Genomic DNA, 72,089 nt, shown 5'->3' on the forward strand with positions numbered 1-72,089 from the left:
CCCCTATACCCTTAATATTTATTGTAATTAAGATTTATGATATTAAATAAAAAGTTAAGCAATGTAGAAGTTTAACTACATAGTTACATTAAATGATCCAAATTGTTTCTTTTAAACCAAGGGTTGGCAGGTCATTTTTTATGTGCTTTAAAAAAGGAATTTAAAGGTATTTTTTTTGAACATAAAAAAGTTTAGGTAATAGATCATCCTCTAAATATAACACTTAAACTTAATTTTTTTTTGAGAATATTAATAGATTAAACATGTTAAAAAAAATATTAATGTGGCCCACGGGCTGCAGTTTTCCTACTCCTGTTTTAAACCTAAAAGGATAAACTTTTGGAAATAATATTTCTCATAAATTGTGTAAACAACAAAATTGGAAGCATATATCAGGGTTGTCACATGCCCAGGAAACACAGGATAACTCAGGATATTTTGAATTTGATTTTTAAACATAGGCTGACTTAGAAAGTTTTTTTTAATAAAGAACTCAATTAGTGTTAATATTTCTGAAAATATCTAGGCCAGTTTTTTTTCTAAGTTATAAATGAGGTTTAGTTTAATTTTCTTTAATTTTATAATAAATTGTTGAATGACTTGGATTTTAAATAGTTAAATTTTTTTAAAGGATTTGAAATAACTCAAGATGACTCAGGACAATTTATCTTCATAATTTAACTCAGGACAATTTAACCTAAAAAATTGGACTTTTAAAGCCTGGAAGAATTTCAAAAAACCTAAAAGAAATTTCTTAAAAACCAATGGCCCCTGCAACTAGTAGATAAACATTGAATTATAAACTAATTAACAAAGGCATTGACTTTTAAAAGTTTTGCCAAGAGTGCGTTTATGAAAGTGAATTTGGGAAACCCTGACATAAAGTATATAAAATAAGATACTTTTTTAGGTTTCATACGCCTCAGGCTAAATATATGAATAAAATATATATTGAATAATTTTCTATATTTAACAAAATGTCAGATTTTGTCAATTTGTCTGTTTAAATTTTCTCAATTTCTAAGAAAAAAATTGGAACCTATTTTTTAAAAAGATTGCTTGCTAACTTTTTAAGTTATTTCTAAATAAGATTTTGTATTAATAACATTACATTTGCTAATTATAAGAAAATGCCATTTTTTGGCAGTTCAAATTAGTGTTTTACAGGATAGTAAGGCAGGATATCTGGCCATAACTTTCCAAAATTTGGATCTAACTAAAATTTTATATGATAAAAACATATGTATCCGTCTGTGCTAGATCTAGATTTGATAAATGGTCCTATTTGGTTCCATTTAGGCAAATCTTTCTCATATAATAAACTTTGCCGGACTCTAAACTTAAATCTAAATTCCAATTGGAACCAGATAAGTAGGTGTCAAATATGCGCAAATTGACACTTTTGCATCAAGTCACTTTTTCACTGCTTGTTATTATTATTATTATTTTGTTTTATTATTGCTGTTTGCGTTACCTTTACCCTTGGTTGGTAACTTTTTTTAAATTTATTTATTATCTATTTGTTTTAATGTTTTATTTGTTTTACTATCACTGTTATCCCTTGCCTTGGTTGGTTAGTAGTTTTATTATTATTATTTTTGTTAGTATTGTTAATTTTTTACTTTTAGTTTTTTTAAATTTTTGTGCAAAAATGACTCTTTATGCAAAATAGACCCTTTGTGTAAAACTGAGTCTTTGTATTAATGTAAATTTTTGTGCAAAAGCGCCTTCATCCATATTTGACCTGTCCTAACCTGTTAGGACCATTTTATCAAATCTAGATCTAGCCCAGGCCAGATATAAATGTTTTTCACAAATAAAAACAAATTAGTGAACAAACAAGTTCTTTTGAGTAGACTATTTAAATTTTAAATTTATTTTTAATAAGCATTTGGTTTTTGTTAAAAACATGTGAAGTATTGATGTTTGAAAATAAAGCTGAGTAGTATAAACTAATTTACATAAAGCCAAAGGTTGCAATTAAAAAAAAAAAAGGCTAAATGTTTTTTTTTCAAATTAGTTTTTAGTCTTTAAAAAAAACTTTGCTTATATATATAAAATATTAAAATTTTTGTAGAATCATTTTGTTTTTTTTTAAGATTGGAATTTTACTTATAAAAAAAGATTCTAATTGATAAACAAAAATTTTAATTCATCAGTTGAATAATTTACATATTAATTTATTTTCATAATTGAAAATCTAAAAAAAATTAGATAAAGCTAAAATTAGTTAAAATATATAGACTTATATGACAAGTTTTAATCTTTAAAATGCCTTTTATTTTTAAATCATAACAAAATGATAAAATATTTAATTTAGATGGATAGTTTAGGTAATGTGTTTGATGCTTTTGAAGAAGATTCAGAAGTACAAAATTTTTTTAGTAAAAAAATTGTTAGAAAAGAACAAAGCATAAGTTACTCATCTAAAAGTGAAGATGATGACTTGAACATTGAGGCACAAAACGAAATGAGCTTGTTAAAGGAAGAGCTTGCTAGCTTGAAAAAAGAAAATAGTAAACTAAAAAAGGTTACCCGATTGTTTACTCAGCAACCATTCTTAAAAATTAAGGATATTGCCTCAGATGGTCCAGTTGCCCAAATTGTGTTATTTAATAGTTCTAATACAAGTAAGCTTGCTGAAGAATTAAATGAAGTTGTTATTAAGCACATAAAGAAGTTTAAGAAACATGATTACAACCAAGAAAATGAAGTTGAAAAGCCTCAAACTAGTGCTGTTCAGTTCCCTGAAAAAATAATCAAGCACTATGATCTTATTGATGAAGACAAGCTAAGATCAAAATATGAAAAACGCCTTGGTAAAGCATATACTGCAACACACTGTTATCAACTATTTAATGCTAGTTTCTATTTAGACTTATTAGGTAGTAGTTCAGAAGAAAAGTTTTGTAGTTTTGAATTTGAAAGAGGAGTTTTAGATCCACTAACAGGAATTGTTGAGCTTTCTGAAAATATAAATAACAAAAAACAAAAACCAAAAAAATGTTGTTGGAACTGCGATTCTGAAGATCATGAAATTAAAGATTGTCCTCGTCCAAAAAATCCAGCAAATATTAATAAAAACAAATCTTTATTTCAGTCTTTTATGAACCCTTGTAGTCAGATTTACATGATTGATGAAAAATATAACAAGTACAAACCTGGAGTTATTAGTGATGAATTAAGAGAAGCACTTGGATTAAAAGGACATCAGATTCCTTTTTATATATACCAAATGCGTCAATATGGTTATCCACCAGGTCATCTTGAAGAAGCAAAGGTGTCTTTTAACAATCAGTTAAGTTTTTACCACAATGTAAGTGAGGTAAATGATGAGTCTAGCCAAAAGTTATTGAATGATGTTGAAGATAAAATTGATTTAGACATGTTAGTTTCATATCCAGGTTTCAATGATACTATAAAAAGACCTCTAATTGATGAAGGACATAAGTATAGAGCACCTCCAATGAGACAACAAGACAATATAATGACTGTTAAAAACTATTATAGAAATAGGAATAGTTATATTGATAGTCAACTAAGTTCGATAGAAAAAGAGCAAGAAAATCGCCGCAGAGAGCATGACTTGGAAAGTGAAAGAAAAAAGGAAATAGAAAGAAACCAAAGTAATCAAGCTGATATGGAAATATCATCAGATGAAGAAAACAATGAAAAACACCTGCAAAGTGTGTCCAGTACTCCAGTGGCAAGCAATAGGCAACTTCCAAAGGAAGCTTTTTATCAACCAACACCTGTTCCATATGAGCCTAGTCGCCCAGCAATTTCATTTTCAAGCAATAGTTTTAATCATGACGGCCATAACTCTCCAAAACTTACTTGCTCTAAGCAAACAAGTGATGAACAAGAAGATGGAGAAATATACAGCCCAAGCTGTGCTTTTGATACAGATACTCAAGACACTGAGTTGGTTACTTCTTCTCTTAAATCAAACTGTGAAGATTTAACTGAAGAAGAACAAGCAATGAGATTAGAGCTGTTGAAATCATTAGGGAAAAGGAAAAACTCTGATGAATTACCTTTAGCTAAGAAAGTTAAAGTTGAGCACCAAAGTTCTTTGCCAGATTTATCATTGTTTTCAAAAGGAGTTGCTCCATTCCAGTACGATGACAACCGTACACCTAGTAAGGGAATATTTACTAAGTTGAAAGATATTATTAGAAAAAAGTAACTTTTCATTTTTAGAATTTTTTTGTCTGCATGTTTCTGAATATTGTACACATTTTTATTAAAAAAAAAAGTGCTAATGCTAATTTGCTAGCTTTTGCAGTAAAGAAGCATTCATGTATTTTGTTTTTATAGTTTCAAATGCTAGTATTAAATTTTTAAAACCAATTATCTTTATTTTACATTAAACTTTAATAAAATTTACTTTTAAAACTGTTAGTATTAATTTTAATAATAATTTAAGTTCTCTCAAGTATACTTACCTAGTCATTAGTAAAGCTTTTATTAGGTCTACCATAGCTATTTAAATTGAAAATAGTAATTTGTGACTAATGTTGTTAAGACAATACATGATATATATTTTTTTGTTACAAATTGTAAATTAAAAAAAGTATCAATAGACCTTAAGTAGGAGTTTTTTTTCTACTTACCTTTTAGAAACAGTTTAGACAACATTTACTTACATTTTTATAGAAACTTTAACAATAGTTAAAGAAAAATTATGAGTTAAAATATTGACTACTGAAAGTAATTTTAGCCATGTTGTTCATAAATGTTTAAGCATTAATTGTGTTTTGTATCTGTGTGATGTATTTTAAATAGCATTTAATAATTAAAAACTCTTAAAAATTGATGTAATTCTAATATCTTCATTAAATAATTAGTATTTTGTAAAAGTTGTAATAAATATTAGTTTTATATTGTTAGTTGTAATTAGATGGTTCGTCCAAATATAACTTTTAAGTTCTGAAAATAAACTGATAATATCTTCTATGATGATAATGAAGTGTTTTAAATATAAAAATTCCTTGGTACATCAAAACTTTTTTTTATATACAGATTAGCACTCTTTCAGGTGATTTTTGACAGTATCAAGAGAAAACTAAAGGTTTAATTCAAATAGGTTAAGATTGGGTATTTGCTAAAAAATAACTACAAGTTTTTACGTTAAAAGCAAATTTTTATTTATAAAATTTTGTGTTGTATTATACTGTTTATAATATAAACAATAACTGTTTAAAAAAAAGTGATACGATAAGAATTAGCTTGCTGTCCTATACAAGAAAAGCATTTTGTTTGGTAGATTGATATTTAAGTAAAGTTTCAATTAGTTCAATTTTATGCAGGCTTTTAAGTTATTCTATTTACATTGATAGTTACAATTAAATGTATGTCTAATTAGATTTATTAAAACAAAAGTAAAAAGGATCTAATGAAATTTTATACTTTACTGAAAAACTTTAAAATTTTTTTGACATAAAAACATATGTTAATAAACTATACTTTTTCTACAAACATTTTTGTTATAGTTTCAAGTACTTGATAGTTCAACTAAGTTGTAGCAAATTTAAGTAGTTTTTATGATAATAATCAAGTTCTATATACTTAATATATTTTTTTAATTATCAATATTTTTTGATAACTTACTAGTCTCAGTTGTAAACTGTTGTGTTTAAATTTTAAAATATAATATATGCTCCTGAAATAAATTTTATTGAAGGTTTGATAAATTCCAAATAACAGTAGTTCTTTTTGACTATTAACAATTCAAAAGTAATGATGTTTAATTTATTAATTTTTGTGCGTAAAGCAAAATTACATGTTTTAAATATATACACTAAGCACAAAAAGTCTCTTTGATTTTTTTTAATATTTAAATAACTTGTAAAAGTTTACAAGCAGTTTTTTGTAATAATTATTTGAAATGTCGAGTATTTGGTCTCCATTTAAAGATTTGTTACAATTAACCAGCTCTGTTTTCAACCATTCCATCTGTGATACTGAAAAATTATTAGAACTTAAAGCTGCGACAGATAAGAATAAATTGCAATTCTTTACATTACTGAAAAATCCTGTTAGTTTCTAACTAAGTAATATATATATCTGACATTAAAATAGGATTTTATGAATAGTTTAAATAGAAATTAGTATAAATTTAGCTGTTATTATTTTTTAAATGTTTTTAATTAGTACAATAATGTTAAATTATCAGTTTATATAAGTTTTAATATAACACAGGCTCATTGAAAAAAGTAATTTATCAAAAAATTCAATTATGACGCATTTCTTTCCTAGTTGTATCTTTTTAACTAAAGTCTATCAAAAATTATTTTTAGATAATGTTTACTATTCTAAGTATTTTTTAGGTAGTAATGAAAAGTCTAATATAGTTATGTTTTATTTACTAAACAGTTCAGTTTTATATTTCACTTTTAAATGATTTACAATTTTGTAGCCAAAAAGTAGTGAAGAAAGAAAATGTATTAAAGAAAAAAAGAGAATACCATCTATTACAAGTGATTTTATACTGGACGATGGTTTCATTCAAGATTCACTATTTATAAGCGATTTTCTAGATTTAAACGAGATATCTGCTGTTGAATTACTTACTATGGGTTAGTTGATGTCTTTTCAGTTAAATACTTTTTTGTTCCTGATATCATCATATGTTTTATTTTGTATAATTTAGTAAATGGTTGTTAAAAATAAATCGTAAACAGAAAATAAAGTAGTAACTTGTGTTTTAAATAACTTTTTGTCAGTGTATACTGTTACAAGTCATCAATAAATGTAATATTTTTAGTTGTAAAGTTTCAAATTATTTTTGGTACTTTTTATTAATAATGTTTTAAATTAACAAAAATTCAAGTTATATATCTCATCAACCTAATGTCCATACCTTACTTAAGTAGACGCTCTATATATTTTTAAGGTTTTTAATACTTTTTAACATATACTGTTTGTAAGTTCAATAGTTAATTAGTAGTTAAAAACCTGTTGAATTTTATTATTTTCATGATTTTAATTCACCTAAGTTCGCTAAAACTATTGAGTAACGTTTTTAAGCGAAATTAAAAAAAACATTATTTTAAGTTATTTGTTAAATTTGTTTACTTCCATAGTATAATTTATCAGTTGTTATTGTTACTGGATAATCAACGACAACATTAGCAAGGATTTACTTTAATTCATGATAAACGTTTTATAAATGCGCCTAAATAACTACAGCTGAACAACAAAAATCAAACTACTACACTTATGGAAGATGTCTTATTTCAATACTGATGTACTGGGATGGCAAAAGGAACCTTGTTGCCTCTCTCCGCAATCTTATATTGTGCAGAAAATCAAGCTACTGGTCATTTGATCTCCCGTTAGTTTTTACATAAGTATCTATGTAATACATGACAAAAAGTAATTTTTTAAGTATTCATTTACAATAAGTTGTATTTTTATACATAGTTTGTCGGACAGATTAAAGTTTGAAAATTTTGTCCTGGTACTTATTTATATCAAAAAGATTTTCTGCAAAAAAGCTATTTTCTGCAATAAACTATAATTAATAAGTGTTATGTATATTTATCAATCTAAAGTTACAAAGTGTGATTATTATTTATTAAGCAAATATTTTAATATATATTGAAGAAGTTGGTATACTATCAAAATCCACCCGCGTCAAAATCCACCCGATCAAAATCCATTTGAGTCAAAATCCACCCGATCTAAATCAAACCGAGTCAAAATCCACCAGAGTCAAAATCCACCCGATCAAAATCAACCTGAGTCGAAACACTCACCTCGCTATATTTATTTGTTTTTGAATCAAATACCATTTAAATAATTTCCCTACCCCCGAATATATTTTCAAACAATTCTCAACTGTAGGAATAACTGGCACTTACTAAATTCTTGTTTTTCTGTCCTTTATAAAACGACTTAAGAATAAAGAACTGTACTACAGATTAAGCTTATAAATGTGATTTTTTTTGAGTTTTTATTTAGTATTTTTGCTTGTTATAAGGGAATTTTTGACATTTTTTTTGTTTTCTTGATTACTGAGTATATTTTCAAATAATTACAGCCAGCAAGCAGCTTTTTTAAAGAAGTTTAACTTTTAATATAAATATAACCACAAGAGCTAATAAAAATTAAACAACGTCAGGTTTTCTAAAACAAAATCTTACTATTCAAATATGATTATGTTGAAACTTTTAAGTAACTAATGGATGTCCAATGAAAAATAAATTTGTACGATCTCAATCACAAGACAATCAGTTAGATTTTACTGTTTTTTAGTTAGATAAGTTTAGAATTTAGAATTATTTTAAAGTAATTTTCAAATAAATACGTCGCACGATAAGATTTTTGTAAAGCCTGTGTAATAAAAGTACAAGCTACCACTTCTACTACAAGTTATTCATTTAATCCAGGGGTCGGCAAACTGCGGCCATCGAAGTGTGAATCTGCGGCCCGTGAACATGTTTTTTTAATTTTAATGGAATGCGACCCGAAAAATAAAAAGCTGCGGTCCGCGCGAACCATGTAAATATGGCCCTCGAGCATGTAAATTTGGGCTGCTAAACTAAACTACATTTAAAATTAACAGTATTTTTATTAGTTTTGTTTTTAAGTTCATGTATATCACTTACAAACTATTTATTATCTTCAATGCTAGCTTAAATATGTGAAAAAAGACAGATAGTAGTTCTAGCAGTTTACCTTTACTGTATTGCCAAATAAAGTTTTTACGATATTAATTTTAGATTAAATATTTATATATGTTCGGTTATCAAAAATACTCGAACATTTTTTTAATTTTAAGAAATGCTTACTTTATTTTCAATCCCAACTTTAAAGTTTTAACAAATGTTTTTTTTGCGTTGAAAATTATATTAAACAAAAATTAGTGAATAAAATATAACAATTCCATTTTTATGTATTAATAAATGTTAATGAATAATGTTATATTGAATGGTATATAATATTTTATCTTATTTAAACGAAATTTCTATGCAACTCAATATTTATAAAAAAACATAAAACTTTGTAACTAATTAATCTAAAACATGCAGATAAGAACTTAAACTTAAATTGTCGAAAATTAAGTTAAATACATTTATCGCATGTCAATTAAAGGTTAGTAAATTTTCAAACGTCGACTAATATAGATTAAGTTTTATAAGATTACTTGAATGATCACCTTTAAAACTAGATTTGGCCTATTAATAAAATATTTTTTTAAATTTGATACAGTCTGGTACAAAATTTTTATGAAAATAACTTATATCCAAATTTTAAACTCTGTAGTCTGTTGTACGTACTTAATTTAACCAACATATAGACAAATAAGACAATTTAAAAGTTAATTTGAAAAATAAAAAAATAAAAATTGTAGCATTTTTTTAAAAATACAGTGTAATATCTAACAAAACTTATTTTTGTTTGCTACTACTTAATTTAAGTATATATTTTATCTAGCTAAAGTCTAATTACTAATTTTTTTTGTACAGTTTACAAAATGATAGAGCAAATTCAATGAATAGTAGAGACGATGTTTTTTATGTATAAGACTTAAATATATGTAAAATATAATGAAATTGTAAGTGAAGTACAGCACACAAAACACAACACTTTTTTTATTAAAGGAAAATTTTTAAAACTTAAAGCTTATATTTTATTTTCTTCTTGTAACTTTTTATAAAGTTTTTCTTTAGATTACATTCTTTTGTATATAACTTTTTTGTTTTTAGTATAATGTTCTACTATTATTAAAGATTCTTTTAATTTACTTTTTTCTATAGTTTCAATTTTTTAATTTACTTTTTTTTTTATAAACATGTTTTTTTTTAAATTATGAATGGCTTTGGGAAAATATAAGTAGGAGGGAGTTTATTTTGATTAGAATTGACCGTAATTATTAATTTTTTTTTTTAACTATGTTTTTAACTATTACAAATGTTATTAACTTAAGTTTAAATTTTAAAATACTTCTAAATTATTATAAATAGTTTTTTTTATACACTAGGTTTGATTTTTAAACACTCAATTGTTTTTACAGTTTACCTTAAAGATCGCAGTTTTTATTATTTTTTAAAATATTTAGATTATTTTAAAGGTTTAGTTATATTATTTTACTTACCTCTTTAATTTTTTTACTAACTGAACTTAATTTTTTTCTCTTGAATATTTACTTTTATTCCAATAGTTGTTTAAACATATAAATAGTTTCGGTATTACAAAATTCTGTTAGGAATTAATTCTTGTTTCGCAAGAAAATGAACATGCAAACTGCTCACGTTAAACATTTTTGCCGTATAAAAGTAAAATCCTTGCTAAAGTGTTTCCGTGCAAAAATTAAGGTTGTGGTAAAGTAAACCTTTTGTAAAAGTAACGCCGTGCAAAGTTGTAGCAGTGCAAAAGTACCGCTTTCGTGATAATGTAAAATTGTGCAAAAGTGGAGCTCATGCTAAAGTGACGCTAAGTGCAAAAGTGACGCCGAACAAAAATGACGACCTGTGCAATCGAAACCCACAGTGCTAAAGTGACACAGTGCTAAAAAGACGCACCCTGCTAAAAATTCAACCCGTGCAAACGTGCGAGGTGCAATTCTGACCTTACGTTAACTTGGGTTAAATTAAACTGGTTGATATTGATCGGGTTGATTTTGAATTGGTTGATTTTAACTTGGTGGATTTTGATCGCGGGTGGATTTTGAACGTGTCCCGAAGAAGTTAGATGACTTCCGTTTGAGAATGTTTCAATAATTTTGAACGTTGATTTTTTTTTGAGATTTTTTACATGAGAATTTTTGTTATCTAACATTTAAAAAACTTTTTACACCACATACATATAAATAAACCTTACTTCATTAAAGCTACATGGAGAGTTATCAATATTTTTAAAATAAAAGTCAAATATATAAGTTAAATAAGTGTAAAACAACAACTTTCCTTTAATGTCTAAGATGTAAACAATCTTGTTAAAAGGTTCCAGTAAAAACATATAGAACTTTATTTTAGATTGTTGATTTTTTTTTGGAAATTTGAAAGTCTACCAACATAAGTTTTATAAAAAATAACTTTGGCTCCTATATTAAAGCTTTAAATACGAACTACATGCCAGTTTTTATAGAATTTAAAAGTCTTATTAAACTTTGAAGATGTTGCGTTTTTTGTAAAAAGTTTCCGATACAAACGTATGGACCGCAAATTTTTCAGGGTCAATTTTCTTGAAAATTTTTATAATCACTAAAAGTCTATCATTACCTTTATTTTTTGAACTAGAGACGTCAAGCTTTCAGGGAATGTTCCTATTATAGTTTAAAAAACTTTTAATGGTGCTTTTAAAAGCAATTGGAATATAAAAGTGTTCCATAAAAAAACAAAAATAAAGGTAGTTTTTAACAATCTTCATTTTATTTTTCAAATTTTAAAGAATTCCTGTATTTAATGTATTTAAAGTTTAGAAATGGATTTTCTGTAAAAAGTTGAAGGAGATTGGTTAAAAAATGAAGGAGAAGATAAATTTTTAATGAGATAGCCTTTTTTTGCGGTTTTGGTTTGTACCTTCCATAAGGAGCCTATTGAGAACACCGACTTTGATCGCTTATATCTCAAAAGTTATTTTGAATTATTTAACCGGTTAAGAATATCTGATAGCTCAAGTATAACTCTACAAAATAAGATCAACTTGTAAAAATCAAGGTGAACCCTCTTATGCCCTTAATATTGTTTATAAAACAAAAGTCTTGTTAATAACTTTTATAATATTTTACTTTAAGGCCAACATATGTTGGGTACTATAATTGCATAAAAAATGTTATACAAAAATATAAAAGCTAAAAAGAAAGGAAAAAAAAATCTTAACATAGAAGACCAAGTTAGTTGTGGTTATTTAAATTATTTGTCCCAGATAAGAAAAATAGCAATTAAAAAAAGAAGCAGCATAATTTACTCTTTTGAAAAGTGCTTCTTTTTGTAATGAAGTATTTTTTTTTAAACTGCTATTCTGTCAGTAAAAGTAAGTTGGTCTAACTAGTAGTTTATAAAATAAATAAAATAAAATTTATTTTCTACCTGATTGATTTATAGGATGTTAGTTGAATGTTGTTATTAGTTATTGTTAATTGAATGCAAAGTTGAATGTTGTTATTGTAGTTTACTATGCTCATTTTCTTGTATTTTAACGCGGCATTAGACTAAAACTTGTCAATTTTTAAAAAATAATGTTTGTTTTATACTAACCAAAAAAAAAAACTACAAACTTTTCATTTCTCACTAGTAAATTGTTGATGAATAATACAATATTTCAGAGAAGCGTTCCACACACTGGCGAGAAATTGTACGGATGAAATAAGAGAAAGTGGTCAACTAATTACTAGACTGCTTACTCTGCTGAAAGAGATCGATTCAACAAGAGAAATAGAAAAGTTGAGTCAATGTACACAACTAAGCGGAATTTCACAAAAGTTTTTAAGTGAAGTATGTTTATGTTTTTATTTATAAAATTATTTGTTCATTTTTAGACTTATATCATGATACAGTTATTGTCAGACAAAATTTTTTTTATATAGTCATATAACTTACCAACTGAAAAAATATTACGTATATGGTCTCTTACTATAGTTGCTTGTAACCTCTTTTATTTCTCTCTGCTTTGTATTAATGTTTTATGCTCTTGACTTATTCAGATTAAACTGCCAAATAAAAAAAAATGTTACTTAAAGTCTAACTTTGTTTTGCTTTGTAGAACTTTTAATTTAGTTTGAAGCTTTATAAATGACATTTGTGGTTTTTCAAATTTTTTTTTAAGAGTTATAACTTTATTTTTGTTTAAATTTATTTGTTTTTGTTGATTAGATCGTGTAGCACACGTAAAGAACCCTCTTTACTGTGTTTGCAAAAAAATTAAAATGTTTTATCAAAGGTATAACTATCAACTAACATATAACACTAACATACGACAAAAAAGATTGATGAAATAATGTAAACATTTACAAACAGGTCAAGGACGTTATTGATGACTTATTAAATCAATTGTCAGAATGTTTGTTATTTTTATCTCTTTGCCAAGCCTCGCTTACAGTAGAAGATATCGAGTCACTGTTAAAGTACTTAAAAATTTGTACTAAACTTTCTTCCGATAAAACCTTAACTCATAATTCCTTGTCGGTATTGTTCACTTTACTTTTCTCAATTTCTTTACCTATAGAAGACTTCGAATGCAATGGTTTGTAAATATTATTGTTTAAATTAAAATGTTATAGTTTATTATATAGTCATTATGTTTTACTTCGTTAAGTATTTTAAGACCTTTTATTAAATACCTTTTCTGATATCAGGGTTACTTAGACTAGTCAGGAAACTTGAGCTAATTTAAAATATAAAACCCGGGAGAGTGCAAGTCAGTTTTAAATATCCTAAACATGTTTACTTCTATTTCTGCATGTGCAATTTTTAAATTTTAATGTTTATTTTTAACATATTTAAAATCATGCTCATAGTAATTTTTAAGTTAAATTTAAATAAATAAAGGCCTAACGTAATAATAAGTTATATCGAACGCTAAACAACTTTGAAAACGTTTTTCTAATAAATTCAGCTGAACCAGGCTAGTTTTTGGTCATTGAGGTTAGTTTTGCCTGGATAGTGCCCACCCTGTGATTATAAAAACTTAATCTTCTTGTTTTATAATAATCTATAGAGTGGATAGCATTTGAATGGCGTATTTATTTTTATATAACATATAAAACTTTAATTAGTCACAGGCACAAAACCGGATTGTTATTTGCTTGAGAAAGACGAAACTTTGCCCGCAATACATGCTTTGATTATGAATGAATTGTAAGTTAAACGCTGAGTTTTGATAAAAAAATAGTTTTAAACATAGTGTTTTAATTAGATAATCATATAGTTTTGTGAGGATAGTATTGTAAAATTTTCTTGTTTTAATATTTTTCATTCTAAAGAGGTCATTGCCTATCTAAGTGTGCACCGTAGTGAACAGTAGTAAATAAATATTTAATTAGCAATATATTTATTTTAAAATAGTGTATCTTAAATTGTCTCAATAACTAGTTTCAAAAAAAAACAGTTTAACAGAAAAAATCATTATAAAGTTAGCTTTAGTAGTAAAAAGTATATAACTAAGTTATCTTATGCGTACATATTTTTTTGAAATTAGTAACTATGCACACTAGGGTTCTTATTTTTACAGCTACTTTTGATTTTTCGGCTGAAAAAAAATGTTTTGGAAATATCATAAAAACACCAGTAAAGTTTTAGATTATTTGAAGAAACTTTCACCTTAGCACTAACCTATTTTCTAAAAACCACCCAATGCAAAATGTATGGAATCCAAAACCTTTTTTTTTTAAGTTTTAACTTGTAATTTTTTTTACATCTGTCTAATTATCACATAAACACATTGTGCACAATTTAAAAACATTTACTTTTAGAGAAAGTTTTATTGAGGCAATTCTCGATTTTATGTAATTTTATCACTTTTTGTAAGTTTTCTTGAAATTTTGGTTCTTTTTTAAAATCCAAGAAGCGCCAAATACTTCCAAATGATATTTCCAAAACATAAATTTTCTCGAGCTTGGGAATCAAAAGTAGCTGTAAAATAAGCACCCTAATGCAAACTGAACAGCTTTTAAAAATTTAAAAATCACTGTTTTAAGTCATTATAAATCTATGCCTAAAAGGAATTGATGTACACATTTTTTCTACGATATAAATACTTGTATAAACAAGTGTATATTATTTGAAGTAAATGCTGGGTTTATAATAAACCTTACATAATTAATTAAAAAATAATTTGCGTATTACTAATCATTAAATTAAACCTTATGAAATTACCTTGAAAAATAGTTTGGTTTTCTGTTGTATAATTTTTCTTAAATATACTAAATAAAGTTATTTTTCGTAATACTTATAAATTCAAATACTATTATATTTTGCAGTCATGACGCAAGTAATTGGGGTGTGTTGGGAGTTTTGTCAACCATAGAGTTTGTGTGGAGCATTACTATCAGTAGAATTCTAACTTTGAATATGCCATCAACTACAGCGCTTTGGAACCCAATCATTGAGCAGGAAGAAAATGTTCTTGATAATGCATTGAAGCACGATGTTTTCAGTTTTATAAGAGTTAGTTGTTTAAGACTGTTGATAACATAGTTAGTTACATATGTATTGGTTTAAACAGCTTAATTTAAAAGGAGTTAACTCCTTAGTTCATAATTTGTAGCTTGTTTGGAATTTGTTTGTTTCAATTTTTTGTAAACTAAAGTTTGAATAACCATTACTACTTGAATGTAAATATTTTTAACTTTAAATATTTCATTCCAATGTAAAGTATGTTGCATATGAAAAGAAAAAAAAAAACATTAATAATAGTTTATTTAATGTTCATAGATATGTTTGTTATTGAGTTTAAAATACACATCACTTCATTATACAATAGTTTATGTTAAAAAATACTATGGAACACGATTTGATGTATAAGAAGAATAAAAAAAGACTTATCAACGAAAATTTAATTTAAAATATTTTAAACTGGTAAAGTACACTTTTGTTACAACTTGTATATATTTTTTAATATTTTATAATCAAAGCCTCTATTTTTTGCAGCATTCCATCATAGCTAGTGAGAATTTTAATGATGAAGAAATATTCTTAAGACTAGTCCATGAAAATGTCACAGATCTAATAAGACTCATGCCTTTAAAAGTTGGTAACATACATATTTAGATAATCTTTAATGTGCTTTGTATATATATATATTTTCTAAAGCTATAACTTTTTATTAATTGCTTCTAATTTAATTTTAATTTGTATGATAATTTTTTTATGCAGTAAGGTAAAAATTTTCTATCAAAAACTTGAACAGTCATTGTTTATGAAATTTAAAACATAGCTTGTATTGTTTGCGTATGTATAAATATAATTAATTAAAAAAAAAAGTAAAACCTACTTAACAAACGGATATTAAAAACTAAGTCAACTTACCCACCTTGAAATACTTCATACAGAAGTTTTCTATGAATATATTTATGGAACTAAAAACCATCTTATACAACAATGATCATTGTAAGTAATTAAAGTTTATTTTATGTTTAACTATGAGTAGCTAGTAGAAGTTTAGATCTATACTAAAATTTTTACAATACCCAGGGTTGCTATAATACCTGAATTTTGATAATTTAAGAAAAAATAAGCTGGAAAAACTGTAGTTTGAAAAACTTTGAAAAAAACCTGGAATTATGTGCAAAGATCATAGAAAAACCTGGATTTTTTTTAACTTGAACTTTTTAACAATTACTTCAGAAATTTTCTTTTTGTTATAGCAACAATTGCATATAAGCATTAATTTTGTGTGTGAGTGGAAAAGTACTGGAGTGAACTAAGAGAGTCATAATTTTTTGACTTTTTTGGTTTTATACTATTTAACCACTTCAAAATAAAAGAAATAGAACAATATTTCAGAACACGCTTAGTGAACACACATTATTATTTTGTACTTGTAGTATCTAAATTTATTACTTCAAAGCAATTTTTTTAATAAATTTAGAACTGTACACAATAAAATACAACAACCACTTATTAGTAGACAAGGCATTTTCAATTATGTATTGTACAATAGTTAATACACTACTTTTTTATGTTTCAAAGAATTGTTAGATAGTAAACTGTTGTTATACGGCTTGCACAATTGATCACCACTAGGCTGCAGAAAGACTAACTCTATGTAATGGGTTACTTTTTAAAATAGAAATTTCACTTATATGTTACAATTTCCTTTATATGAAATAGATCCTTAAACTCAATAATTTCTGAGACAAGTAATTAAAGTAATTTTTTTAAGAAAGCTGCAAAATATCTAGTTTATTAAGTAAAAAATTTGATAAAGTAGGTCTAAGAGTAAAAAAAAGTTTAAAGCTGTTGTAAAATTTAGGTGAAAGCTATTAGAAGTGCGGGTGATGAAGATATGATACAACAAATGCAGTTGGAATTAGAGTCAGCGAACAACCAAGCTTCTACTGGTACTAACCACTTTAAGCAGGTTAGCTTATGTAGAAAACTCAATTAAAAGCAATTTGTATTTCTTAGATCAAAGATTAAAGTTAAAGTATATAGTTTGTGAAACATACATTAATAGTTCTAGAAAAATAGTTAATTTTTTATCATTCATTTTATATACAATGCAGCTAATGGAGTTAATTGCTGATTTGTACGAAAAAGACAAATTAGGTTTATCAACAGAATTTTGGTTGGTGACTAACTCTAGTGAGTATTTGGCCGCTACTTCTCGACCTCAGAGACATAAAAATGTTAGTATATATTATTAGTAAAGACTTTTTTTGATATAATGTCTAAAATATGGTAACTTTTTTTACTTGAAAATATTTAGTTAATATCCTAAGCCCAAAAAAGGGGAAATATTTTTTTTTCAGTTTTTCTAATTTTTTGCATAAAAAGCTAAGTTACCAGTTGTTTTTACTGTTTTAAAAACTAGAGTCACATTTGAGATACAAGCAATTAAAATTAGAGAGTTCAATAGCTTCTTTATGGGAGGTATAAACTAAATGCGAATATAGACTATTTCACTAAAAATGTATCTTCTCATTAAGTTTTTGAGCAATTTTTTAAAAACTTTCTCAGTCTAATCTTTAACAGATTTTAAACAACTTATAGAAAATTGGTTTTTTAATTAATTATATATATACAATTATATTGTAAATAAACAAAAAGTAGATTGTTCTTTAATTTTTTTATCCGCGTACTACAAGTTGTTTGTAATATGAAAAAGAATATTTCTTGAAAATTTGAAGTTAATGAAGGAGGAGATAGATTTTAAGTGAACTTTTTAAAATTCAAAGAAAATAGGCAATGAAGTTTTTTTATTTTATACGGTTGTAATGATTTTTTTCTACAAAACTAGTCATATGTCTAAAGTTAAATGAAATTTGTTTGTTCTATAAAGTGCATTTTATATAAATAGTCTAAGCTTTCAAATAAGAACTAATGTTAATATTGTAAAAAAAAGTTAGACTCCCTTTGGCCATAATAAATATGTTTTAATACTTTGCTCTTAATAATGTATTGATATTTTATCATTATTTTCAAACGAACGAGACTGTTTTAAATGGTACACAGCTGTAATTTATGCTTTAAATTTGTATAAAATTCTAATTACCTATTTGATACCTCTTTAGGCATTGTTGTACAAATTCGTGCAAACAAGTGGGGAGCAACTTCCACCACTTTTATACTCATCATACATAAGAATGCTCACTGGATTTGCAAGTTGCCAGCAAACTGCGCAAAAAATTTTTGATATGCTACTTTACAATTCTAACAATGGAGGTAAAAAATATTTTTTATAATTAATCATTTAAAACTACTTTGATGTCTGTTCGTATCCTAAGTAAAAGCATGTTTATTAAAAACAATTATATACATCTAGCCGATAGAGATTTTCTATAAAAGTTAATAAAAATAAATAACCACTATGACATTTGTATTATAACATTTAAATTTACTTCTAATTAATACATCAATGACATGCATTAAAAAGTCAATGTGTGTTCCATAAAATCTAGGTAAAAAAGCTCAATGAGAAAATGACTCTATGTATGGCGTCAAGTTTAAATACAAATGTGAATTTGTTATCATTAATTTTAGCTTTAAAATTTTAGCGTTTCCTGAATTTAAGGTCAGCATTTAAGGTGCGCAAAACAATTGTGTTTTTTTCAAACCCGTCGTTCTGTTTTGAGCTTCTGTCAATTTAAATATCGGCCTAATTTTGATCTGTCTTTATTATATACTTAAAAATACTTAACTTTGTTTAAAATATTTTATGAGCTTATTATTTTTAACATGGTGATTCACAATAAAAACTTTTTGATTTAGTGAGCAATGTGGTGACTCCAATAATTTTCAAGAGGCTGTTGCTTGTTTTATACAGTCGATTGAAGACACTGTGAATATTCGCCGTTAAAATATGTGTTTTGTACACTACTAATTAATTATCTCCCTAATTATTTTTAGTTTAAAAAGAGAATGCCAAGAAATATTTTTATTTAACTAGTTCTGAAATATAAGATATTATAAAAATAGTTGTGCAAATTAATTAAAATAAGCTAAAAGGTTTTGATGTTTTAATTCAACATACATATACAGGAATATTATTCCAACTACTTAAACTAAAGTAAGCGTTAAAATTTGTTGCATATACACTAATTGAGTTTTTACAAGTTATAAAACTAATATATATATTTTTTTGTTTATTAAGTTATGTAAATTCAGATTAATAAGTTATTATTAGTTATGTGGTAGTGTAATATCTAATACTTAATGCTGTAGACATAAGATTTTTTCGTTTTTTTTCTAAAGATATCTTTCTTGACAAAAATTTTTCATTAATCAAACATAGCTAATATCTGAGTAGTGATATTTTTTATAATTAAAGTTTTCTTAATGTGTTTAAAAATTAATTTATGGTCTATGATAAGTTTTGTTCTTATTTAATTTTTTAACACTAATCTTTATGCTTTTTAGACGAAAAAGGAGTCGTTTCTTGGAATGTCTTCTTTAGGTCTCTACATCTCTACTACGAAGAACTTCGTAAGCAACGCAATTTGAATAATGTTCGTTGTTTGCTAAAATAATCAAAATATATACCTAACATTATTTTTAAAGTTTTAACTAGTTATATATATTTGACAATTGTGCAGCTAAAATTTACAGTAACTAAAAACATTTTTAACTTTAAATATTCTCTGCGACAATTATACAATTTTTATTTTATATTATTTACAGAATGCACCACAACAAATAAGCTTATCAACCAGCAGAGTCATCCGACCTCACGAAGTTGAAGCATTGAGACAGTTCATGAAACTTATATCAAACATCTGCAAACAGGTTCGTTTATCAATCAAAACTAGATACATTTCTTTTACTTTAAGACTTAAAGGATTTAAATTAAGGATTACCTAGAATTACTTAAAGTTTAATATTGTAAGTATAATATTCTAATATAAAAAGTAATTCTAGGTAATCCTTAATTCAATTAATAACGGTAAAAAAATCTTAGACATAAGTAAAAGTTCAAAAATAGTTTTATTTAAATTGTACATGGTATGCAACTAATTTTTGTGATAAACTCGCTTACCTCTGTTTAAATTAAGCCAGTACTTTTATAACACCTATGTGTGTTGAATCAGGACGAGTTGTGTTGCAAACGTTTTTACGAAAACATCAATTGGCATATGGGACGAGTCATGTTTGGATTGCTGCAATGCTGCATTCCTATCACTCTAAAAGCTGATATACTTGGTGCTCTTGCCTCCTTAGCAGAAAATTCACCACATGAAATAGTTGATGGAATCCAACAGTGGACCGAAAGTAGTCAACTTCTCACTAATCAGTACAGTTAGTCAATTTGTTACGTATAATTGTAAATATTTTAATCTGAAATAGTGTAAACTGATTTAAATAAGCTTTTAATACATGTCAATATTATGTAAAAATAAGACAATAATTAAGAAAAGTAATTTATAATTACTAAATGAATAAAGTAGTTGTCATTTGAAATAAAATAGTTATGGCGTAACAGCTTCAGGACTTAAGTCTTCACTGGGAATGATAGAAGAGTTAGAAAATGTTGAATCTAAAGCAGAAGAGTTTCCACTGACTTCGAGCTTTCTTGATTACCTCCACAAAATACCACATTGCTTTGATCAAAATAACTCAGGGTTTGTAATTTATTTGTATTATCAAAACGCTTTACCATAAAAATGCTTCAAAAATTTATAAAGCAATTAAGTAAACTTAGATGAAAATAAAGTTTTATATTTATGTAATTATAACAAATTAAAAAAATCATATTTTAGTGTTTACGCTGGACAGTTTTTTTATCAATTAGTTTTTTATGTAGATGAAATGTTTTAAATTTAGTTCTTACAACCAAGCAAACTGTAAAACAAAATATTCTTAAACTAAAGTGTTAAATTGACTCTAAAAATACACTTGCTGTCTTAACTTTTAGTGCCTTAACAGAAACAGCATTAAAGCAAAAATAAAACAATTATTGTCCAGTTATATACTTTGTATTAATTATAGGTTTAAAATTTTACTTATGTTGTTGTTTCAAGCTAATCGGTTCAGCTTTTAAAAATATACTGTTAAGTAAGAGAGTATTGAACAGTATGTTTTTTTATTCAGAAATGAATTAGATTATCTTCATTACACTGTTGATGTCGTCTTTACCAAACTTTACAGTAGAAGTTATTTGAGAAGTGAAGAAAAATGGAAGGTATGTTTTGCGAAAACATATCTTCAAGTATTTTATATAAATACTTAAAGCAATAGTAGCTTTGGTTTCTTACCGTTTTGTTTGAAAATTATTAAAAAATATAAAAAATTTTTAAGTTTAAACTTTTTGCATTTTTGCTTGTGTTAAAAAACCATGCACAAAACAAAACTGTAACTAATTTTTTATTTGTTTACATTTAACTAAAGACTCCTGTTTTTAAAATAGAAGTGACTGTAGTTTTCTACATAATATACACTATAATACTTAATAAATAGACAAAACAATTATCCGAGTTGAAACTTTTAATCGTTGAAAAAAATAAATAAAAAGTAGTTTGAATATAGATTTTCAGAAAATAATAACTAGTGCAATTTATTAAATTTTCTTAATTACTTTCAGTAATCTTTATCTTTAAGGCATTCATTATCTACTTTTTAATCTTAATTTTCTAAAGGTTGCGGTAAAGTGTCTGAATGTATTTATTCGAATCCTTGATAGTGATATGATCACCACAGAAGTTAAAGATGTCACCAAAGCAACAGCATACAAGCTTTTAATGCATGTGCATACTCAAGGACCTTTCTTTAAGATGGTTAGTTTCCAAAATAAATTGTTCTATATAATTAGAGTATAATAATTTAATATCAATTGCATAACAAAGTGTTCGGACAGCAATTCTACAAGCTCAGCTTTTTTTCTTATGTGCTTATGATAAAGTTTATTATCTCCAAAATTTTAAATTTATTATAATTTTTAGATTTTTTAATAGCAACTTTGTTAATTAGAATTCGACTTATAAAAAAGTTAATACTTCGAAAAACTGGAATTGTTTGAATGTTGTCTGTATTTTTTATATAAGAAATTGGACAGCTTTGAATCATTTGAACATAGAATAAAGTTGGTTAAAAAAACCATAGAAAAACTGTTACAACTCTTTAAAAACGAAAACAACATTTTATTAAAGCATTTTCAATTCTGCTTATTCAAATAGAATAAAATGTTTTAACAAAACGAAAGATCTTTGAATCTATTGCTTTTGTTTTAAAGAGTTGAGACAACTTTTTTCTATGGTGTTTTATCCAATTTTATTGATGTTTTATATAAACTTTGCTGTAAAGTTTTTTTTGTGCAATTAACAATTAAGAAAAAAAAACTAAAAATTCATACTTAATATACTTAAAAAGCATAATAATTTAACAAATTATTAAATTATTTATTTATCAAGATAATGCTCATAATTGAAGATTGTGTAGAATACTTGTCGACGTACAATAAGAAGAGTAACATGAATGATCTTGTGAATGCTTGCTCGCTTTCCCTGCAGCTTTTACTTATCTCACTTCGGTTGTCTGTAAGTTTTGTTTAGTTGTGTAAATTGTACAACTAACTTAAGTAAATTATGATTTTTATATTTATATTCTATAAATTTCACCAACATTAGTTTTAAGATAAAAAAATTTTAAGCAACTTTTAGTTTTATGTAATATTAGTACAATTTTTTGCATACTTACATGAAAGTTTAAATTACTTGATTTGTATGCTAGTTTATAATTTTAGATTTTCTGAATATTTAAATTTGAGTACTCACAGTTTGAGTAAAACTATATAAAGGTAATGATTTTTACTGTAATTCAAAATTGATTGAAATGGTTTTTTTTCGTTAGATGATTAAAACCTCAAACCTAGATAAATTTCGAAATTTAATCGCGATAACACCTGAAATAACACACATTTTACAGGAAGAGTTTTTAGAAGTAGTCAGAGCAAACAACTCAGTCATGCTGAGCGGTTTAGATAAACTACTTTTGGGTGTAAGCCCTCAATCTGGAAAATCTGAACATATTCTTGCCATTATGAAGTAAGTTATTGTAGTTGAAGTAGTTTGGTATATTTATAAGGTTTTTAGTTTTAAGATTTATTTAGTAAAAACTGTTATAAAAATTTTTTTTAACAGATTAGTAGCTTTCAATACGGGACATCCGCAACTTGCTCACAAATCAATCCATCTCATATCTCACATGGCTTCCTCGTCACCTAGCAACCACCGCCAACTGACGACCGCACTGCTCACCTCTTCAAGTGACGTCACTCAGGGTTTTGTGGAAATACTGGATCAAACGTGTGATTCCATGACTAATTCATGTTAGATGCTGTTTTTATTAAATCTTAAGTAGCACAAAAATTAAAAGTTTTCTAGTTTTTATAGATATTAAGCGCTTGTCTTGTATTATGACCAAGGTTGTAAAATATTATCAGTTACAATAATAATATAAATAAAATTTTAAAAATGCTTGCTGTTATAAGTAAAAAAGTTATTTCAATATAAACTTTGTTTTTTTTTAATATCCCCGGACAATTTTTCAAACTTGTTTTTTTCTTCTACTATTAAAAAAAAGAGTTATTTAAACGTTTATAATAATATTTCTATATTATAGTCATTTTAAAACAATTAATTCTATAATATAGAAAGTTTTGACTATAAAGCGTAAACAATAACTCAGATATTATTATTAGGAAACTATTAATTTCAAATCATATTTTAGTTTGTTATTTTAGGCAATGGTAAAGTTGCAGATACTAGACTCATGAAATGTTTTCTGATACTGTTTACTTGGTAAAAATATTTATCGTTATTAAATAGAAAAAAAAACTCTATTTAAAACTACTTGTTTAAAAACAGCGGGACAAAGCTCAATACAGGAAGATGTACTGAGGTTGATTATACACGCTACTTTCCAACCTCATCCCAATATAGCTTTTATCTTGCTTGGTTTCGGAACTGACCCGACTCAAACTACATTGCAAGTTGGTTGATATTTTCATAGAACATATACCATAATATGTCGTTTTTTAATAGTTTTTTTTTGTGGAAGTAAGCTCATTAATTTTTGAAGTTATATTTAATTATTAGCAGTTTCATTTAAAGGAAAAAGTTTAGTCTAAAATGTTTGTATAGTTTACTTAAGCGAAAATAGTTTTATATTTTCTCATGCTATTTTCATATCTTTTATGTATTGTAACAATTAAAAATTAAGTTTTTAAAATTGTCATATACCAAGTTTAAACTTTAACAAGTTTGTCTAATATTTCGTTTATTATCTGTTGTACCTTCTTTATTCAAAATATATTAAAAAAACTTTAAAATTTTTAGCTTTGGAGACATGTACTTCTATAAATTTAAAGTAACCGAAACTAAGTATTGTAAATTTATATAACAGGATGCCGGTATGTTGGGATCGCGTAGAAATTGTCTTCACTCTATAATGAGCATTCTTATGAGCAATATTCAGAATAGTGCTTTGCATTTGGACGCTTGCCTCATCAAACTTTGTTATGATCTTTTGTACAAGTTGTGTTACAATCCGGTTACTTCAAGTGCTGTTCTCAGGTTCCTTAATTTACATTTGTATACAACTTTAACCATGGATAAAATCATAATCTGGTTATATTACTTATTTTTTAAAACATTGCGTTTAAGTAAAGTAAAATCTTATATTTTGTAAGACGTATTAAACTAGACTTTAGTCTAAATTAGGGGTGGTCAACGTTTTTCAGTCATCAGGCCGGATCCGGAAAAATTAAGTCTTTTGCGGGCCGGAGCATTCGAGTTAGTGATTTACCGGATCCAGTATCTGGATCCGGCCGAAAAATGACTTTTTAGATCCGAATCTAACTGGATTCTAATTTAAAGTCAAGACCGAGTCCGGTCGGATTTTTATTTAAATAAAAGTTTTGGATCCGGACGGAATCAAATTTTATGGATACAGTTGATCACTTTTTTGAATCCTTCAAATTTACAAAATTTTCTCAAGTCTGACAACTTAAGATGTAGATTGAGACATGTCAGATGTTTAAATAATGTCTATAATTAGAATTGACATTATAATTTGAAAAGGTGCGTATGTAAAATATCTTACTTAAAAAAACTATTTGCTTGGGGTAATTTGGCAAAAAAATATTTTAATTAAGGTAGAAGAACACGAAATATTAGGACAAACTGGTGTATTTATTAGTACACATTAATTTATAAAGTCATTTTTTAGCATATTTTAAAGTCAAATTCTTACAGTTTTGTTTTGTATAAGTATTATTATGATTTTTTCATTGAGTTTTTGTTGACATTTGTCTTAAATTGGAAAAAAAAAGATTTTTTAAACAGTTCTTAATTCAACTTAGATAAATTTTTACAATTTTTTTTTAGATAGTTATTAAATCCGTTTAAATTTTGACTGTTATGTTAACTTAACACAAATTAGATTTTGAAACCTTCAGCGACTTTGAGTTTTATTAATGTTTTGTTGACTCTTGGCTTAAAACCACAATTCTAGACAATATTTAATTTCTTTTAGATAAATTTCAAGGTATAAATATTTTATTATTATTTTTTTAAAGAAAAGGTATAAATATTTTATTATTATTTTTTTTAAAGAAAAGCTCTGGATTCAGTTTTTTTTTATTTTGACTCATTATATTAATTCAATCTTTTTTTTTTTAACAACTAGTACCAATTTTACCTAATTATACTCTGATATGCTTGAATTTTCGAATATGCAACATTTTTGTTTTTGTTTATATTCTTCACGCATGAATAAGTTTTTAAACAACAGTATAATTAACTAACATTGTTACATGCAGTTTCATATTTTATTTTTGCTTGAAAAGGTCGCAATCTCTTGCCACCGAAACCGGTCGCGAAAAAAATATAAAATTTGCATAAATCTATTTATAAGTATTATTAAAAGTTTTATAAAAATTTTTTAATATTGAACCTTTGCGGGCCTGACACATCGCTCGCGGGCCGGTCATTTTCATTTGCGGGCCGCATCCCATTAAAGTTTAAAAAACGGTCGAGGGCCGGTCATTTTCACTCTGCGGGCCGGATCCGGCCCGCGGGCCGTACGTTGCTCACCCCTAGTCTAAATGAATCCAATACCTTTTCTATTTTACTCATATTTAGTTATAATTCATATCATAACTATCCTTAAGCTTGAGAGGGGTCTAAGCTTTTTATTAAAAAGTTTAGGATACTAGTTTATTAGATCCAGTTGATCACTAGTTTTGTTTAAGGGCATACGGGGGGAGGGGGTAAAAGCTTTTTTTTAAATTAATACTGGCTTTTATATGATAATTAAAGTTTAGCATATAAATAAACTTTTGTAAACTATAATATTTTAAATAATTTTTTGAGATGTAGTGATTTTTGTAAAAAGTTTCCGATACAAACGTATGAAACGCAATTTTTTATTGTTAATTTTTATTTAGTTTTAAAATTCGCTAAATATATCTACTTTTTTTTTAGCTGGATACCTTAAGTTTTTAGAAAACATTACCTAAATATTTTAAAAATAAAAACAGGTTTGCCACACCTTTTGCTTTAAATTGATTAGAAAGAAATAAAAATAATAGTCATACTTTTTAATTTGATGCTTTATGTTTTAATTTATGAAATTTTGGTATTAAAAGTTATGTATAATTTTTTTTACAGATATGTACGTTCTTCGTATGATTTTTTCTACAAACATTTACAAGCTATGCCATTTGAAATTAAAGGTTTGTTTGTATTAAGTCTACTAACTACAATAATTAAAATAAATACGTAAAATTCAGTAAACTGATTTACTAGCTGTTCAGTGTTGTATGGTATTTTAAAACATACAGTATTAATAAAAGTTATTCTAAAGTTTAAAATTATTATATACAAGCAATATTTTAGCCGACTAAACTAAATTATAGTATAAGTATTTCCAAATAAAATTTTAATTACATTAAATTTAAGGACTAAATTAGTGCTATATATGATCTTTACATAAAATAAATGATTATTTAATTCTCAAATATTTTTTTTAAGTTGTCTACTTATTTTTTAAAAATATTTGATGTCGCTTTAATTGATTTTTATAGATGATAATCAAGCAAACGAGGTGCTGCTTCAGCAGACATTTCTTATGAAATCCGTTGCATTGGAAATCTTTAACTTGCTGAAAAATCAACTACGCGGTAACGCTGAGAGGTTGATTCAAGTGAGTAGCTGTTGTATTTACAAAATTATATCTTTGAGGGATCTAGATCAGGGATCGGTAGGCTAATGGTCCTCGTGGGCCAAATTTTAAGCTTCAAAATTTTCGCGGGCCACAGTTTTAGTTTTAGTATTTTTGTTTTGTTTTAGTTTTAATCACTTTTAGCTACACATATAATGCCTATTGAAATTTTCATCACTTTTTAGTCTAAAATTTAACATTGACTGAAATACCTTAGTCATAATACATAAGTTTACTTAACTTTAGACTTTTTATCACAATTTAATTTTGTAAGGTTTCCACTTAACTCTGTAAAAGTATTAGTGAGCCTAAATAAGCTATGATTCTGTGTTTGAAAAAAATGTACTAGATAAACAACAACTAAACTATAATAACAAACACAGTGATGCAACAAATAATTATATTAAAAAAAAAGGTTTTCATTTATTTTTCTACTTCGGATTCATAAAGTGTACTTTTTTTTTCTTTCCTGGTCAAACTTTAAAAAAATTCAAATAAGTCTGTAATAGCTATGTTGGTCAGAGAGGCTTGACCATAATACAAAATACTTTAGAAATGAAACGTTTTTCAAATTGTTTGAAATAAGTCATCGGTCTAACTACACAGTAAAAGTTTTTTTTTACAAAAAAACTACAGAAAAAAAGTTGGTATAATAAATAAAAATAGACACTTAGTTATATCTATAAAAGAAACTAATTTATTTTTGTGGTTTTTTTTTTCAATGTGGTTTTTCTTATATAACTAGAGTATTTTTTATTGTTTAGAAGTCATGACATATGCCATTGAATTTGATATTTTAAATAAAGAATACATTAGATAGGTAATTGCAAATAATAACACTTGTGTATATTAATGTGTAATGTATAAGAATTAACTTAATTTAAAAAGAAATATAAAAGAATGTATTCTTAATACAGGACTGTTTTATCTTATGTCTAATTATTTTTGTGTTTTATATGTCTATGTGCTCATTTAAACATAATAGATATAGATAGCGATATACATCTATATCTAAAAAAAAGTGCTTAAACTAAATTTTACCTAAATTAAATAAAAGTTAAAAATCTGAAAATGAGTATCTGTGCACATTTGTGTGTATTGGAATTAATTTAATGTGCACAAAAAGTTTTTTTAGATAAAAAAAAAAATAAAACCAAAAATTTCAAAATAAATAAAAAATTTTACCTTATGTTTTATTGATATAGTATTTAAATTTTTTCTGTGTACACTTAAGTTTAATGTATAGTGATAAAACATCTGTAATGATACTTAGTTATAAACTACACATTTAAAAATACCTAACTTATACAGATATGATATTTTAGTTAATTACTGTGTATTTCTTTTGTACACAACGGAAAACATTTATATTTACTTTTTTTTTAGCATTTCAATGCTAGCTAACTAAATTAAAGTACTTTTAAATTCTTGTTTTGGTTCAGTTGTTGCTATTATAAAAATGAAGTTATTCTCTGAAAGAAGAAAAAACATTGCTAGAATGCTAGTCTGTCTTTTTGCAGTTTTAAGTCTTAGCAGCAAATGTTTTTAAATATATCCAAATACTTAAAAAGAAGTTAATCAAATACAGCATTTTTACAGAAAAAAAAAAGTTAAATAATTTTTTTTATTGACGGGCCACATTTACATGCTCGCGGGCCGCAGTCTGCGACCCCTGATTTAGAATATAAGATTACGGTATTTAAAACAATTGATTAAATACTTGCCGTTTTGATAACATCCGAGTCAAAATTATTTACAAAGTTTTTATTTTGATAAAATAAAGTTATTACAACGTTTTGATAACTTAATAACTATTTTTTTACATAAAAGTCGCATTACGTGCAGGTAGAAAAGTGTTAATGTTTTTTGTCTGTTTTTTATTTAATTAAGACAGGTAAACTTATATTTGTTGTTTACATTATAGCTCCTCTTTAACACTAGCAATGGGAAGCTAACGATAAATAGCAGGATGGAAAATTCTAATATGACATCATATTTCAACAACACAACATGGATGACAAAGTCAAGACTAGAGCAATCAGTGTTGGATAACTCATCTTCGTTTCTTGATGCAACTAGCAATAATCAAAAACAGATGATGAATTTTTTGAAGATAATGGATAATATTTCTTTTGACAAAGTGAGTTATATACTATAATTGAAATATTACTTTGATAGCTGTCAAACTTAGTCTTTTTATTTTATAGAAAATCACCAACTTTTAAAAATATTTATATTAAATCATTTGAGATTAAGGACTTTTTTTTATATTGCTTTTGCTTTTTTTATTATTCCAAAGAAAACATGACTATTTGATGATTTTTGATAAAAAAATAAACTGCAGTTTATAAAGTTTTTTATGTCTTTTCAGCACTCGTTAAATTTATTTTATTTAGAGTGTTTTTTTTTGTGTAATAATGTGAAAACTATAAAATAACAATGCTAGTATATTAATTCAGATGCATGCTGAAACACTTCAATTAGAACAATTTATTCCATCTGTAGTTGAACAAGCAATTAGTAAATGTGAAACTAAATCAGCACTAGATGACGGTTTGCCTTACTGTGATATAAAGGTACACATATCTATTTAAATATAAACTCGATGGTTTCTAAAATCTTGTTTAAGACCATAAATGTTGATCTTATTTTATACAGTCTTTTCTAAGCTTCAAGATGCTTTTTATCGTTTTAAAAAATTCGAATTATTTTTTGAGATATGACCAGTCAAAGTCGGGCCGCATAACAGGTTCCCTATGAGAAGGGAAAACTAAAACAGCGAAAAAAGACTATTTTATTCAAAATCTATCTCCTCCTTCATTTTTCAAGCAATTTTCTTCAAACTTTCACAGATTAATCTTTATACAATAACAAAAAAGGTTACTTTGAAATTTAAAAAAATATTTGAAAAAATTTTTTTTTTTTGAAAAAAAAAACACTTTTTATTTTAATATTTGTGATAAAATTTTTATTTTTAAAATTAGTAATATTCTAAAGTTCCGTTTTTTCCTTTTAATATAAGGAACATTTCCTGAAAATTTGTAGAAGATTGCTTGAAAAATGAAGGAGGAGATAGATTTCTAGTGAATTTTAAAATTTCCGAGAAAATTGACCCCAAAAAATTTGCGGTCCATACGTTTGTATCGGAAACTTTTTACAAAAAATAAAATATCTCAAAAGTTAAATGATTTTTTTGAATTTTATAAAAACCGGCTTGTAGTTTGTATTTAAATCTTTCATATAAAAGCCAAAGTTATTTTTTTTTAAAGTGTTTTACCCCCTATGGCCTTAAGTTTTATGTGTATAAGTTTCTCAAAAATAAGTTATTATAATTCAACAAAACAAATAGTATAAAATTTTATTTTTGTTCAATCAGAAACTTCATGCAATATTGGAGTCAAACGTTAGCACAATAAAACACACTGATGATCTCAATAGAAAAACTATGGCACAGCAAGATGTTGAGGTATTTTTTAACTTATCTAATAATTTTATCACTCCTGAAACGAGGCAGTATAAATAAAGTTTGAATATTCACCTCGCGTACAAAAACAGTTGTTTTGATTTTCCAATGGGCTCTGCTTGTTTGGATCTCTAAAATTTAATGCTGTATTTTACAAAATTTTATGATAATAAAACTAAGATTTGTTATCATCTTCATATATAAAGAACTAAACTTTTTGGATGATTGTTAGTTTAATAACAATTTTTGATTAGTTTTTGTTCTGATAAATTCTGTTTCGAGCAATTTAATGTCATGATGAAACTTACTAAAGTCAAAAAAAAAAATTCAAAATTGTAAAGTTTAGACACACTGTTCTATATTTTTTCGAATAAATATAAAAATGTTTTTTTTTTACAAATTGTAATATCTTTAGAATTTGAGGTAGTTTATTAAAGTAAAAAGAGTCTGATATACTTTAAATAAAACACTTCAAAAAATATAATAAAAAATCTTTTTGAAGTTCAAAATCAGTTTACAACAATTTCATTAAAAATTTTAAGTCTAGACAAAATGTATTGTAATATAAAAAACAGGTGATTTTGAAAAGTGTTGTAGAGCGAAACCACGTCAGAGAAACGATCTACGCCAAGCTTTCATATCTCAATGCTTGGAAGGAAATTTTAGAAATATCTATACAAGCCAACAATAACAACGATCTCTTAATGACTAAAGAACAGTTTGAACAAGTATGTATTTTTTCAAAGCTAGAAAATTTAAAAAAATATGAAAATTGACAAATGGATTTTTTCTATTGTTTACAGCATTAATAAGTATAGTAGAGGTTTTAACATAGTTCTAATAATTTACGCTCTTTTAACAGATGTTGTTAAGCGTAGGAACGACAATTGTTGGGAAAATGCAGAAGGCAATTACCACGGGAAATATTGACAGTGAACTGCTATCTGTCTTCGCCACTTCCCTTCTGGCCATTTTTACTTCATTTAACAGTCTGTACGGGTAAGGTCTTGAATATTTTGTATAATATCTTAGGTGGGAGCCAATCATTTCTAACCCGCTATCATTTCTAACCCGATCACTTCTAACCCGATCACTTCTAACCCGATCACTTCTAACCCGATCATTTCTAACCCGATCACTTCTAACCCGATCACTTCTAACCCGATCACTTCTAACCCGATCACTTCTAACCCGATCATTTCTAACCCGATCATAACTAACCCGATCACTTCTAACCCGATCATTTCTAACCCGATCACTTCTAACCCGATCACTTCTAACCCGATCATTTCTAACCCGATCACTTCTAACCCGATCATTTCTAACCCGATCACTTCTAACCTGATCACTTCTAACCCGATCACTTCTAACCCGATCAATTCTAACCCGATCATTTCAAACCCGATCATTTCTAACCCGATCACTTCTAACCCGATCATTTCTAACAAGATCATTTCTAACCCGCTCACTTCTAACCCAATTTAACCTGATCATTTCTAACCCAATCATTTCTAACCCGATCACTTCTAACCCGATCATTTCTAACCCGATCGCTTCTTACCCATTTTACTTATGTCACGTTTTAATTTTTTTATCTGGATTTCATACAAAAACAAACTAGTCTGTATGAAGTTATTAAAAAAATAAAAAAAAAAAAAAAATTTATTACTTTAAAACATAATGATTTAAATGTGTTACGTAAATTTAATATAAATTTTAACTTTAGTATTACCTTAACATAATCTTAATATATTTTTATTACCTCATTATTTTTTTTTTTTACCTATACATAATTTTAGTTTTTTTCAATTATTTTTTTGTTTTTTCAATGCACTTTAAGAGACCTTTTTTGTTAATCATATACAATTTACTAAATTGTTTAATTTAAAGTATTTTGAACTCTATTTGTAAGTTTTTAAAATAGGCAGTGATAATTATATTTTAATTGGATTTTATTGTAATTAACGTGACTACAATAGTTTTAACATTAGCAAGTTTTAAAAAGTAAACTCTTACAATTGTAATATTCAGTTACAAAAACTTTTATATTACGGTTTAAAAACTACATTGAAAGTCTGATGTATGTTTTATTATTGCTTACTAAAGTATTAACCTTTTATAGTAGGGTAGTTTTAAGTTTCATCTTAATAACTTATACATATTGTTATGCAACTTGCATAGGCCTATTAAGATAATTGAATTCAAACAAATATTAGGAAAAGTTAAAAACTTTTGTTTTATTAAGTGGAAAAGCCTTATTTTTAATAGAAACTAGCTATTAAAACAGTTACTTAATATAACTAAACCGCAAAAGTTGTTATGTCGATTGACCGTCTAGATTTCACATCATTAATAAATTCCTACTTAGTTTTAGAACAAAAAAAAAGTTTAACACTAATAGTTAAAAAGACAAGTTTGTTTGTATAAAAAGTTCGAGGGTAATTAAATCTCGCTTATGTTTTAATTGCGACTTAAATTAGTACTTTAATTGACAAAAATTTCTTTAAAATTACTTTGTTATAAGCAGTTAAAATAACGAAAGTAAAACCAAAATAAGTATTAAAAATAAAACATTTTGAAATAAAATAATAAATTAACTATAGTTAAATTAAGTATAATTAGGAGCAGAATTTTATAAAAACTCCATTAAGTTCTTTGTTTCTTTTAATCAAATTTTTTTCCAGACGATTATTACACAAAACATATTTATATTTTATTAATTACTTTAAAGCCAGCTTGCAGTCTATTGACTTTATTCTCGGTGGTTTTTTGCACCTCTAAATTTCTATAAATATGATAAGTTTTTTCTTTATTAAAAATTGAAACCTATATTGTACGTTTCACAATACAAAATAGTTTTATTATTTTGTTATAAGTTTTTAAGTTATATAGTTTACTCTAATAATTTATACTTACATTTCATATCAATGATCGCTAAAAAATCTAAAGTTTTTGTGTTTTTGAAAACCTGTAAAACAATAATTTTTAATAGATATCAATAAAATTATTTTAGAAATATTTACTAATAATCGTGAGAATAATCGTGTTTTTGCTATTTTAAATTTTGAAAACTTTTAAATTTTTATGAAAAATGTAAATTTATATGCCCTACATAAACTTTATTTCAAAAGAAAAAGAAAAATGCGTAATAATAAGTTTTCGAAACTAAACTTTCATAGTTAAGATTTTTATAATTAATTATAACTTAATTACAGTTAATCTTTATATACAATTTACCAGTTGATTCAAGAATTAAAATTAAATCAAAGTTCGAGTAAAAGACAAGTTCTGAGTATTTAAAAACCTTCTACCTCTACTTTTGGCTTTGTATTAAACAGTAAACACTTTCGTTTAAAGAACTTAGAATTTAATGATTTTAATTTTAAATGAAACTACCATTCTAATTATAATTACTAAATTTTATTAACTGTATTAGTTAAAGTTTCATAAACGCTGATATTAATATTTTCAAAAAGTTGTATTTCATATAAATTCTCCCTGAATTTGGAGGCAAATTAGTAATCTGGTTTCTACACTTTAAAATATATATTAACCATATAGAATCATTTCAAAAGAAAGTACAGAATAGACTTTAACCGCTGCGATACTCATTATATTTCTTACATTGACGACTATCAAAACTTAATATTTAATCCTTAGAATACAAAAGACTTATACTTTTCCTAATGCTGTTTAAAAATAATTTACTGCACTTAATCAAAAATCCGATTTTAAATCTTATTGTCAAAACAATAAATAAACCAATTAATATTAACAATTTAATTCTAAAAAAAGCTATCTGAATATTAGGTTTATTTTTAACAAAATAAACTAAACTTCACAAAAAAAAAATTTTGTTGAGATTATTTTGTTTTTAAAACAAATCCTTATCTTAAATAAAAAGTAATATATTAATACAGATCCGCTAAATAAACTTCGGGTTAGATATGATCGGGTTAGAAACGATCGGGTTAGAAATGATCGGGTTAGAAATGATCGGGTTAGAAATGATCGGTATTAATTGGGTTAGAAGTGATAGGTTTAGAAATGATCTTGTTAGAAATGATTGTGTTAGAAGTGATCGGGTTAGAATTGATCGGGTTAGAAATGATCAGGTTAGAAGTGATCGGGTTAGAATTGATCGGGTTAGAAATGATAAGGTTAGAAATGATCGGGTTAGAAGTGATCGGGTTAAAAGTGATCGGGTTAGAAGTGATCAGGTTAGAAATGATCGGGTTAGAAATGATCGGATTAGAAGTGATCGGGTTAGAAATGATCGGGTTAGAAGTGATCGGGTTAGAAGTGATCGGATTAGAAGTGATCAGGTTAGAAGTGATCGGGTTAGAAATGATCGGGTTAGAAATGATCGGGTTAGAAGTGATCGGGTTAGAAATGATCAGGTTAGAAATGATAGCGAGTTAGAAATGATAGTAAACCATCTTAGGTACAGGCTCAATGCTAACTTCTAAAACTGTTTATTTTTTTAATTAATGTTGCAAATAGTGATTTTAATAGAAGTATCTCCACCTAATATTGCTTTTATTTTGTATAAACTAGTTTTCCGGAACTACTCTTTATTTGATTTTTCTATTTAAAACCAAAAGTACTTTCAAATATTTCTATTAATTTTAGGGGTACCGATCCAGAACAAACAACTCTGAAGCCAAGTGTACTTTCGTCGTTAAAGGTATTCCTTTTTCGATTGGTTTAATTATTTTACTTATTGAATTTTTTTACGAAGGTAACTTTAAGAAAATATTGTTCAAATATTTCGATATAAAAGTTGTTAAAGAACAATTGAACAAATTAATTTTTAATGTTGTACTTTTTTTTTTCAAATGTTTATTGTTAAATAAATTAAATCGGCAGTTTGACGTTAAAAATTATTTCAACTGACTAGAACAATCCAATGTTACTATGTGATACATATCAAGCAAGAACTATTTTAAAATACTAGTGAGCGTTTAAAGGGTATTTATTTTTAAAGTACATGTAGCAAATTTGTACAATTTTTATTGCTTTGGTATTTATATAAGTCATTAGCTTATTGAAAAAAACATCCAAAATATGTTGAACTGACTCAAAAATAGAAAATATGGTATGTATACTACATGGTAAAAGCAAAAACTGTTTAGGTTTGTTTTTTTGATAAAAATAGCTAATTTAAAACAAATTAGTTGATTTAAGTATTATTTTTAATTAAAAAACCTATTCTTGTTTCTAAAAAGTGAACAAAAATTATGCTGCAGACAATCATGGAAGGAACTGTAAGATGGATGTCAAGTGAAAATACAAGAGAATCCACAAGAATCTACTTGTACGCAGCATTGCTTTCTTATCTTCAACTTTGCGCTTATAACTGCACTGACGAAAATCTAAACAGTGAATTTCATTTAATCTTATTTTATTAACAAATAACAAATCTTGATATCAAAATAACAAACTTTAAAGAAATTTGTTATTTTAATTCGACCTATAAAATGAGTAATTTTATTCTGTTAAAGTACTGCTTATAGTTATTTTTTATGTTTGATAACACTTAAATCTCGTACCTAATTTTAGAAATAAAATGTTTTTACTTTTTCAAAACTATTAATCATACAGCCAATTCTTTAAGCTTTAGCTAATGTGTTTAATCAGGGTATTCATAGTTTCGGACGTACATCAAGGTACTGAAATTAAAAAAAAATAAAAAATAAAACAGGTACACGTACAGACGAAGTTACAATGTTAGACAACACTTTAGACAACAATTATGTAACTCAAATGGATTCTAAACAATTACGTACAAAGGCATGTGACTTTATTAACCAATCATTAATTACTTTGCTATGTAAAGACGGTTCCACTGGTGAGATTTTTGTAATATTATTATCAAAAGTAAGATTATTTCATAAATCAGACTAGAATGTTTAAATAAATTGTTGTAAAATAAAAGTCTACATCATATTCATAGCACGTTTTTTATTTATTGCTAAAATTTCCAAGTTATATGGTACATAAATGCATAGTTTTTTTTTGGTGTGTAATGTTGTTATAGTTCAAGTATTAATTTTATTTTATTAGAATAAAAAAAACTAGTAAATATTTTAAGAATTATCGCAGAACTTTGTTGGTTGTTTTTAAATAAGTTTTTATTTATAAGTGTATTTTTATTAAATCGTTTTTTAAGTCTTAATATAGCGGTTGGGAATTTTTCCAATCTGCAGGCCAGATATTTTTTTTTGCTGGCTAGACTTCTTAAAATAATTCTTAAAAGCAGCGTAATTAAATAAAAATAGTAATGTTATTGTTACTCATAAAAAAATTTTAATAGCCTAATTTTATGTAATAACTACAAATCAAATTATACTATTTTTGAAAAAAGTTAAGAACATAATTATTGATTAAAAATGTTTTTTGTTGTCAAGATATTTTGTTGGCTGGCCGGATCTGGCCCGTGGGTTGGTTAATCGTTAGTAACCCCTATTCTAGTATTTAGTAATATAATAAGTTAAATAAGCCACAAAAAATGGTACTTTATACAATGAATGATAAATTGGCTGCAAGGGCCTGTGTATAATTTGGTAAATTATACACAGGCCCTTGCAGTTTTTATCTTAGTTTAGCTATAGTTATCCTAAAATTGTCAAAACAGTTATTTACTTTAAATTGTAGGTAATATAGTTTGTCGCACTTTATCCTTCGCTTGCATGGATGCTATTGTCCAGTTGAATCACAGAAATTGGCTCCAGTTTGTTCACAGAAATGGATACCTCACACACATATGTAAAAGGTACTTTTTATATTTTAAACGTTGACTCTTGCAATTACCATTTTGTTATATGTTTTTGGTCTAATTTAAATTGTTGACTTATTTCATAAGTAAGGGCAATTACCTTTTTTTGATCGTTTTTTAATCACATTTTGTTAATAAACACTTTTACTTGTGTAAATCATTATAGTTCAGCTGTAAGTGTTTTTCTACAGCATAATTGATGCGGATGAATATATATGTTTGGAGCTTTCTCCATCACCACAGCACATGTACGTCTTCGAACAACAAATGTCCCTTCTAAGCTCCATTGCATCAACACCTAGTGGCGCTAAAGAGATGCTTCAGTCCGGAGTGCTTGTTATTTTGTCGGAATGCAAATTTCTGCAATCAAGACTTTTCATTACTTCAGGTCAGAAAATAATGATGTGCTAGAAAATTATAATTATAAATTATAGTTTAAAACTTATTGGAAAAATAAAAGTTACAATTACAAATAATTTTTAATTTAGTTGACATTAAACAATAAAACATCTCATGTGTTTTTCATTTTACTTATACTTTTTTTTTTATAAATTAACTGATGCAATATTTTTTAGACAAAAGTAAATTGGAAAGTTATAGAAAATTGGTTTTTCCATGTTTGAAGTTTTGTGCCTCGCTACTTAGTTCTCTTGGTAAGACTCTTAACTGTTATTAGATTGAAAAGTTCAATTTTCATTTTAATCAATTATTTAAACATTTCTAGGAGGAAGACAACACGAAGACTGTAGTTTGAGCGTATTGAAGTTTTTGCTTTCCCACAGAGAATGCCTTATTGATTATGTGCTTGACAATGAAATTGACTGTACTAATATACAGGTTGATTGTCAGATTTAATGTTTGCAACTGTTGTAATTGTTATAACTTAAATATAAGTAGTGTATCTTTTCATTAACGCTGATTTTGCAGTGTTATTTTTATCAAGCTGTTTTTGATTATATCTGACCAAAGTATGTTTTAATTTAGCAATTAGAAGAATGGAAGCTTGTCACTGGAATTTTGTGCCAAATGCCGACCACAAATAAACTTAATAAGTTAACAGATGAACAAATTGTTTGCGAACTATCCGTTATTCTCAACAGAATTCAGGTTAGTTTGTTTGGTCGATTGTATGTTTATATTTGACTTAACAAAATTTGCAGGTTATAACAAGTTGGGAGACATTTGTTTAGAATGTATTTACCTTTAAGGGCATAGGGGGGGGGGGGGGCGAAAATAGATTATTTCACTAAAAATCTATCTCCTCCTACGTTTTTTGAGATAACTACCTCAAACTTTTAGGAAATGTTCCTTGCAGTATTTAGAAAATTCTGTCGGAACAGAATTTAAAAAAATTGAAAAATAAAAATTTTATAACAAAAAAACAAAAAAAAAAAAGTTTTTTTGTTTAATTTTTATATAAAATTTTTATTTTTTAATTTTTAAAAAAATCCTTCCGACAAAATTTTTTAAATATATCAAGGAACATTTCCTCAAAGTTTGAGGTAGTTATCTCAAAAAACGTAGGAGAAGATAGATTTTTAGTGAAGTAGTCTATTTTTGCCATTTTAGTTTGCGCCTCCCATAAGGAACCTATTGTTGGCTCCGACTTTGAACGGCTATATCTCAAAAATTATTTTGAATTTTTAAAATCTGTAAAAAGCTTTTTGTAGCTTAGTAAAAACTATATAAAATAAGATCAAAAACCAAAAAAGGGTGTTTGCCCCCCCTATGCCCTTAACTTGTTTTTATGCTTACTTTTATATTAGCAAAATTTACTTACTTAGTTCACAAAATTTATAATATTGTTATTTATTGTTTTTTATTAAACAGAGACAAATGACAGCTAGCATTGAAAAAGTTTATCTGGATGATAAAGAAATTTACAAGCTAAAATGTTCCACAAACGACAATGAGCTTTTTACTAAAGTAAATTTAATTTATTTAAATACTAACTTGTTGTAATATTCATCTCTAAAAATGTTTCAAGTTTTTTTTTTACTTTGGTTGTATAAATATATTTAATGTTTAGATTCATATGAATAAACTTTGAAATAATTTTTTTCTACTAAGGCTGTCAAGTACTGATGTTTTGATCATTGGTATTTAAAAATTAGAATAAAATGAAATAATTAAAGCATGTTGGAGTTTTGTCGAAGTCATAAGTAGATTGTACATAAAAAGCTAAATAAGTTTATATTCTTTTAAACATATAAGATTTTATTTGAGTAACTGATCTGTTTTACTTTTTATGTAAAGGAACTGAACTTTTTGTTTTCAGACGTTTTCATAAAATTTCAAGTTTTCCAGTATTTATAAAACATATTGTAATTTTTTTTAATTTTAAAAGAAATAGTAATTCCAAAAATATAAAATAATTAAAATGCCATTATTTCAGACTGGTTTAAAATTTTGAAAACTTAGCTAGTTATTAAACTTTTAGAATTTTACCTTTCTAAGATTGCTAATTAAATATTTATACTTTTATAACTTGTTTATTTGATAGATTGTTCTAAAATATTATGAAACGAAGTTAATTTTAATGAAAAAATCTTTTAGAGTTTGTCTTTAGGTGTTTAAAAACATTTTTTTTCCTTAAAAATATGAAAAAAGTGTTCTTAACTCAGATTATAGTTATTTATTAAGGTGAAGTTTGTTAAAAAAAAAGCAATAACTTTAGATTTAAAAAATAGTGTAAACATAGTTTTAAATGAAATTGAGTATTTTTTCAACAAATTCTCCGAACCAATTACACATTTTTATTTATAACCTTTTTTTTTAATTATCTTTTTTCAGTTTAAAAAAACTGGTTGTTTTTATATTACTTAGAATTTGAAAAATAGCTTAATTAGACTTTTCAAATGTTAAAAGTATGATATGTCTTCAGATTAGCAATCTCATGGACGATATTGGAAGTAACATCCTTACCTATTTGCGTATTTCTTGTGTGGATCACCAAAACAAAATTGACGGTTTGAATAATCTCTGTTTTTCCCCGAATCTCAACTTAGATAATCAGTTCTACAATGTTACAGGTAGTATATTTAGATAAGATGTATTAAAACTCAGAAAAGTATAATTCAATGCATTTAAAGCAATTACTGTTAGTTTGTTTGTTGAATTTATTTAATGTTAATTTTTTAGAGCATCATGCTTCAGCAAGTATTGGAACTTTGGTCCAAATTTTAAAGAAACTTGTGAAAAACTACCATGAAATGAATAAAAACTTCAATAAAAAGACGGTAATTTTTGTCTTGTGTTTTTAGTTTTTATTTTGAATCTTTTTTTTTCCATATACTTAAAGTATTGGTTTTCTTTAATAAAAGTTCAAGTTCAAAATCGAAAATTTTCCAACTTAAAAAATATTTAAAACCTCAATTAGTTTAACGAGGTATTTTTAATTTTAAAATATTAAACTTCTTGATTTTTTTTCATCTTTTATTAAAGCTTGTGTCTTTGTCTTTAATATAGGTCGAGAACACGTTATACACAATCGAAAATGGAGTTTTGCTTTTATTTAGTCACATGAACTACTTTATTATGAAAACTTGTGACTTTCAACCTTCCAAACCAAGAAATATTTTGTTTCCTACAAATACAAGTAAATTCTAGTCTTTTTTATAGTAGTACAAAACATACAATTAAGCATATACTTTGTTATACAATTATACACCAGTACTAGCTTCCAACCTTTGGTGGTTTTTACTGATTTCAATTATAAAAAAAATAAGTTATCAACAAAATAACGTTTATTGGTTTTATTGAACAAATGATAAAAATGCAAACTAATAAATTAAATGTTTCAATCAAAAATAAATTAAAATTATAAAAACTTTAATACACATTTTTATCATTAACTAAACCAAAATAATAAACATAATTGATTATAATATAAATTATTGCTTTTGGTAAATTCTCTATCAATTATAACTTATAGTTTTTAATAGTTTAAGTTTATTTAAAGAAAATAAATTTTAATTATTTTACTTCACTTAGTCAATTATATTGTGTAATATGTTCTGTAATGAAGATTTTTACAAGTTTACGTATAAAACAATGTTTCACCCAGTTAAAAATAATGTTCATGAGATCCTCCATTATAATAAATATCTGAATTGAAAATAGATATAAAGTATATTAAGGCTTAGCTTAAGTCTACAAATTATATTCCAACACATAAAAAACTAATGAAAACTGTTAAAAAAGCTTAAGGCTACTAAAAATTAGAGTATTTAAGAAGTTTGTAAAAAATTGTTTTAAAGGTAAGTGTAGCTTGTTAATAAAAGTTAATAAAAATTTTATCTACTGATAAGTTGTAAATGGTAATTTTGTATGTAAAAAAGCTTAAACTTGAGTTTACAAAAATGCGTTTAAAACTGAGTAAAAAGCTGTTAACATCAGTGAAATGTTTAAATATAATTTGAATGATACCATAAAATATTTTCTACTGACTTGTTAAATAAACTTACCAAACAGATATGAAATAACAAAATAAGTAAACACTGGCAAATAGTTTTTAGTTTCTAAATTAAATACGGATTCTGACTTTACATTGAAAATAATATCTACTAAAGTTTACAATTTTGGATTTCAGATGTTTATTATAACTGAGGATCTCAATTATACTATTTATTAAATGACTTACACATTTTTTTATAAATGAATTCGTGAGTCAATAAATATCTGGTTTCTCCTTGGATGCAAGTTGTAAACTTCGATTGTTACTATTGAGATAATTTAAAGGTGAATAATTTGAAATTTTAATTAGTTTTTTTTACTAAGTATTGGTTTGATTAAAAGTAAAACATTAGTTTGATTTTGGAATTGTAAATTTTCTTATTAGACTTTGTTTGAAAAAAAAAACAGTAACAAAAGTAAAGTATTATTTAGTTTTTTAGTACATACTTCTTTTAAACAATTTGATTTGTTTTGTACGATTAAAGGAAGCTAGTAAAATTAAATCTGTATTTTTTCACGATTTCAATAGTAATTTATAAATTACTCACTGAAATTTGAATAAAAAGGATAGTCTAACGCAGGGTTTCACAAAGTGGGCGAAGTGGCCCCCCTTGGGGGCCATGAGCAGTAAAGCAGCCATAGGGGGCCATGAGGTCATAATTTGAAACTTACACTAGATATTCTAAAGTTGCTGATGAAAAGCAAAAAACAAAAAAAGGGCTTAGGTGTTTTTGATGGTAATTTTTTGAGTAATCTCGTTGAAGGGGGCCATTTGATAAAAAGTTTGAGAAACCTTCTAACTGTTGCTCTCGGTAATTTATATTACAGCTTATATTAAATGTTCATAGAATTTTTTAACCGATTTATATAGTATAGTTTTATATCGTTAAAAATTGTACAATCAGTTCCTAGAACTAATTAAATTTATATATTTAGATGAAATCACTTCAGTCAATAAGAACAGCAAGTCCAACTTGGAGCTTTTGAAGGTTTTACATAAATTTTAGTTGTCGTTTTATTTTGATTTTTTTAACTTTAGTTTTGTTAGGTTTAATATTTTAATGTACTGTTAATTTTTATCCATTAAAATTATTAACAACTCTTAAAAATTGTTTGTCGAAATTCAAAAAAACATAGTTTGGATATGAGTGAATATTTTCTACGGTTTTATAGAAAAATTTAAATACTACTACGTTTTGTATCCTTACCTTGTAATAATTTTTAGCATTTAAATTAAACAATGAATTAAATCTATTAATATTTTCCATATAATACCAAAAAATATCGAAACAAAACTTCATTTTCTTTAGTTCAAACGTGAGATCAATGGAACCTTGACAAGTGGAGGGTTTTTGAAAAGTTTGAGTGATATAAAAATTGCTAATTCGATGGGAAAAATTTCACTAGTTTCTAAACTGACTAGAAACATTCAACGGTTATTATTAAACACATCTGAATAATTCATTTTTTATATTAATTAGGTAATATGTAGGTAAATCTTTAAGGATTTTAAAAAGTATAGTTTGCTTTTAACTCTCAGAATTATTTTAAATGTGAATATTGTATACTCAGAGTAAAATAAAAAGTATTTTTAAGATGAAATATAAAAGTTGAAAGACTAATATAAATTCAATTCTTCTATGTATATTTTTCTATGTATTTTCTGTGTCTAAATTTTTGTTTGTGGTATATATTTCTACTGCTCGTTTTATACAAAATTTTTACTTAGAAGTTGTTTTTACTTCCTTTAGAATTTTTTGAGTTTTTTATAAAGCCTAAATAATAGTATTACGTTTTTTACCTTAGTGTTCTAAATGTTATGTATCTTAATATAACTAACTTTAAAACTTTACTAATTACTTTTATTTAAAAAATCTGGTTTGAGTCCACCTAGCAGTTTGCTTTTTAACAAAAATATAAACATAAGAAAAGTAAATTTTTAATAAAACACTTGGAATCATAATTTTACTTTGGCTTCATTTTATACGACAAACCAATATAAATTGTTATTAAAAGGTGTATAGCATCAACTTTTTTTAATTAGTCTTGACTATTATCACATAAAAAATATATCTGGTCATTAAAAATATTCCCAATTTATACTATGAATTTAGCAAATTTTTCATCGAGCAATAGTTTGTTCAAAACCGCTAATCTTAACGATAGGAGTGTAACTTTTGTTTTCATCAGATTAGGCAATTAAGAATCAAAAGTATAATTGTTATATTTTGAAACAATTTAGAGTAGTAATTATTAAAAAGCTAACTGTTTATTTAGGTTCATTATCTAACACGAAATTATAAAATCAAACATTTTTAAAAGAAAGTTTACGAGTCAGCAAAAATAAATTCGATCTAAAAACTGTTATTAATTAATTGTAATAACTATACTTCATGAATGTAACTAACATTATATAATTGAAGCTTTGATAGAAAAAAAGCTTGGCTCTAACCGAGTGCCCAAAAACTCAATTATTCAAATGGCTTACAAGTAAAGTTTAAGTGCAAGTAATTAAAATATTACTACTTGCATGAACTTACAAAATTCAAATTATTTTTTGTTCTAACTAGATAAAATTTTGTAAGTTTTAAAATGGCAATTTTCGTGCATTTCAAGTAATAAGACTAATTAAAATTAATCGTTCTCAAGTAAACAATTAAAAAGTTTACTAAACACGAGTGCTTTGGATTTAAGTTACAAAGTTAGTTATGCCAATTTAAATACTCTGAAAGCATATGAAAAATTTTGTGTAAACCCTGTTTAATATCGGTGATTATGTAAAATAATATTCTCAATAAGTAATAATAAGAAACCTTTTTTAGTTTTTTGCTAGATGAAGCAGCCTTCTATAGTCATATTTATAAGGTATTGACTTTTGTAGGCCAGTTTAGTTTTATAGACTTAAAGTAAAAACAAACTTTACTTTTTTAAAGCATGAAATAGAAAATAAGTTCATTCATATATAAATTTTAATCATAACTTTAGTTTTTATAATTTCCTGTCGTAAGATGAGACTCAACATTATAAACAAATCATATTTTGATTTTTTCTCTAAGTAAACCTGATTTAAGTTTAAATAAAAGATTTTACTACAAAGTATCTATGTATTATTTTGAACACAGTTTTACTAAATTTTAAGTTTTTTCTACGCTTATTAATATTTTGTCCCTCTACTTTATCTTTTTAAATTCTTTCGCTGCAGGGTTTCTTAAAGGGGAGCGGGTCAGAATGACACAGCGACAAAATGGCACGGCGACAAAATGACACGGTGCGTCATTTTGGCACAGCGACTAAATGACACGGTGCGTCACTTTGGCACGGCGACAAAATGACACGGAGGGTTACTTTGGCACAGCGACAAAACGACACGGTGCGTCACTTTGGCACAGCGACAAAATGACACGGTGGTTAATAAGGGAAGGAACGATTTGTTGTGAAACTTCAATCTTCATTGGTATGGACAACGATCTTATTTTTCTAGGAAACTTTTCAGTTTCCTGTCTTCTAACCGGTTTTGTAGAATTAGCAACAATCACATTGATTAACTTTAAAAACAAAGACCGCAGGAATTTTTGATTGTGACTTCATTAAATAAAGTGAAACACGTAATGTTTATACCTTCTATTGTCCATCGTCGTACTTAGAAACAACATACTAATTTTTAAGTAGTAGCAAGGTTTTAGGTGTGCCTAAAAGCTGTGCTTAATAAACGACAAAAAATTATTTGTATCAAACAACGTTCACAAAGATGCAAAAGCAGCAATTTTTTTAATAAAATACTACTGCCAAAGTTAGAGGGAATTTATTTTTGTTTTTATTCGAAGGGAAAACTTAAACACAGTTTAGTACTAGAACTTGAAACGAGTAATGAAAATTAGAAAATGACTTTTCATTTTACGACTAGAAAAATAAAAACTCATATAAACATATTTTTTAAACTTCAGCAACATTCTGATTTAAAAAATACAATCTACATTTTAGATCAATCATTCAACACATCAAAACAATAAACTAGTAGATGTAAATACAGAGGAAAATTTGTTTTATAGACTAAAACTCAGACGTTATCGAAAACAACTTTTCTGCTGTTGTAATTCTAAATTCTAATGCAGTTCTTATTTTACGTTTTTATGCTTAAAAAAAATAATAATTGCGCTTTTTTGGCGACTTAATAGGTTGCAATTTTGAACTGAAATACTGCGTTCCCTGACGACCTACGTTAGTAGCAACATCTTCAAAAAATCATTGTGCACTTGACTTAAAAGATCGAAATTTTTCGCCTATATGCGACTTATGTTAGTTGCAACATATATCGTGCACTTAGAAGTAGAAACATAATGCTCTTTCGCAAATAAAATTGTGCACCTAAGCACTAAAATGCATAGATAAATGTATAAGTACAAATAACCGCAAATAAATTAGTTTTTTTAGCAAAACATTCTCTACATCAAGCATCTCTTTAAATAAAACTCAATAAACCACTAATACACACTTGTAATACAATTGTAGACTTGCTTTAACAAAATACAATTTTTCTTACTAACATAATAGTAAAACTTCGCAAAATAAACATTATCGCAATTGATATTGTCAAAATTTTAAACTCGTTAAAAAATTGATTAGTAATTATCTAAATTATTTTCTCGCTCCGTTTTTTAATGGATTAGGCGTCTGATTCCTATTAGAATATTTCTAAAGCTAAGGCAACTCGTGGTCTCCAATGTCTCAATACAGATATTGGAGACCACGGGTTGCCCATGATAATTAGGTAAATAGAACATCGCTTTCACCAATTACTCCCAATTGCCCCATACTTTCAAAATGTTGTCTATTTTATATCAAAAGTAAATAAGTATTTTTTTTTTACTTTTTCATCTAAAAGAAATTAACTCCTAAATAATAAACAATATTATTTAAAAAATTTAGAAAATTTTTTTTAAAAATCCTAGAAAATGTATTTGTTTTACCAAAATCTCCTTTTTTTATTCGCAAGATTAAAAATAGAAAATTAAATATGATTTTCATAACAGAGTTAAGACAAAACCGAGTATTTTAAAACTTTGTAATAAAACTCAACAATATAAAGTAGCAGAAATGTTTTACAAGCAAATTAAAATCTGCTTTTACTGTATTATTATGAAGTTTATTTACTGATTTTGTATTAAATATAAATGCTATTTAATTCCTTATATGTAATAAAATACTATAATATTTGTCATACTCTAAGTTTAATTTTTTATATTTTAGACTAAAAAGTTTTGTAAAAATAAAAAAGACTTATAGTATTAATAATAGAATGGCTGCAGCTTTAATTAGAAGGCTGCAGCAGCAATGTTGTATGTATAACCTCTAGTGATTTTTTTTAAGTAATAAATGCGCATGAATGGTTGCATCAGACTCTTAATTTTTTCTCAACTGTTCATAATACTATTTTTAACTTTTACATAAATTTAGGCTCCAGGACCGTTTATTTTAATTATTTGCCATTAGACAAGTTTATATACATTTTCAATACAGAGTTTTAAGTAAACATCCTAACTTATTAACTATGTTGAATATAAATATATATACATATTTAATATAAATGGCTAGTTACTACAAAAGTATCTGTATTTTTAAAAACTAGAGTTAAAACACGCATGACATATTCTTACTACGAAATAACTCTGTATTAAATTAAATCTTAGTTATTTTTTATAACAATTCCTGATAATAATTAATTAAACGTTTAACAAAAAATACTAAATTTTATTCATTACATAAATATGAAAAATTGTGAAATGTAAAAAATAAAACTTAAGAATATTTTTTTTTATACTATGACTTAAATTTTAAAGCAATATATCATATATAGTTTCGAATGTATTAAGCTACTATAGTTAGGAAATTATATAACAAATCTTTTGTTTAACTAATTACTATCAAAATTTTACATTTAAAAATCATATTACTGAAGAAGTTTAGTTTTGCTTATAAGTTTGTTAATCCATGCTATAGTGACGCACCGTGTCATTTTGTCGCTGTGTCAAAGTGACGTATCGTGTCATTTTGTCGCTGTGCCAAAGTGACGCACCGTGCCAAAGTGACGCACTGTGTCATTATGTCGCTGTGCCAAAGTGACGCACCGTGCCTAAGTGACGCATCGTGTCATTTTGTCGCTGTGCCAAAGTGACGCACCGTGTCATTTTGTCGCTGTGCCATTCTGACGCACCGTATCATTTTGTCGCCGTGCCAAAGTGACGCACCGTGCCAAGGTGACGCACCGTGTCATTTTGTCGCTGTGTCATTCTGACACCCACCCTTCTTAAAGTTGGCCATAGGGAGTATAAACTTTATACTTATAAACTATCACTAGATATTCTGGAATTGATGAAGAGCAATAAAAAGATCTTGGGCGTTATTAAGGATAGTATTGAAACTTATACTATACCAGGGCATCCAAAAGTAGGCTATTTTAGAAAGATATGGGGCCATAAGCTGCAAAAAGGGAAATAAGGCGATAATTTGAAACTAGATATTCTGGAGGTAATGGTTAAGATCAAAAAAAGGTCTAAGGCGTATTTAAGACTATTATTTGACAAATCTTACGGGAAGGGTCAACAGCTTTTTTAGTTTCTTCAAAGGGGGTCTTATCAAAATAGTTTGGGAAACACTGGTTTAAATAATACGTTTAAAAAACCAAACGCCTAGTAGTGCTGGCAAAGTAACAGTATGTTTTTAGAAACAAATAAAAAAAGAAAATATAGTAAAAACCTTAAATCCCGTGGTTCTTAACCTTTTTTCATGTTTTACCCTCCTTACCAAATTTACCCCTAACATATAAAATAGTATTTAATTTTGAGAAAACTTTTTTTTTGAACTTTAAGCTTATCAAATATGTAAAATTTAAAGAGTTTATTTAACTTACAAAAATTATAGTTAAACACTTACTTCTAAATAAAAAAGACAATTAATAAAAATAAACTTAAATAAATTATAATAACGAAAATTTACCTTCTTTAACAAGGGAATACCTCCAGGGGTAAATTTACCCCTGGTTAAGAATCGCTGCCTAAAGTTATTCCATGAATAAAAACACTAAATTAAAGCATTCTTTATGTAACATAAACTTATTAATATTTTACGTAAATATAGCAATATAGAGAACTGAATTAGTTAAAACTAAAAAACATTAATATTAAATATGTTAAATTCAAATGATCATTATAATAGTAAAATACAGCAAACTACTATTCAAATTTGTTAGTATTATGCACGAAAGTTGTAACTTAGTACGATAAGAAACTGCATATTACCAATTAAGTATATATTATTCATATGTTATGACACTAAAAGTGTTAAGGTAAGTTTAATGTACTGGACATTTAAAATTTTTAAGCTTTCAAGCTTATTGACTACGTTAGGTTTAGGTTTATATGTGATGTTTCATTTTTATATTATTTTGAAAATTTTAACTTACTTTTAATGTTGTAACTGTAGTTTTAATTTCTCCAAACATGTTACGATACAAATTTTTACAATTAATTTTTTATCTATATTTGTGTTTCCAACATTAGGTACTTCAATACATTTTGAAAACTTAATTCTTCTTGGTTACTTTAATTTCATTATTTTTTTTAGTTTCAAAACTATTTAACAAACTACTTATAATATTATCTAGATAGTTATTCCTTTATAAAATATTTTAGTTCGAATACTTCTTGTTTAAAAATAACGTTGGTCGACGAGACCATATTTGCCCTATCTTAATTCAAAAATAACAAATAATTTTACCTGGTTAGATCTGCTGAACTAAAACTTAAAAAATCGATTATCACTTTTTTATACAAACCTAAGGTACTATTGGGTTTCTTCATCTAATTATTGTATCTACAAATATAATTTATTTTTGCCAACTTCATAAATGAAGACAATATAAATATGTAATTTATTGTAATGTAATTGACCTAGTGAGATTAGAGGCTACATAAATATTTTCAAACAAACCGGAGTTATGTAAACAATATTATTTTGATTATAAAGTTTCTTTATTTTTAATTAACTCACCATTTGGTTTTGTTGTATTATAGTTAGTTTAGTAAATGTTTTTGCGTTGATTATTTTCTACTTTTGTTAATCTCATTATTGACTAATTAGCATTAAGATATTCTTTTGTTGTTTTTAGTGAAAAACTATGGTTTAAACCTTGTTATTCTGCAGTAACGTTTCTGATGATATGTAGTGAAAATATATTAAAACGTTATGAATAGCATCTGAGTATTTTATATATGTTTCGATTAAATTACAATAGACTGATGTTTGTGTTATTAAAGTAATTTATTGAACTATTCTAGAACTTTTTATATAAACAAAATAAGCTTAGATTTTATATTAATGCAATTTTATTTACTGTGTTTTTTTTATAAAAACTACTAATGACTAAAAAAAAAATTAATATTTAAGAAACACATATATCCGAAGTTTTGTGTATTAACTGGTATTTTAAATTGTATTTTTATTATTGTTTGTAAAATAGTACTTATTGTTAAAAGTTATTGAAACTGGAATATACTTGAATGAAATTATTTTTTAGTTTATGTTATTCTAAAAAGCTTTATATGTATTAAAGCCTATAAATGTAAAAATAAATGGTATAAATGAATTTTACCTTTAAAAATGCAGAGGTTTATGTTTAAATATTTTGATTAACAAAAATGGAATTAACTATGTACTGTATTTTATTTAAAATCATTAGGAATTTTATATGCTCGAAAAAAATGTTTATCAAAGTTTTTGAAGTTTAAAAAATATTTAATCTTTAAGAATCTTTAGCTTACTCTTTAATAAAAAACTAGTGTTGTTAAAGGATAACTAATATTAGTTATTAAAGTTGTTGTAATAAGTTTAGCTAACCAATTTTTTTTTGTTTTAGTCATACAGAAGTTTTTCAAGTTTTCCACACCACCAAAGAGGTACTTAAAAAGGCGCATTAGCAGTCATTTTTAAAGTGCAGTCGCTTCCCACGTAGGCATATCCTTCTGCACTATTTAACTCAGCATTGTTCTTAACCTGCGGTAAATTTACCCCTTGTTCCCTTGTTTTAGATGGTAAATTTTTGTTATTATAAATTTATAAATTTTGTTTTAATATATAAGATAGGATTAAACTGTAATTTTTTCAAGTTAAACAAACTCTTTAAGTTTTACGACTTTTTACATTTAATAAGCTTAAAATTCAAAAAATCTTTCTGTTTCTTAAAATTAAACAATATTTTAACCAAATGGGTTATTTTATTGGTTTTTATGTTTTATGTCTTAACTACGTGGTCTCCAGTAACTTACTGACTGCTATACTTACGAGAAGTAAATAATATACTAACAGTATAAGTTACAAAACTATTTCCTAAGTTATGAATAAAACACACTTTGAATAAATGCAATTTACTTTATTTTCAATAATAATTCTTAGTTCTGAAGAAAGAAACTATTAAATCACGACACAAATAAAATCTATAAAAAGTATCAACAATCGTAAAGTTACATAAATACTAACATCAACTCCGCTATGTAGACGTTTTCTTGATTCTCAGTAATTGAAGTAAAACGTTACTTGATCGTACCGCGTAATAACTTTGCAACTAACTTTAACGCGTATTTGAAAGACAAAACGCCGATATATACTCGTCGGAATGAAATTAACTCCTTTAAGTAAACAATAATATTTATTGTTTTAAAAAAATTGTTTTGAGAGTTATAAAAATTGTTTTGGAAAAGCTTGTTTTGAGAATAATGAAAATTGTTTTTATTATTACAAAAAATTCCATATTTATTCACGAGCTTTAAAATATTAAAATGAAATGTTAGTTTCATTACAATATTTTGTATATTGGGGGTAATTTGGTAATAACCTTCCAAAAAGGGGCAAAACATGAAAAAAAGTTAAGAATCGCTCCTAACTAAGTATATTGTCCTGGATATATTGTCCCTTTTAACTAAGTATATATAAGTATAGTCCTGGACAAGACGTTAAAAGGTATACAAATGGTGTGCGACTCGATAACCGAAAGGTCCTTCAAGAAACATGTCCTAGGACTAAATATTTTGAACGCTTTTTTTTATTCTTTCAATAAATAACAATACTGTTATAAAAAATTTAACTTCAAATGTTATGCTATAAACTCCTATAAATATTTATTTTTAAGTAAGTGTAATAAACTTTCAAGTAACGTGTTAAACAATTTACTTATCTTTTTAAAATTAATACTAAAGGTTTGAAAAATTTTGTGAAAATTTTAAGTATGTCTTTGCAATTCTTACAATATCTGTAGTTTAATAAAAATAAAGTATTAAAAAACTAACTTAAGTAAAAAGATCCAAAAAGCTTTAAACTATTCCCCTGTTTTCAGATGCTATCCTCAAAATCTTTTCTACGTCTTATTCTCATGAAAATATTCGCCATAGCTCTCCATTGATATATTAAAGCTCTTTTTATCCTCTCACGTCTGTCATCTCTCTCTATCCTTCTGAAATAATAATACAAATTCACACTAACACTTTTTTTAGTATTCTACCAGCTCCTGTTTCAGTTCATTATCTTCTTCTTGTTCTATGTACTTATTTACTTAAATGAAACACTCTTCCTTGCTGGAGCTTCGTTATGTGCTTTTGAAGATCTTTCGTCCAAGTTTTCTACTTTGTTTTAATTTTGTTTCGTAAAATACATTATATTTTTAATCAATGAATATGAAATGATATATCATGGCCTTATCAAAAGTAAGAAAGTATTTATAGTTTCATTATTGTTAATGATCACTTTACTTAACTGTTACTGATTTTTTAAAAGGGAAAATATTAGCGTATAAAACACGTTTAAACAGTTTAATTAAAACAGTTAAACATTGTTAAGTTGCATAAAAATTTTTATCGGATTAAATGTGAAAAAAAAAAACATATATATTAAGTAGAATTGAAAAACAATTCCATTTACTGTTTAAAATAACCATATCTTTAATTTTTTGAATTACTTACAATTAAATCTTAATTTCTTTATCAAATGTTTAATGAAGTGTAAAACAGTTTTGAGATTGTTAAAATTTAAAGCTAAATTATATAAGATTGCAAATAACAGGTTAATTAAATTAAAATCTATTACAAGAATGAGTTAATAGTTTGTAAGTAGGGCTATCTTTCCATTTTCAGAAACTTGCGTATTTAAATTTGGTTTTTCTTTTTCGATCAGCATTGATTCTAAACTTTTACATTTCTTTTACTGTTTTAAATTTCAGTCAACTTTTTACAAAGAACCTAAGATAAGGTTCGAAAAGCTTTAAGTAGATAAATGTATTAATATTAAAAAAAAAATTATATAAAGTTTCACATAGTATTTATTAACAAGAAAATTCCTTTCTACAACATAATTACTTCAAGTGAAATACTGCCTTTAAAACTATATTCAAAATAAAATTGTGTTATGATAAAAAAGCAAAGGTTTCACAAAAATGTTCGTTTTTTTTACAACTTCATTTTTATCATTTCAAACCTTTTTGTTTTCAAAAAAAAATTTCTAATATAAAAGTTTAAAATTAGTTGCAGTATCTGTGACAAATATTTGTACTTAACTGATTATTAAAGTTATAAAAGTGTTTTTTTGTTTCTTGGAACACATTAAAAAACACAAATACAACTTATAAAATATAATAAGTTAACTAACGACTAAAATGACTGCGATCAAAAATGGCGATAACAAATAAAGTTTAGAGCTAAATGTTAAGCAGTGTTTTTCTACTTATGAGCTGTTTAAGTGGTTTAATTTTATGCTGCAGTAAGTAAAAATGTATTGTTCACTTTATTTGGAAGTTTAATAATTGTATTTTACAAATCGATTAACATACTTTTACTTAAATAATTTTATGTTAAAACCTTTAACTATTTAAATTCTAAAATTTAAAGGTACTAAACTAACTAGTTTTATTTCAAATTTAGATAACCGATTGTTTAATGAGATTAGTTACCTGAATACTTGTGTACAACTACAACTTGTTTTAACTAAATTAAAAAATCTTGGAAACGTACTTTTAATCCACAAGGTCTGAAGTTGTAAACAAAAATAAACAATTAAATTTGACTTATATATCTCTTTAGGCCTATGTTTATTAAGTTTTATTAATAGTACATTTTTGCTACATAAGTTCTCTGTTTTGACTTGGCATGTACAGATATTAAAAAGTAACAGTCAAGTTTAGTGTATTTAAAAACAGAAATTTAAAATGTTTTATCACAAAAAATATATTTCAAACATCATTGTTTAGTTTTTTAATCTATAGTTTAGTTTAAAATATATTATAATTAAAGTTATAAGTCTTTCTTTAAGTTACACAATATTGATATTAAACGTTTAGAAATAAAAACTAATAAAAGTTTGAACTTTTTTTTTCGTATATGTCAGACTATAAAAGAAAAGATATAAGATAGGGCACAAAGCTGCTAAAAAGCATAATCAGAATTTTTATTAGTAAACCAACATAACTTAAAAACACTAGCAAACAAATTAAAACGATTTACTTTTATTTGTTACAAAATAAACTCTTTGAAAATTTTGATTGTTTAAAATATACTTTTTAGAATCAAAAATTTAAAAACATGTAGTTTTGTAGACTTCTGAAATAATTTTTTTAGATTTTTAAAGTTCAAAAATTACTAGTATTACACAAAAATAAATTTACAATAAAACTTTATTTTCAATAAAACGTATGCTGTAACTACACAGACAGTCAAAAAGCTATGAAAAGTAATATGGCTTGTGTGATGTTTTATTAAAAGAGACTAAATATCGCTGCTGCTAATGCTGGAAATAACTTTTTTAGCTTTTGATTTTTTAGTATAGCTAACTACAACTCCTACGAGAATTCCAAGACAAATAATGACCACAACTAGAATCACACCGACTATCAATAATACAGTTCTTCTGTCCAGACCTGTAACCGCATATTTTTTTAATAATAAATTATCAGTACAAAAAGGTTTTATTTAAACTTTTTTAAAATTCATATAGGCTGAAAACAAGTTACCCTTAGATAAAGTAGAATATTGTAGAAAGGCATTAATTATGATAAGAAATTTATAAACTGTATTTTTTTTTTTTTAATTTAAGATGTCTAGATCAAATTCTACTTTACCTACTAGAACTATAAAAGAAAAAAAAAGTTTTGAAAGTAAGTTTATAAAAAGTATTACTTATAAATTTTTAGTACAATGTAAAATAAAAAAGAGTAAATATATAACTAACATTTTAGTTTAATTTTTTATGCGTTATATTTTAAATTCTATTGTTTATTTTACTTTTATAACATCTTTAATTTTCAACTTTACTCGTTTATACATTTATTGCTTATTCTAAACATATTTTTTATTGTTGTTGTAAATAACAAGTCCTGATGGACAAAACGATTTGTTTTGATAAATTCAAATCATAAATTAGCTATAGATAAGTTTCTTTATAAACCTTTAACAAAGGTTTTTGTGAAAAAATATAATTTGTACATGATTTACATATAATTTAATTATAAACAACAAATTTTAGACCAGACTGAATAGTAATATTTTTACTAATTTTGATTTAGATACTGTTGTATACTACAATTTTTATTATTTAGTTTTAGCAACAAACTAAAAAAATTTTAAACAGACCAGATTTTTTTTCACCTTGCGTCTCATCATTAGTTTCAGATACATCATTGTACTCATCCATAAACTCTTGTTCTGTCTCTAGTAAGTTAAGCCAATCGTCATAAATTCTGTTATTTACAATTAAAATTCGCTGGGAATTAATACTTGCTATATTTTCCATGGAGTTTTCATCGACATCTCTGAAAAGTTTTAGTTATAAAATGAGTCTATTGTAAATTATCTCACGAAAAACTTATTACAGCTATAAACTAATGTTTGAGTTTAGTTTATTATTTTTAAATGACTTTTAATTGGGTGCACGACTGTTCAAATTCGGACAATTCAAATTCCGACAACTCAAATTCTTAAAAAAAAACTGAATGGGCCACCAATAAAATATTAATGTATGTTTGTCAAATATAAAAAATACATATGTAGGTCCAATTGCTTTATAGAAACCATTTTTTACTTTTGCAAAAAATTAAGTATTTTTTGATATATGGTTTAAATAAAATAAAATACTTAGATATTTATAGTAATTTTAAAATATATTTAAAAATATTCAACATTTTCTACAAAATAAAAAGTTGCTTTTAGATTTTAACAAGATCTACATATGTATTTTTAATTTTTTTTAAATTTATATAACTTTTTGAACTATAGTTTTTTAGATATATTTTTTTTTTGAATTGTCGGAATTTGAGTTGACCGAATTAGAATTTTCATGTAACCCTTTTAATTAGTAGTGTCATGTATATTAAAGTTTTGATACTAATCGGACTGTAGCCAATGCTTAAAATAAAAGTAACCTTAATTTATATTCCAAATATTTAATTTTATTCTTTTTTGTGAGATTTATAAGTGCAAGTAAAATTAAAAAACTTAAAACTGTGTTTTTTCAGCTTTATCATGATCATTTTAAAAGGGCTCAAGGGCTAATTATAAATTTAAAAGCAGGTTATCAAATACTGTATTTTCTTTTGTTTAACAATTTTTAAAACGCATTACTAAAACAATAAAAATATTTATAAGTTTTTTAAGCATTTCTTTTATGTAGTCTAAGCTTTCTAGTTAATATGTCTTAAAATTACTTCGAAATAATGATAGTGATTAAACCGCAACTTCTCAAGAGAAAATAAAAAAGTAGTTTTAATAGAAAAAATACATCCTTTATTCTTACACTTTCCAACTTTATTAAAAATTAAGATAACAAACGTTTTATTATTTTAATTTAAAAAATATATGATTTTGTAACTAAAATCCCAATTAAGTTACAGCTTGTTTTTATTTTTGGTGACCGCTTTAATTTGAAGAATTATAAAATTTGGGAGCTCCGAAAATACTCGAACTACACAATTTAAACTTTTCTCATTTCATCTGCCTTCAGACTACGTATAATAAATTCATAAACGTTTTTTTAAATACTTCTATAGTCTGGTAACACATAAAATTTATTTATTAAACGTATTTTATATTCTGTATAATGTTTTAAAGTTATATGGTTTTTGCTTAGTTCAAATATCTGCTTATAAACTAAATTATTACGATCAAACAAACCTTTTTACTCTTGCAATATTGTTTGAGCAGGCGCAATCGTTCGCTGTGTTGTTACAAACCTGAACTTTGCAGTGAATATAAACTGATGTCATGCTTTCTTTCCACTTAAATACATTGAAACAAAATTTAACATCATTTGAGTCTCCGTTATTTAAAAGTACGCTATTTGATTCATCTGCTAAACATCTAAAATTGAAAACTAAACTATAATCTATTCTTACTTTTCATTGTTTCGTTGTTGAGTTACAAAATAAAACTTATAAAACTATTGTACGAATTAACTTTTATATAAAAAAAATCAACTTTAAAAATTAGAGATATCTTTTATAATTAAGCTGGCAAAAGCTGCTAGTTTACTAGTTTTCTATAAAAAAATAACTTTAATAGTTCTTGTGTTTATCATACCTATAATAATTTTTTAAACCCACCTATTTTCAATGAGGTTGTAGTTGTTACCATCTCCAAGCTCCTCATCTGATCCCCAACATTTTAATGTCGAGAGGACAAGCTCTTCCGGAAGCTCACCAACTATGTTGTTTTCTGATTGACAAGTAATTTTGAGCTATGGTTTGTCAGTGTTGTATGTAGTTAATAATTCATAAAATTATAAAAAAGCAAAACTTATTAAACAAAAAAGTTTAAACATCAATAAAAGCTATTTTTTGTAACTACTATTTGTTTTTAAGATTTTAAAATATAAAACTGATATGTTGTGCTTTAAAATTTTCTTACTAAGGATCTATTAAGTCAAGCACTTTAATGACAGTTTAAAGTTTTACAAAAATTAAAGTTTGATAAAGGTTGTAAAAATTTAACTCGTAAAATCTTTAAGAAATTATCAAAAATTTTAAACTATTTGAAAATTTAAACAAACGTACGAAACACTAACTTATACAAACTTCTTCATTAACTGCTATTACTGGTCTTAAACTAAGTTTTTGTTCAAACTTTTGGGTTTTGAACAAATCCATTTGTAATGTAAACTCTCCATAAGTTGTGTCAAAATCGACAGTACTGTAAATATTTTAATTAAAACTTTAGTTTGTTTAATATTTTTCAAAAACGGATATAAACAAAAATAAAGAAAAAAATTAAGTTTTTGCTACTAATAGGCAAGGATTTAAAGAAACTTTTTGATAAACTAAAGAAATATTTTAGTATGTAATAATTTTTAGTTGTTCTTTAAACCAAAAAAATGATACTTTGAAATAAATTTTAAAAATGTTTTTATGGAAACATGAACAAAATATCTACTTATCTTATAAATTTAAGCAGCCTAATTTGGTAAATAAAACTTAATAACTACACGTATACATTTAAAAGCTATTTTTAAATGAATATTTTTTAAAGACTTCATAATATTTAACTAACGTCACTGTAGGCTTTATAGGGTCAAATGAAACCTGGTATCTGCCTGAATATGAGCATTTAAAGTCAACTAGTACTACTGGTCGTTCTATAAGTTTTCCTGAGTTAGGGTGGTAGATTACTTTTTGGCTAAACACAAAGTTTTCGTCGTCCATCTTTAGTTTTAACAGTTACAGTTGACGTTTTTAAAACATATGCAAATAAAACCTAGGTTGAGTGTACAATTTGTTGTGGTCATGTTAGCCTTTATTACTCTAAAAATACACAGACTATAACTCTCAGAAAAAATATAAAAAAGTAAAAAGTTTAGATTGAAACCTTTCGTTAAGCTTTATTCTAAATACTTAAAATAATGGAAAAAATATTAGACGTATATAATATTTTTTTAAATGTTAAAACCGCTGAGATTAAGAAAAAATATCTTAGATTAATTATCATAAGCAAATAAAATGTATTTATTTATACGTATATGTTTATGCATTTTTATATATAAAAAATTAGACTAAACAATATTTGCTTTTTATTTAACCTTATACTTTTAATAAATTATAAAAGTTTTTGTTTTATCAATGAAAAATTTATCTTAAAGTCTGTAGTAAGTAGTCTTAGTTTGAATTCTTAAATTTTTTGGACAGTATGTGATTTTAACTTAAAAGAATTGTTATTACAGTTTAAGATTACTTAGCATTAGAATATTAATTTATGTATTATTCTAAATTAAACTCAGGATATATTTAATATAATACCAACTGTTTGTTTGTTTATTGAACGACAAAAAAAAACGCTCAAAAAATTTAGTCAAAAGGGCCTTGTGTACGAAAAAAAATTTCAGTTAACGAGTAAAACACCACGGATACATTTTAATGCCTTGTCCAGGACATTTTTGTAGATATACTTATAAAACATATTCTAAATAAAAGTAATTTATTATAATTGTTTGTTTCAATAACTTTTAAGAACTCATTTAAAGATGTAAAACGTAGAAACCGATGTGTAAAAAATCAATTTTTACTTAAATAAATGAAAGCATATCTACTAAAGACTTAATATTTTTAGATATACTACTAAACTTTGATTGATAATACAAATTACTTACCTCGAGTGAAAGTCCACAGTCTACAAATGGAGCGTCGATTCTCAAATGAAATAAATTTTCTCTCTTAACTGCTCTACAGTTCGGACTTTTACTAAAATGAATTAGCTTTTCATCGGAGCTAAGATTCATTTCGTCAATTATTGCTGAATTAATTTCTATTTCTATAGCCTGCTTACCGCAAGATATCACCGGTGCAGCTGCAGATGAATGTATTTTATTAACTATGAGTGATAGAACTTGTACCTTCTTATTTTCTATAAAAAGTTTTAAGAAAATATTTTTTCTATAAGTTTTACTTGAAAATTAGATATTAATGATATTTTTTATAGTGTTTAACGAATTCTAAATAATCAGTAATTTAAATTAATTATGAATTTTAAATATAGTCACTGAAATTTAAAACTAGTATTTTATTTACCACAAACTCAAATAGTATATTTGTTTTTGAAACGATAAGCAAAACTCTTAAAAATCAAACTTGTTTAATAAATAATCAAACACTTTAAACAAACCTGCATTTAAAGTAAAGCAGTAATAATTTCACTTACAAATATGACAGAAATCTCCTACAAAATCTGATGTACAGACACACTGATAAGTAGGAGGAATGGATGCTGCTTCCACGCAAGTTCCTCCATTCTTACACCTGTTCTCATCACACGAACCTTCGTATACCTTTGCTGTATTGAATAAGGATTTTAAATTTTAGTTGCTAACTATTTAAACTATTACAAGTAATAAAAATTTTAATCGAATTATTCGCAATTTATATATATATATATAAATAGTTTATTGCGAATATTTAGATTCAAAAGAAAAAGTACATATGTTTCATACAAAGAATAAAATTGTTTGTAATCCTCAGCTGTAGCACGAAATGCATTGCACTGTGCTTAACAATTATATAAAAATTACACAAAATACAAAAAATAATGTGACGTAATTATGAAAATTTGAAGAGGAAAAATTTTAATGCAAAAATTGAACTTCTTTATAAACAAACATCTAAAATTCACTAAACTACAAATAAGTTGCTATAAAATTAAGTATTTCATAGTTACGAACATTTTTTATTTTAAGAGGAGCTTTTACATATGTCGACAAGACGATATGAATTCGCTCCTCTTATTTAAGCAACTCTCTTTTAATTACGCATACATAACAGTAACCCTGTCTGTAGGCTCTGCTTAAAATAATTAACTGCCGTCAATATATATATATATATATATATATACATATACATACATACACTACGTTTTACAAATACAATCGTTTCACTGTTTGTTAAACAGGACAGCTCTTTAGTTTGTTTATTGTAATCATATCTTAAAACATGAATTAAAATGTACATAAAGTTAAGCAAAAATTTTAAGGATTGTTACGTCACTAAATAAATCATTGAAAAATATAAGACACTCTAAGTTCGCATAAACGTTCAAAATTATTTAAAATAGAAGCTTGAAAAATGTTTACAATTACTAAAAAGTTCATTTCGTTTGTTTAAAGCTAGATTTGAGTTAAATTTTAAGACCTCGTATTTTTCCGTATTGCAAAGAGAGCAGCCATGTTTTAAATTGAATTTGTTTTTTGTTAGTGCTAAAATTTTCCATTTAATTATAAAGTCTGTGTTGTTATCTTTTAAATTCCAACTGTAGTTTGCTAGTTCTGTTGTATGTATTTTGTAAATGTTGTTGAATGAAGATTTGTGATTTCTATATCTTCGTTTATAACTGTTTCCCGTAGGTCCCACGTAATGTTTGGTTGCTTTATTGGATGTTACTGTTGCTCTATAGATTATGTTACCAAATAGGCATTGTTTTTTTAAAGGGCAAGGTTCTTTGCGGCAATTGCGTTACTTTTATCGTTTATATTGTTTTTGTTTAAAATTTTATTGTTGTGTGCCATTTTGCTCGTACAACTTTTATGATATTTTAATTGTGTTGCGCTTTAATATTTTTTATACGGGTGATTTTCATCAAAGGATGTGCTAACTAAGTTTAAAGACTGATTGCCTATTTTAAAACTTGCAGTTAAACTAAACGGTGGGTTGAAATTGGGTTCAGTGTCTTTTATTTATTTTTGATAGAGTGGTATTGTCGTATTTCAAATTATCTTTGTAATTGGCTGAAATTAATGCTTTTTGATATTCATTTTTATATTGTTAAAAGATTCTTCATATCTAGATAATTTTATAAGTCTTCTATTTATTGTTTCGGGTAGTTGTTTTATTACTTGTCGGGAGTGCTTGTAATTGTTATTTACGTATAAAATTAGTAAGTTTGGTTTGTTGTAGGGTTGGTAAATTGAGTTTAAAATGTTGAAGAATGTATATAAAAAATCTTTTTAGAATAATTCTATTGATATTTTAAAGCCGTTTTGTTTAAATATTTAGCAGTGTTTTTAGCTGATCTCGGTGATTTGCTTCTTAATATCCCTAGCTCGTCATATCTATATAATCCGAGTTCATTATCTGTAAGAATTTTACTTTTTTATTTCATTCAATAAAAATAACCCTATTAAATCGCAAGTTTCTGTCCCGTTAAGTGATCCCATACTGACATTAAATAACTGGTTTGAACTTATTTTTCCGAGGTTTGATTTTTATGTGTTGCCACTTGTGTAAACCCATAAAACTTTTATTGAAAATAAGTATAAGAAAATCACAATTAAATTAAAAAATAGTAATATATTTTACTGTACAACTTTTTGTGTAATTTTTCAAACTCGAACACTTAAATTAGTCAACAGAAACAACATTAAGTTGTGCAAACTTTTGTAACATAAAGTTGTATAATTTTGATTTTTTAAGAAAAAGCCACAGAATTTATTAGAATCAGTTTTGTAATGCATAGCTTTTTGATAAAAAAATCTAATTTAAGACAACTGTATACATTTTAGACCTATTTAATTCGTTTAATTTTTACGACACTAAAAGTGCTAAAGAGTACATATATGTCATAACTATCTCTCAGGAATGCAAAACTAAATATAAATGAATACTAAAAGCTAAGAAAGCAGGGCCTTTTTTAGCTGAAGAATTAAAACAAAAGCAAGTTTCTTCGCACAAAAGTGTCTGCAGAAACGTACCAAGCTACGTACCTGTACTGCACAAAAACCTTCATTATTACTACGTCATAAAATTTACAATAATTTTAAATTTTAGAATTTCTACAAAACGTGGTTAATAAACTAAAACTTTACTGAGGAATATATGAGATATAAATATCTCATTTACGAAACAGCTGTATAAAACTGTTGTAAATTATATATTTTAAAAAGAAAAAAATATATAAGTAATAGTTTTAAATAAATATTACTTTGATAAACATGAACTTATAGTATTACTCAATAAAAATCAAAACGTTTACTTACCGACTGGTTAAAAAACAACTACAGTAACCTCTCGCTTATTTACGCACATTGTGTCCACAGAAAAAATTCGTAAAGTTACAAGAGGTACCAAATATACATACTATAATGGCTTTTTTTTGATACTGCTTGTAGTTAAAAGCAGACTTTCCTAATTTTAACAATTTGTTTACTTTATTTACAAAAATAAAACCAAAAGATAAAACTACATAAATTAATAAAAAGAATTGAAATTTGTATAAAATATTAATACTGGTAAATTTTTTTTACTAATTTGAATAATAAGTAGCTTTTATCCTTATCTTTATTTGTATGTGACTTATTTGATACTTAACATTTATATTCTATTCTATGTACTTAGAAAAATCTTTTTATAGTTAAGCATTCGTTTAAAATTTAAAAATGGTGTATTTTGCTAGCAAGTTTCATTAGATCTCTTTTAAAATGTTTATTCATATATAGGGCAAGAGTTCTGTATTATTTATTTGTGTTTTAAACTCTCATTATTTCATTATACTTTCATTATTTAAAACAGTCAATATTCTTTCAGATTTTTGATTTAATCCCTTATTGTTAATATAATTTCTGATATACTGAGGTATAAATAAATGTTTATCAATAATTCAAGGAATATAAACTTACAAAGTCCAAAGATTTAGAGAGGTGAGTTAGCATTAAAAAACATATTTTAAATTTAAAAATATACAATAAACCTAATTTGTTCAATATTAAAAAAATTAAAACTTTTATTTTCTTAATTTTTTCGAGTTCTAAAATGCGTAATTAAATGAGAGTGCGTAAAAATGCAAGAGGTTACTCTACGAAAAGTTAGCAGTCATGTTAAAAATTCTAAAAATGTGTCAATCTAATAAGTTTATAATGTTGATAAAGGTTCAAATTGTATAAATGCATTAGAGCAAAATAAAGGTTCTTAGTTGTTCATAAAACAACATATATTTCAGGTAGTATTACGTTGTATACTAAACTCAGTACAAACTCAGTACAAAATTAATTAAAACTTGTTGCTAAAACAAAGTTTAGAGTTTTTGAATTATGCAACTTGAACGTTTACATTTCACTATATATTGTCTATTTAAATGTAAAAGTTTATTTTAAAAACGGAAAATTTCCTGAATATAAGAAAGAAGTTAGATGACGTAGTGAAACCACTAATGGTGTTTTCCTAATGCAATGTTCAACACTTATGACTACTTGTATATCAGCATTCTTACTAATTGTAAACAGTTTTCACAAGTTTTTTCGTCAACGCAGAGCTACTTGTGTGTAAATTATACTGTAGTTCTTTTTTTTTGATTGAAAAATTTATTTAATATACACTAGCAGAGAACAAATATGTTCAAAAAGTATTTAAAAATTTTGTTTTGATTACAATTTTTTATTACAAAGTTGCATAACTGGTTTTTTCAACTTATCTTTCAAGTGTCTGTCGCTGCTTGTATCCAAAACTACTTTGTTTTCAATTTAAAAGAGTAATAAAAGAGTAATTCTTTTTTTATTAAATCTGAACAAACAACTTTGGTTAACTTTTAACACTTCAACAGTTTGAAGAATTTCAAAAATGTGTCTAAGTACCTATTTTGATACTAATAAATTTACTTCAAGACTTTTATTTATTTTAAGCTTTTTACAGTTAATATAAATTATAACAAAACTTATAAAAAAGTTAAATAACTTTGTAGAACTTTAGCACTATTTTTTTTTAGAATTGTTATTATTTCTCTAATCCAATCAAAGAAAGATTTTGTAAAAGTTTAAATAACTCCAAAAGACTTAAAAGTTAAGCTTAAAAAATACTTTTACGTATTTATAAAGCTTGGTAACTACTTTTTAAAATAAGTTTTAAACCTGTTTGAAAATTATAAGGTTTTTTTCTAATATTTTACCGAAATCAGTACAAATAAAAACTACTTTCATTTAATAATAAAAACATTCTTTTAAAAATTTCTTTAAAAAACTAGTAAGATGTAGAAGCTACAAGTACATTAACTCGACTAATTAAAATAGAAAATAATTATATAAACACTTTTAGTTATTTTGTCAAGTTATTCGAATGCAGCCATCGTTAGCTGAAAGTTATTTTTGATAAAAACTAATATTTTAGATCATTGATAATTTATTATTGTACTACATGTATAGAATTATCAGTTATTTCGTTAACTGCTAACGCTATTATTTAAACAGACTTATTTCAGATTTTCTCAAGGTTCAAGTTTTAAATGAGCTTATAAACTGAAATTACAAAACTTTAACTAGTTTTTTTTTATTTAAAAGTTTTTAAATGTTTCTAATATATGGCTGTTTGTTTTAAGTAAAATTACATTTCTCCTGTAGTTTTTGTACTTAAATAAATATATCTGCAAAAAATACGAAGCATTTCAAGTATTTAAACTAATTTAAACTACAATTGGTTGTTTTTAGTACCAGCTATGTTTTTTTAACAAGAGCTTCTGTTTAATTTATAAAAACTGTATGTTTGATGTTAAGCTAAAATCAAAAAATTTATAATATAAAAAACAAAAAGGAACGTTTTAATAAACGAATTGTTTTTAAAAAAAATTGATTTTTTTAAATTTACTTGTCTTTATTAATTTAATTCTATTTAAGTAAGTCTAATCGTTTTTCTGTTATACATGTTAAAACTACGATAAGAAAATACAACAAAACTTCAAAACTGTCGTTAAAATGTTTTTGAATTATTATATGTTAACTTTGAAAGAGATACAAAGTCTTCTAAACAAACTAAAATTTAAAAACTTATTATTTCTCTAACTATTTAAGGAATTATATAAAACTTTTAACTAACTTATTAAAATAAAACATGTAGCATTGGACTTGTTTTAATTTTGTTTAGTGTGACATTATTCAAAAACTTTTGTTCTAATAACATTTTAATTTTTTATAACAAATAAAATGTATGACAATTATTTTAAATCAAAAACTTGTGCAAATAAAATAAATGTTTACATATATTTTAAGATAAATTAAAAATAGGCCTAAAATATTGTTCACGACAGTCTGGCCACCTATTCTTAACAGCTTTAATTTACTTATTTTTGAAGAAGTTAAACTTTTTTAGTTAGAAGTTTTTCTTTGTTGTAAGCCCTACTTCCAAGTAACCTTATTGTTTTTATGTATAATATAAACTAACTAATATTTTTATTCAGAAAACGAACCTGTCAAAACAGATGGTAGAACCAGCAGTAGGAAGACAAAAAAACTCCCCATCGTTCAATAAACAATTACAACACTTGTTTTCAAGCGTCGATAATCGAAGTTTAAACAAACTGTAAGACTGAAATACAGGCCTACTCTTAACCTGTATAGTAGCTCCTCTCAATCTTTCCGTTTGTGCTAAACCTTTGCACTAAACTTCCTCACTGTGTCCTTAGGCGCTTCTTATAAGTGACGTCACAGTAACAGTTTAACGGTAAATTCAAAAATATTTTTACACGGGCTACAGCGAGTTGAACATAATGAAATTAGAAGAACTAAGTAGTTATAACTCCTTTAGGTTACTTTATTTTATTAATGAATATCAAAAATAAACAAAAATTAACCGGTGTCATGCTTAATTATTAAGAAACTAATGCGAATTTTGTTTATGTAAGATTGTAAACTTATACTAAATACTTTTGTTTGTACAGTTAAACTTGTTTTAAACTATTTGTGAACACTTGTATACAGTTATATAAAGTTTTAAATAATTTAATTAAATTAAACAGGAATAAGTAGAAAGTATATAAGTAATAAGTAGAATGCTAACTTATTATTCTAAAGTTTTTCAAAAAACTGTTACGTTTAAAAAATAAAATAAAATCTTTTCGGTTTGAAAAAAAATTCATATGTCTATGACTCTTAAATTTTTTTTTGAAATGGAGATATTTTATAATGCATTTAGATAAAATAAGGTCTTTTTTTTATATGTTTTTTTTATTTGAACTATTTTTAAGATGTCAACGTCAAAATACATTATAAACAGACTTTGAGTATTTTTAACAGGTATTTACTTTCATCTACTAACTAACTTTTTAGACTTCAGTTAATACATTTTTTGCGCATAGTTTATATCTTAAAAACCATAACATGTAACAAGTAACATGACTGCCTTTTTATTTCTAGACAAGTTTTTATTACCAATAAAACTTTTATTTATGCAGTTTTTTTGCTGTATTTTGTTTAGTTTTTTTTTATTTTAAGTTTACACTTTCCTGAAGCTTATTTTTAATGTTGAAAGTTAGTTAATTTAAGTGTGTGGTGTTTGACACAATGACCGAAAGGTCTTCATATACAGCAGGTCCATAGACCCTATATTTACTAACTATTTTTTTACTTTCAATAAACTACTCATATCTACCGTAAAAAAAGCTTTTACGAACAAAATGTTATCATAATGATAAATAACGAACTTTGCCACACGACTAACAACAACAGCATCCGCGACAACCTACAACCGGTTTCGTCCTTATTAGGACACATTAGGCAGGCATTGTCGAGATAGTTTGAAAATATAAACAAAAAGATAAAACATTTATTAAAACAGTCTTCTATATGTGTTGTATGTGCAAATTGTGTTATGTTTGAAATTTTTCACTTTTAAACGTACTTGATTAAACGCTTTTTAGTTACCAGTACTGGTTTATTTCCACAAAAGTTTTATTTTTCGAAAAAAAAGTGAGTTACTGAAAACTAACTTTGTTAAAGTTTTTTTTATTATTCAGTAATCTTACTATTAAGTACACATACAGAAGCATTGAAGCCAGTAAGAACGTATCAAAGAAGTACCAGTATATTCTTTTAATCACATTCTGAACACAAAGTTTTTGGCTCAAAAATGCGTACTAAGCAGGAAGTACGTATCTAAGAAAACAATTACCGTACTGAAAATTAGAAATGGTTATAATGATCTTACAAGCTGCTATTGCAATGTTTTTTTTTATTATGCAAACTAAGCTTATATTTTTTATGGTTATTTTTTTTTATTAGTAACATGAAGTTTTAATAAATGAAAATTATTATTCACAAGCTAATAACATTTTTTTACTTATATTTTGTAAAAAAGTGAAAATTACATTTTAAAACCAAACTTAAATATGTATTATCTTTTTAATAATTTTTTAATTAAAATCAAAATTTAAAAAAGTAGTTTGTTTTATGAATGTGTAATATTTTATGAATATTTACAATGTTTACAATTTTTGTAATCCATTTATAGTATTATTTAGTGGTTGTTTTATCATGTTTCTGGTAAACAAATTAAAAACCACACAAACTACTTTAAAAGCTTACCATTTTTTAATAAACTGTTTGTTAAAATTGACCGCCTAAGTTTTATATTTTAAGGACCATTGAAGTTTTAATTAAAAATATATCTAAAAAAGATATAACTTTTTTTTTTCTACGAAACTATATACCTTCTATATTCTTAATTTCTAAAGGATTAATTTAGAAAATTGCTGCATTTCTTACTTATCATACAAAAATTTTCAAATAGTATATACAAAATTAGACACTCAATACAACAAACCAAATATATTTCACGCTGACGTCGTCAATGGATACATAGTAATGAATAAAATATAAATTTGAACTTAAACATCAATAGAAGTTTAACAATAAACATATCTTAATAATATAGAAAGTTAATTACACAAAACTAATCAAAATACTAAATGTTAGAGCTATTTAAATACAAACATATAAACACCAAAAAAAACATTAAATAAATAAAGCAACACTATAATTTTTTGGTGTTTATATGTTTGTATTTAATTAGCTTTAATCATAATTAGTAATTTGATTATTTTTGTGTAACTTGTTTTATTACTATGTATCTACTGACGAGAATAGCGTGAAATATATTTAGTTTATTGCATTTAGTGCCTGTTTTGTCTATACCGTTTAAAGATTAGTTGGATTTCAAATATAAAAAGTTATTATAATATCTATCTTTAATAAAGTTAATCCTTTTAAGAGCAAGTACAAAACTTTTAAATTGTTATTTCTTAATAAAACAGTTTTACTTTAAATTGTTCTCTTATAACAAATTTACATGTTTATTTTTGAATATTTTTTTGCCTTCTTCTTCTAAACTTATCAAACGAAAACTAGTAGAGATAAGGCTACATTAAGTTGTATTTAATTTTTCAGCATTGTCACGATTTACATATAGTAAAATTAATTTTTTTAACACTTTTGCATTAAACTTATACGAATTATTTTTATACAAAAACATTTTTAACTAATAAGACAAATCATGAGTAGACACATTACTCCTGTAACATTATAAATAAAAGAATATTTTATAGTTATTTATTACTGTTATTTAGGTAGCATAATAGTTTTTAGCAATTTTTATTACAGGAGGTAAAATATAATTTTGATTAAAAAAAACTGCTTAAGTTTTTACGACTAACACATAAGATAAAAAAAAGTTATTTAAGTTCCTTATACTGCAGGCTCAAAGATGTCTTTTTAAGTTCACCATACTGTACAGTTTTTGAAACCTGACAATCTTGCTTGCAAAACTGCTCGTTACATGACTTATCTGCTTACTTAAGCATTAGTATATTTTAACTTTGTATATTATCTAAATGTATTTGTTCAGATCAATTACTTAAAACAGTGCTAAACTTGCCGTATTAAGCATAAGTACAAGCAGGAGTCTTTTTTTAGTTGATCCAATTATATCTATCCATAAAACACTTATTTTTTTTATTTTTACAATTTTCTTGAAAGTTGGTTGTAGATTTAGGCAATTAAAAGCTTATTATTTTCATGTACAATAGTGAATTTAGGCAAAATGGTTTGATTGTTTTTTGAAACAACACTGTATCTTAAATTTTGCCTTTGTAGTTATTTTTATTTTCGGAAAGAAAATAAAAACTTGAAAAGTTTCTTTCATACATATAGGACGTTTGAAATTTATCGAATTTCATCTTAAGTGAAAAATGCTTAAGCTTTCTCGTCTAAAATTCTTTTTAAAGATTTTTCAGATAAATAGTTTTGAAAGAAATAATTTTACTACACATAATAATCTAATTTTGAATTAATCAATAAAATAAATACTTTCGTTCGTTTTAATCTATTCTACTAATTTTTAGAAACTTATTAAAAGTAAATTAAGCTTTTTAAAGATATTAATTTAAAACAGAGTTTTCCAAAGTGGGCAATATCTCTTCTTAGGGGCGATTTTGGATATCAGGGGCAATAAATAGCACTTAGGCAAAAATTTAAATGAGTAATTAACCAGTAAAGGGCGACATCGTATAAAGAGAGTGATTAATTTCTTAAATTTCCGCCCAGTTGGTGATTAAGAAAAAGAGTTTGAGAAACCCAGGTGTACACTAAAGATAACAATAATAAAAAAATTACATAAGATAAAAATTTACAAATAAAAATACTGCCAAAAATTTCTTGAAAATAATGGATATTCATTTTCCAAAAAAATGGACCTCTCAGCAAAATTCTTTAAAGAAACAAAATAAAAAATAGTTATACATGCATGCCAAACCTTAAATCTAAAATTAACAATTTAAATTACAAAAATGTAGAATAAAATAAAAAACACTAAGTAAAATGATAAATCTTGCAACTGAAGACTTAAATTTTCATAACCAGTAGAGGACAAGAGTATAGCACATGATGGTGAAAAGATGCATTATGTTGGTTTAACGCCTAGAAATTTAAAAAAAAGATACAATGAACTCATTCATAGTGCATAGCTTTAGAAATAAAAAGGTGAAAAATTTAAGAAAATTAGGCCCTTACTTTTTATACAGAGTCGTTTTTTGTTTTCAAAAAATCATCTAGTTGTTTTTTACGCGATATTAAATAACCACTAGGTAGCACCGCATGACCATCAACAACTTTCCATGTAAAATTATGCGACCTGGTTTCGTCCTTCTTAGGACTCATCAGGCAGATATTGCCTGTAGAACCACATTAGCTATGCTAAGTGTGGACAAAATAAGTATGCTATATTAAGTGATACTTAACTTGTATATAAAAATAAAATTCTGTAGATCAATAATATTTAATAAGGATGTTAAAACTTTAATAAATTTAGCAAACTCTTGTATCTGGTAAAAAGTTTATGCTAGCTTAAATACTGTATAGTAATTTTCTGTGAAGTTACGCAGATTTAAACCGGGACAAAAGTGCTTAATAAACCGCATAGTTGTATGTAGCTCCAAATTTTATTTAAAAAATATTTACAATAGGCTTAGTTGTCAATAAGTGTATGAACAAAATTAGTTCATATGTACTAAGTTAAATATTTCTATTAATTTAGATTTTTTTTTAAACTTATTTTGTACACTAGGTACTATGACCAACTATCTTGAGCGCTTTTTTGTCGTTAATAAACAGTTATTACTTTATTAAGTGGAAATATTAGACGTATTTCAAAACACATTACAAAAAGAATAGACAAACATAAAAGTTCCTAAAAACTTGTAGTAGTAAATGATAATATAGAAAAAGTTTTAGTTATAAAATAGTTGCAGATACAGTATTAATGTTATAAATGTGTACCTTATCAAAACAACGTACTTTTTCCATAAATATCAACTTTTTAGTAACTACTTAACATTACATATCAAATGTTGTTGAGACTTTAATTATAAATTTTATAGCTCATCACTTTATAAGTAGTTGATCTGTATATTTATTTTGTATTTTTTGTAGTAAATTGCTAGTTTTGTTAATGATGACCTATAAACTTTTTTCTTTAATCGCAGTTATTTGTTTTTCTATAAAACTAGCACAAATTTTTTTTAATAGAATGCTTTGTACTTTTTTGCTGAATTACGTATATATAAGCTACTCTAGTATATATGTTTTTCGCATTTTTTTTAAGTCGATGTTTTTTCTGTATATTTATATAGTTGAAGTATGTTTTTTTTTTCTTTGATTTTCAGTTGTAATTTCTTTATATAGTTTCTGTATACTAGAGTAGATGTTTAATAAAAACTTTATTTCTGGATCTACACTGTTTATAAATATAAGTAAGCAA

The 72,089-nt window shown here is 25.5% G+C and overlaps 3 protein-coding genes across 3 annotated transcripts; 2 read left to right on the forward strand and 1 right to left on the reverse strand.

Annotated features, from left to right (window-relative positions):
* The first annotated feature begins 2,328 nt into the window (after positions 1-2,328).
* Positions 2,329-5,402, forward strand: LOC145833959 (zinc finger CCHC domain-containing protein 8-like). Its single transcript, XM_082941243.1, has one exon. It carries the CDS (start codon positions 2,471-2,473, stop codon positions 4,187-4,189), a length of 1,719 nt encoding a protein of 572 aa, XP_082797369.1. The 5' UTR covers positions 2,329-2,470; the 3' UTR covers positions 4,190-5,402.
* A 502-nt stretch (positions 5,403-5,904) lies between these two features.
* Positions 5,905-43,907, forward strand: LOC145833811 (nuclear pore complex protein Nup205-like). Its single transcript, XM_082941000.1, has 43 exons — positions 5,905-6,040; positions 6,422-6,581; positions 7,195-7,339; positions 12,278-12,446; positions 12,969-13,194; positions 13,733-13,808; positions 14,930-15,116; positions 15,600-15,698; positions 16,924-17,031; positions 17,177-17,299; positions 18,185-18,335; positions 19,530-19,618; positions 19,791-19,895; positions 20,198-20,405; positions 20,590-20,728; positions 21,198-21,288; positions 21,743-21,880; positions 22,514-22,639; positions 23,028-23,146; positions 23,243-23,430; positions 23,969-24,093; positions 24,507-24,676; positions 26,774-26,838; positions 27,190-27,308; positions 29,251-29,466; positions 29,786-29,902; positions 30,703-30,792; positions 31,365-31,517; positions 31,652-31,788; positions 35,422-35,476; positions 36,039-36,171; positions 36,494-36,640; positions 37,447-37,564; positions 37,759-37,955; positions 38,143-38,220; positions 38,292-38,404; positions 38,552-38,674; positions 39,398-39,493; positions 40,452-40,599; positions 40,709-40,806; positions 41,036-41,165; positions 42,959-43,011; positions 43,333-43,907. The coding sequence occupies exons 2-43, from the start codon at positions 6,578-6,580 to the stop codon at positions 43,480-43,482; spliced, it is 5,322 nt and encodes a 1,773-aa protein (XP_082797126.1). The 5' UTR covers positions 5,905-6,040; positions 6,422-6,577; the 3' UTR covers positions 43,483-43,907.
* Positions 43,908-54,422: 10,515 nt separating this feature from the next.
* Positions 54,423-66,404, reverse strand: LOC145834316 (ZP domain-containing protein-like). The gene is made up of 9 exons (XM_082941715.1): positions 66,250-66,404; positions 60,235-60,366; positions 59,687-59,883; positions 58,594-58,745; positions 58,112-58,236; positions 57,651-57,762; positions 57,223-57,408; positions 55,687-55,865; positions 54,423-54,974 (listed from the first exon to the last, which is right to left on the reverse strand). Exons 1-9 carry the CDS (start codon positions 66,299-66,301, stop codon positions 54,823-54,825), a joined length of 1,287 nt encoding a protein of 428 aa, XP_082797841.1. The 5' UTR covers positions 66,302-66,404; the 3' UTR covers positions 54,423-54,822.
* Positions 66,405-72,089: the final 5,685 nt, after the last annotated feature.

The sequence above is a fragment of the Thalia democratica genome, chromosome 4 (assembly GCF_965202585.1).
Source record: "Thalia democratica chromosome 4, ktThaDemo2.hap1.1, whole genome shotgun sequence".
Taxonomy (NCBI): Eukaryota; Metazoa; Chordata; class Thaliacea; order Salpida; family Salpidae; genus Thalia; species Thalia democratica.

Excerpts from the sequence above, each read along its gene's own strand:
- LOC145833811 (XM_082941000.1), top strand. Across the intron at positions 21,289-21,742 it reads GAAGTGAAGAAAAATGGAAG|GTTGCGGTAAAGTGTCTGAA; the intron begins GTATGTTTTGCG and ends AATTTTCTAAAG. Across the intron at positions 37,956-38,142 it reads AAGACTTTTCATTACTTCAG|ACAAAAGTAAATTGGAAAGT; the intron begins GTCAGAAAATAA and ends AATATTTTTTAG.
- LOC145834316 (XM_082941715.1), bottom strand. The coding sequence starts at position 66,301 with ATGGGGAGTTTTTTTGTCTTCCTACTGCTGGTTCTACCATCTGTTTTG. Across the intron at positions 60,367-66,249 it reads TCTACCATCTGTTTTGACAG|CAAAGGTATACGAAGGTTCG; the intron begins GTTCGTTTTCTG and ends TATTCAATACAG. Across the intron at positions 54,975-55,686 it reads GCAAGGTGAAAAAAAATCTG|GTCTGGACAGAAGAACTGTA; the intron begins GTCTGTTTAAAA and ends ATGCGGTTACAG.
- LOC145833959 (XM_082941243.1), top strand. The coding sequence starts at position 2,471 with ATGAGCTTGTTAAAGGAAGAGCTTGCTAGCTTGAAAAAAGAAAATAGT.